This window comes from Papaver somniferum, chromosome 4 (assembly GCF_003573695.1).
Source record: "Papaver somniferum cultivar HN1 chromosome 4, ASM357369v1, whole genome shotgun sequence".
Classification (NCBI taxonomy): domain Eukaryota; kingdom Viridiplantae; phylum Streptophyta; class Magnoliopsida; order Ranunculales; family Papaveraceae; genus Papaver; species Papaver somniferum.
Window position 1 is genome coordinate 20,969,975 of NC_039361.1, and position 72,089 is coordinate 21,042,063.

Genomic DNA, 72,089 nt, shown 5'->3' on the forward strand with positions numbered 1-72,089 from the left:
TATTAATTTCTCATGATGAATGATTAATTAATTTTTCATGATAAATGTTCATTTAATGTATCTAACAAATACGTATTTTTATTAATAAATAAGTTTATTAAAGACTATATGTATATTGATCGGTAAATAATTTGGTGTTGGCGAGTTTCGAACTCAGGTAACTGGTATCATCACCCAATGACTTTACCACTGTACTACAGTGATCCTGGTTAAAAATTATATAAATAATTTTTAATGGTGGTAGTGAAGGAAGCAGTGGGTGGTGGAAACAGTGACGGGTATTTGTGAGTGGTGGAGGTGGTAATATAACTGGTGGTGGAAAAAATAGTGGATATGGTTGGTTTTTACGTACGGTGGTGGATGTTGGTGAATAATAGTGGACAATAATAGTTTTGTTACAAAGTGGGCAACATTTTTATTGTGATAGATGTAGTTCGTTGTTTTTAACACAACTGGGAAGGACAAAACACAAATATTTTGAGGAGGATACTAAATCATATAAGACAAATATGATCATGACCGTTGGATCACCCAAATGGAATCCCAGCTATTTATAGTACCCGATCGAACAAATCACGGTTTTTAGTATTTAAATAAAATTGATTACATTTACAGAATACAAAACAAAGTCTGGACAAGTTAGGCTAGATAAAGAGCGATCAAATTTATACTTGCAGAACATAAATCTACCGCTATAAATAATCACGTTTAATTAAAATTTAATGATAAATGTTCAATTGATATTTCATAATAAATGTTTCTTTAATTAATCAAATGAATATATTTTTGTTGATACATTATAAATTTATTTGAAATTAACCATATCAGTAAGCATTAATGGTGGTTGTGATGGTGGACAGTGGTAGGGATAATGGTGGTGGGTATTGGTGAGACTGGTAGAGTGGTGACGATAATGTGGTGGTGGAAGAAGTAGGTAGGGTGAGAAAAGGGGTCCTAAGATAGGTAAATTAAGCAATAATGGTGGTTTTGATGGTGGATGGTGGTGGTGGATCGACTGTGGGGACAATGGTGGTGGGTATTGGTGAAACTGGTAGAGTGGTGACGATAATGTGGTTGTGGAAGAAGTAGTGGTCGGAGGGTGAGAAAAGGTGTCCTAAAATAGATAAATTATTTAGTCACTATTGGAATTTTTCTTTGTTTTGATTTAAGTTTTCAAATTACTTTTTTTATTATTTTTTAAAATTAAAACGATTTTTAAAGGCCATATTTTTTCGAAAAAAAAAGATGTTGTGATTTTAAGATTTGCCGGGTAGGGGGAAGGAAAAAAAATGAAACCTATAAAAAAAATTGACCAAACACAAGGCTACACGCGAAGTAATTGTAATCGGTTCAGTTTCTCACATCTCTCTTTATTACTCTTTTTTGTTATGGTTTCTGTTTCTGCCATTATTTCTCCCCTACTTCATGGGATTATGCAAGGCCACGCGTGAATTAATTGTAATCGATTCAGTTTCTCACATATCTCTTTATTCCCCTTTTTTTGTCATGATTTATGTTTTTGTCATTTCTCCCCAACTTCGTGTAATGATGCATGCTTGACAAATAGTTCATGATAATATGTAAAGAGATAAGAAAAGAAATGGATCAAGAATTAAATATTATTATAAATTTTAGGAAAATGAATAAACACAAAGCTGTGTAAATTGGGAACCCAACAATTTATATCAAAGAAAAAAAATTAAATTCTAATGCTAACATCAAAATTAATATAATTGATTTTAAAGTAATTTTAGGTGTTTTTGGTTTTGTTACAAGTTTGGTGAATGACCTTTGATGATATTTTTTTGAAGTAGTGAACGAAGTAATGTTCAACTGCCCATAGGATTTGCTCTAACGATTAACTATGTTTGTCCCAAAGGGTTGTATGACTTACATACACGATATTAAAAGATTCGAGGATAAGGACATGTTTATTAACCAACTCCTCAAAACATTTAGACTTGGATCAATCAATTCGATTCTTCTCAAACAAATATGACATGTATATTTGATGGATACATTTGAAACACATATCCTTGCCCGTGCCATTACGGCACGGGTAGAGACCTAGTCTATAATACAAAACATCATAGGTTTTTGAGTTTTGGACGGACGAATAACATTTTGAGAGAAAAACAAGTGATTCGACCATCCCAGTCTCATCCCAGAAAAAGACATCTAACGGCTGTGGTGTTTGTAACCTTCTTCCATTATGGGAATATCAATAACCCTCTTAATGAAAATAAATGCACCATTAAGAAAATAAACTGAAAAAATAAATGTTACAACCATGTTTCAACCATTGAAATTTTTTTCAAAAAAACCGTTAACCCATATCTTTACAGAAAAACAAATTAGCCATATTTTAACAAACTGCAAAATACAACAATTATTATTTTTAAAAATAATAAAATTAATTTTCATTGCACTCATTATATAAAGGGAAGAATAAAAAAAAATACAACTAATGACTTTCATTATACTCATTGTACAAATGGAACAATCAGTAACGAATATATATATCAGAAAAATGACCCACAAAAGATTTAACCTTATGTCGTGGGCCTAATTTTAATTTTAGCAATCGAATAAGCTTATTTTCATCATCCTGCAAAAAAAAAAAGATTTACCATGTAAAACCCAAACCACAAAGAACTTTAGAATCATTTTCTAGCATCCGTAATAAATTTATTTTTGAATGCAACATTTAACCAATCGATAGATGAAGCCTATATTCTTGATCATGATCACAGCTATCTTTGCATCAGATTTTAATGCCATGAATAATTTGATCAAAATCTGCAACACAAACAAAAAGAAGCTAAACTCAAAAAAGAAAAAAAGAAAAATATCAATTAATCATGATTAGCCTCTTCCAAGAAATTGAAAAATAGAGATAACACTATGGAAACTAAATGGTGAAATGAACTATCACCATATCAATTGATTCCAAGAAAAAGAAAAACGAAACTTATGAGCTTTCATTGCCATTTACACACTTACTAGAGTAAAACTTACAGATGAATGAATCTCCAAACTCATGAACGTGAATTTTGATGGCATGCGTTTTTCTGGAATCAAAGTTTTTTTTTTTTGAAACGTTTAATGTCTTCTGATGGAATCAATAATTTTGTTCTTTTTTGGTAATCCACAACACAAACAAAGATGAAAGAATCTCAAAAAGGAAATGTTTTTTATTAGACCAGAAACAAATCTCCTCCTCTTTTAATTCCAATTTTTTCAATTGCTTTGGATCTCTATTTACTCCCCCATTATCCTCCCACGGTTAGGAGAGTTGCTTATCAATAAACAAGTTAAAATCGTCCATGCTCTAAGGTCTGCATGCAACAAAACGACTGCTCCTTTATGACTAGCACGTAATAACCCATTCCAAAGAAAAACGTCCAAGAAATTGAATGTGTCCCTAATTATAATTATCAATGAGCAGTGTATAAATAAAGGAGTGTATTTCTTCAACCACACACATTCACTCATTTCCAACTCATTCCAACTTAATTTTTTGTAAATTTTTTAGCTTAAGAGTATCAACATGTCAAATATGATTAGCCGCAGCCCATAAAAATCGTTGCCAAAAACGTGTTTACTTTCTTTTCGAGAATGCATGATTGCGATGAAAACAAACATGCAGTACTCAGGTTTCGTGTTGCAAGAAAATGAGAAGAGATCGATTTCATGACGACCAACGAAGTCACTACTTCGGATTTACTAATGATCGGTGAAAACTTGAGAATAAAATATTAGTGACGCCTTTTAATCATTTTTTACGTAATTGTGATGAAAATAAACCTACAGTACTCAAGTTTCGTGTTGCCAGAAAATTGGAAGATGTCTATTTCATGACGACCAATTAAGTCATTGCTTTGGATTTACTAATGATCGATCAAAACGGGAGTATTTTTTTTATTTTGGTCCAAATCAAACTAATGTTCTTTTTTTTTTAATAAAAATATTTGTCATGCATTCTAATCAATCTTGACATCCAACACAGGAAGAAACCATGCACGCCGTCGTCCCTCAGAATTTGATATTGGAAGTTCGGAACTTGTTCCATTAGGGAGGACTCTTTTCACTCTCTAAGTTCAATACCACAACGGAGAATCCCGATTTCGTCCTTCAAAGAATGATCAACGAGGAATTTTTATCAAAAAATATTATTTGAAGTCTAAAGAATATCGTGAGGAATTATTAAACTATTATTTAAGTGTAACGGAAGTTATAATTATTTGGATTAAGATTTCATGGCTATAAGTTCTCATGGGTTGAATTAAGCCTCATAGTGTGTGGTAATTATTAAAATCATTCTAACCACAAAATTGTCTCATGCCATGCCATTACGACACGGGTTATTTCTAGTAACATTAATAAGTAAAGACATTGCCCTGACTAGACAGTACGAAAAATTCTGCTGTTTTAGCACTAACAACCCGTTCGTTTCAAGAGTCCAATTCCTTGAAACGAACGGGACAAATGAACTCTATGGAATTGAGAATTTTAATTCTTAGGAATCCAATTCCCTCCAAAATGATAGATTTCCATTCTATTGGTCCAATGATGCAATGGAATTGGATTCAGGAGTAAAAATAAAGATAATTGAATTACCTCAACAGAACATAATTTTTTTGGATTTGAATCAAATTTCTTGGAATCCAATTCTAAGAATTAAATTACCCCATAATTGAATTCCTAGAATTCTAATTCTCCCAACCAATGGGCTGTAATTAAAATGAATTTTGGAGAGTGGTGCATTCGGCCAGCGCATAGGTCTGTATATAGTGTTCCTGAGAAAAGAAACGATCAATGTGCCGTTTCGCCCAACTCCATGACTGCTAGCAACAGTTTCACAGTGCATCTCAATAGACTCCGATACAACAAACAACTAATGTGTGCACAATTAAATGATATTGACAAGAAATTTGTTCGGATTTATCTGAATTGGGAAGAACAATGAGACTCAAAGCTAAGTCACACTAAGAAAAGTAATTAGGTAATAAGTAACTGAATTTCAAAAAGCTAATTAAATATCATGTCTTTGTTCTTAGAATTATACTCCACCGTTTCTTTTCGTCTTTCTTCGTATAGGAGTGCCCAAGCTAAGTGAACCTAGGCTCCCTACGTAATTCTCTGCTTCACTTGTAAGAGCCCAATCTACATCCAACTCTTTTGACGCTCCGGTTTTTGTGTCACGTAAAACAAAATCCCTTGTATTCTCCGTCAAAATCTCACCGTTTTTAAATTTCCATATGGGGCGATCGCTCAAGCTGAAGCGCTTGCACATGGTAAATTGTTTAGTCCAGGATTCTCCCTTTCCGTAGTTCTGCATCACCCATAAATCAGTGTTGCTCGGAAAACTACAACTCTCATCAACAACTAAACATAGACATTCTCCCAATACTCCAACAACTCCATTTGGGTGTGACATAGCTTCTTCTGGGAACGGTAAATCTGCAAATGTCTCGCCAGCAACATCAAAACACACAATGACTTCAGCAGAAGGTTTTCGGTGGGAGGTACCCAACCAATGAAGAACTCCATTCAAATGCACACCACGGCATCTATTTTTACGAGGAAACGAGTAAAAATCGGTCGAGTATCTTTCCAAGATTTTGATCTTAATGTATAAACTTGAACCCTCCAACATCCTTCATAATCCCCAATAATCACCAACTTGTAATCATCATTAACACGATCATAACCAAATCCATATCTAACATCAAACCACATGGGAGAATTGACACAAAATTTACAATGTTGTAGTGATATTTTCTAATTAACGGGTTCCAAATGCAAAATTTTTTTATGAAGAAGTGTATGACTAAGATAAACACATAAACAAATCAAACCATTACTAGAACCCCAAATCTGAACAGAATCAAATTTATATCTAAACGGGTAAGCCATTTCAACAACTTCATAGTTACTTGATTTTGATAACAATATTGAAGCATGATCTATAAAGCACATTGTCTTCGTTGCGTCAACAAAGATTAGCTTACCTACAGCATTATTAAGATGATATTTGATGAAGATAGGGCTGGATATTATATAACGCCAGAACTTGCAGACACACTTACTACTTAAGATGGATTCCACTGGTTACTTCAGAAAGATATCACTTAGAACCTCTTCTGGTAAGTTTGACATAGCTACGTGCTGCTTCTCCTCTTCTGCTAGGGTTGACATAACTCCGCGTTGCTCCTCTTTTTTGCGTATGGAATTAGGTTTTCCAAGCAGACCGTCCTCGCATATATATATGTGTGTAGTGGTTGGCAAAAATTACTCTTTTTCATGAAGAACCCGCCGCTATACCAAGTTGGATGGTGTGGCTAGCGCTCAACCCTGATGCGTTTAATAGGTTGCATGTACGAGACAATCCAGCAAGAATATCGACATATTTTGTCCAAGTGGCGATGAAACCAAATTGGGGCGGTGGCGCAGTTGGCTAGCGCGTAGGTCTCATAGCTATATATAGAGTGATCCTGAGGTCGAGAGTTCGAGCCTCTCTCGCCCCAATACCTTTTTTTTTTTTTTTTTTTGAGCCTCTCTCGCTAGAACTTGATTTTAAACGTCAATGAATTGGGCCCTGGACTGGAGGTCCTTGTATCAAGTATTCTGCTTTTCTGTGTCCACTCATTCCTGTGGATCTCACTCATTCCTTGCTCACCTAAAACACCCCCCTTTTTAATTACAAAGTCAAAATGAACATTAAACAGCAGCAGCGGCAAAGAATTACATACAGTGAGTGAAACAATATGATCATTTACACCCACATTTCCATTCCTAAAACCCTTGTTTCTTCTTCTCAGTTTATTACTTCCAGAAGCTCCAATCTTTCTCAGTCACAAAAATACACTTCAGACAGATACTTTAATGGTAATTTTTTGTTCTTTTTTAACAGACCCATTATTTTCAGTTAGTGAATTTTATTTGTGTTTTGTTTGATTTGGAAATGGGTTTTTTTCAGTGTCTAATAGAAATGGAGGGCAGAAGAAATTGATTTTCAAAGATTCTAAGAAATGGGGTTCTTCTAATGAGCTTTGTTTTAGAGTGGGTTTCTCAGCTTCTGATGGATTGAGTTTAGATTCTTCAGATGATTCTGATTTTATTAAGAAAAGGTATCTAATTTTCTGCCCTTTTCTGAATTGAATTCGATTCAATTGTTATTGGGGTATTCTGTTAGTTTAGTATGGATACGTGGATTAGAGTGGAATTACATTTTGTTATGGTAATTGTACAGGAAAGTTGTGGATCACATTACATTGCTGAAAGCAAAAGAGGGTTTATCGGACGAAGATGAGAAAGATATGTTAGATCATCTTTACACATCTCAGTATCAGATGGGTGGAATTATTGCAATATCATTAGGTGAGGTCTTAAGTTACCTTTATAATGAGATTCTGCCTTTTGCTTCATGAAAGATTGTTTTATGTGTGTATATTTGGCTAGTTTTCGGAGTGTTTTAAGATTTGAACTTCTGTGAATGACACATAAAGTAATTGTGCATATGTATGTTTTGGAGGAAATTTATTTATTAGATGTCTTATTCAATTCTTTAGGCCGTGTGCGGAATCAGAACCTTGATGGTTATACTCACGCGGTGTACATGCGTTTCCAAGGAAAGGAAGATCTTGCGATGTTTTATGAGAATGCGTTCTACTTGGGGGTTCTTAAGGACCATGTCATGCCTTACTCCCATGTACGCCCTTCCATGTAAACACTCACTTATTCTCTTGTTTATATCTTATTTCAGAATTGAATTGAGGCACCAGTATAAGTTAGCGGTCGTAGTCTTATTTGGAGCCGTTGTTTGCACTTACCATCGATAGCTCTCTTTTAGGAACTGCGTTATGTGGATTACGAAGCTGAAGTAGAAGATGACATTCTGCCCATATTTCGGAAAGGACAGGTTGATTTTCTGATGCATGCTTATCATGAATTTTATTTTATTGTAGTCAATAAGAAGTAACAATTATCACTATAAGTCTTATAACAATAATGCATTGAATTAGGACAGGAGTTCAATTACGGTCTGGAGTTCATGCTTCTAATTTCAGTTGTGGAGAACGAACGTGGTGAGCCCATAGAAGATGCTTTGCTTGCGCATGCAAATTTGGCCAGGGATTTTCCGTCCTTGATTGTACAGTTTACTCAAGGTGTGTTCAGATTAGAAAACTGAAATTTTCCACAGTATATCGCTTTCTGCCTACAGTTGTCTCCTAGGATACAATTGTTACTTCTGATGCACATCCTTATGTAGAGAGTATAAAACTAAAAGGCAGTGATGTATTTCTTGATTCGTCCGTGTGATGCCATACTTGCATCCTTACATTTTTTATTTTCAGGTTCCAATTTCAACCTCAGCAGTAAAGAATACTCACATGCTGTAGTTATACGCTTTCGATCATGTAAGGTTTCTTCACGACTTAACTCCTGACCTCTACATATGTGGTGTTCTGTTCACGCTAACATTTCTAATGCTCTTGCAGCTGAGGCCTTTGAGATGTTTGTGGGCAACTCGGAATACAGAGAGGTAGAAACTTTCTCCCTTGAAAACTTCAAAATTTTAAATTAATGTTTTTTCTGTCTCAGACTCTCAAGTATTGGTGGTTCTGGTTAATTGCACTGCAGTATCGTGTGTACTGTGTGAACTGATGTTTGTAGGAATATTTCTGCATTCCTGATTGTGCATTCACATATATCCGCTTCGCGCATGGGTGTCGAATGATAATTTATTGTTTGCCATATTATTTTTGGATTAGATGGGAATGGGCTCATCTGTTGATAACATATGAGCTGTGGTAGTGTACCACTTTGGGTTGTTATCCGATTTATGTTTCTGATTTCAACATCTGTTCTAAACCTACCATGAGTTTGTCGGTACCATGAATTCTGCTCCATTATTTGACCTTTTCTGGACTCCCCCCTTTCATGACACTGTTGTTCAATTATGAGATAAAACACTTGCGTTATGTTATGAATGCAATAAATTATTGGTATTACAGAGTCTGCAAAGTTGAAAACGAAACAATTGAATTTTCCTAATCTCTTTCAATTTCTGATGCAGATGTGGACCTCAAAATTTGCACCAATTGTACAGAAAACACTGGCAATAGATTTTACTATCGATCCCGTCGGAACTGAACTTATGTAGCTGGATCTGCGTAGCTGGACGGTTAGTGGGTCTCTTTCCTTGCTGACCTACTCGTGGAATATTCCAAAAAAAAAAAAAAAAAATTAGATAGCAAAGGAATATGTACGTGCAGTTTCTTGCAAGGAGATCCACCAAGAGGTTGGTGATTTCTATCTCACAAATTTATAGAATTCGATCTTTATATGCACTGAGAATGTCAATAACAGTGTGTTCTTGCTGGCAAATGTATTACCTGGATTATCATTTGTTTTAAATACAGCAAAATTCATGTCAAATCGTGGTCCATTTATAGTTTCTCTTGTATAGTGCCTTACTTATAAATGTTTGTAAATCAAGCTGTATACATTTCTAAAATAAATAATACATAATTCTGTACATGAGATTTGTCGGTTCCACATAAGATGCATCTATCCTTGATTATTCTATTAGACAATCTTTTCTGCAGGTGTTTCCAATATCTAAAAATCAACCATATTTAGAGGCTTCAACCCTATTCAATCAGATTGCTAGGTTCAACAACATGAAATTTTGATTTATACGTTTTCATAATAACTTAGATTTTTTGGCTTTAGGATAGATTCTATTACAGGGAGATCATTTATGACATCAATACTTCCTAAGTTGCAGTCCTGATGCAGGAGCGTCAACTCCTAGGCTTGCCCCTTCCTAAATGCTGTCAAGCTTGATTGGTTATATTCTTAGGCTCATGATATAGAGTGATTGATTCGGCATCCCCCATCAGACTCCTTTGAGTCCTCTCATTTGGGTCATGCCAGCTAGCATCGATTGGTACTGTCTGTTTCGTACAGGAAGCTCTAGTTCTTACAAAAGAGGAAAACAGACGAAGCTGTAGTTCGGGTGAGAGAGTAAACAAATATGAACAACCCAATTACACAAACTCTTGAAATATAATATTAGAACAGCAGCAAATTCAATTGAAAAACATATTCAACCTACTCAACCATTTCTCTATGTTTATTCTAATCATTGACTTCTAACTATCTACTTGAACTTGCTGGCTTTTTGCTGGAAAAACTTCTCTGCCCCAAGTTTTCGTTTGTCGTATCTTATTCTGCCTTTCTTGATGCATATCTTCTTGTAAGTTGTAAATCTTGCAGAAATGATTGTTTCATAAGAATTGTATGTATTCATTAAGACTGTTTCTGATTAGTACACAAAATTTCATTATAACCCAGACCAAACAAGAACAACTACAGCTATAACTTCTGTATATTAAAAAGACTAATAAATAAATCACATATCAGTATCTCTATATACACACTGAACACACATCTACGGCGAAGAAGTAAACTATAAAACTCTATTACAGAACTTTACAGTATGAAAGCTTGCATTGAAGAAGAGCCATGCCATGGCTTGAATTTTGGAGAGAAGGAAAAGCTCATCAATTATGAAGTGGATTTGGTCCTCCGGGTACCATTCGTCTTGAAACTACATATAGTGGATGGTTGTTGTCGTTCCTTGTATACCTTTTTGCAGGAGAACTTTCCGATAAGCGCCATGAATATCTGTTCAAGTCTTCTATTTGTATGGTTGGTTCTTTTCTGCTCAGTGGTCTATAGCTATAACTGAATGATGGTAGCTGTATTACGACGAGAACGAATAAGAAAGCGAATAACAAGATTGGAGAATTTCGAGTTCTCATGATTATAAAACCATGAAAGAGAGAGGAGAATTGTAGCAGAAGGAAAACTTTGGAATTGTTTCTTGATTCTAAACAAGTGAAGAGTCTATTAATATATGGGTCCAGCAAATACTATTGCAATGTAGACAAGGCCGAGACCACTGGTTTCATTATATGTCCAAAATGTCCAAAATACCCACTCACAAAGGACAGATATTAAGGGTAAATTTGGCAATTTGAAAATTCAAAGGCCATAAGTTTGATTATAGTTGACTTCTCATTAATTGGTTAAATCCTTATACAACTGGATTTAGCACCACACGTAAACTCATTTTGATTAAAATTGATATGAATTCAGTTTGAAACCAGATGTTAGGTTAGGATCTTAAGTAACCGACGAAATATTGGTTCAAGTCATTTAATTTTGCTGTGCCATGAAAGAGTACTCTTTCACGTTGCCGGCATTTATCTTAGCAATCTTAGGTATGGAACTTTGAAATTATTTCTCCTGTCAAATGAGTCTTCGGTTCAACAGTCTGCGTGCTTTCTTAAAACCTTTTCTAGGTAAGTATAATTGTACTGGTGACAACAAGCAAGTCTTTGAAGTACTGGTTAAGGTACCGTGATCCTTGTCATCTGCAACAATTGTTAAATGAGGCATACCGCACTTAGCTTTGTCATCCACAACATGCATTACCCACGTTACCAACCACCATGCAATACCAACCGGGATTAGATGGAGTTTTTATGAACCGTTCGTGTATGCGTATACGTATCTGTAACCTACCGATGTATAAATTTATTCGTATATTCTATCTTCTTAATGGAATTTTCTTGTGTTGATCGAGCAGAAAAGCTGTAGCAACATACCATGACTCCAAAATAAAATCAAACTTAAATTATTGGTGTGTTGTGTTACGTGTACATGTATTTTAATACTCACCTACAACATTTACGAACCCAACAAGAAAAATATTCAGAAAATTTTAGAATAGTTTTCAGAATGTCTGACTTTATGGTTTCAGCAGACATATATATATAAACAATTCTCATAACAATATATACCGCCATTGACAAACATCACGTACATCTTAATTAGGAACCATCACTGATTTAGACTTTTCATTGGTTAATGGTCAAGCTTGTACAAGTCATTAAGAAACCTACGAAAACGAGTCGAAGCGTCCAAGAGCTGACTAATCTTCGAGAAGACCTAAACCGAACTTGTTGCTTATATGGCCTAAATATAACTTTTCTTTAGAATCAAGAAGATTTGGGGAGTTATGAACCTCCACTCTGCTTGTCATCGAATGAAAGTGCGTTTATGGACAGAAACTATGGGTAAGTTTGGCGATACAAAGTTCAAATTAGGCTATGATTATAAGTATAAGTTAGATTATGGAGTAGTAGTTGACTTCTCATTAGTTGGCCTTTTACAACCGGATTTCATACTGTGATCGAGCGTGTATTTATGGTGGAACCACACACGTAACTCATTTCTTGAATTTTTGCATTTATTTTTCTTCTTAAATAGTATGAATTTTCAGTTTGACATAAAAATGGAATCAAAGTGGATGTTAGGTTGAGTTCTTAAGTAGGGTCAAACAGTCAGGAGTTAGGACTTAAAAACTATTTACTGAAACATTAATCAACCGACGAAATATTAGTTTAAGTCATTTTCATGTGCCATGCATGAAACGCTCTTTCGCGTTGCCGGCATACATCTTACGTCTGAAACTTTGAAATTATTTCTCCTGTTTTTATTTCACAAAATTGGTTAAAAAGATCAAAATCAATAATTTCTGGATGAAATGGACAGTTAGATTTTGATACTGTTTAAATGGACAAAAATGTAAAAATATGCAGGATGTAACCAGTTTCATCGTGCCAATTTTCAAATATTTTTTCTTATTTTTAATTTACACAGGATGTATCCAGTTTCATCCTTGCTATTTTTTAAATTTAAGCTAAGATGAATCCAGTTTCATCCTTGCTATTTTTTTTTGACCATTTCACTCAAAGTATTTTTTACTCGTCCATTTGAACCGTGGTTTAAAAATATTTGGACAAATGATCCATTTTTCGTTTTTATTTCTCCTCTTTTTATATCAACAATAAGTCTTCGCCTTCCATTCACCAGTCTGCGTACTTTCTTGAAACTTGTTGGAGACTTTTGTTTAGAGGTAATCAATACAATTACACCGGTGATGACAAGCATGTTTTTGTTGGTGACTTTTTCAGTCTTTTGAGTTCATAAGCAACCTCATGCAGAATAAGAAGATCATCCTTTTCATTTCATTTGCAGCAATATTGCTAATTGAGGCAATCCCTTGTGGCCTTACTAACCCTTGTTGTCATCCACCATAGTATGCACATTACGGCATTACCAACCACAGTGCAATACCAACAAGATTAGATAAAGTTTTTAGGACCCGACTGTGTATGCGTATACGTAGCTATAAAACACAACACTAATAATAGAATAGTGCTTACACGTCAAAATACTACCTAACTGTGTTTAAATTTATACGTGTATTTTAACTCTTAATAGAATTTTCCTCTGTTGGATAATCGAGCAGTGAAGTTATTGAAATATATAGCATAGCTTGCGTGCAGAGGACACAAGTTTTACGCACATAATCATGCACTGAACCACTATTGATTTGACAAAACCACGCAAGAAAATTATATAAAACGTAAATTATTGGTGTACTACCATGTACAAGTATTTTAATACTCATCAACATATAATCAATTCAGAAAAATTTAAAATAGTTTTCAGAGGGTCAGAAAAATTTAAAATAGTTTTCAGAGGGTCTGACTTTATGGTTTAGCAGACATATAATCAGTTCTCATAAGAATACCGCCCATTGACAAACATCACTTAATCCAAATTACGAATCATCACTGATTTAGACTTTTCTTTGGTTAATGGTCAAGCATGTAGAAGTCAATAAGAATCCTATGAAAACGAGTCGATCGAGGGGCTGCCTGAAAACCGAAACTGAACTTGTTTCTCATTGGGCCTAGATCTAACTCACGGACGGACCCAAGAATTCTTCTTGGCTAGGGCGGAGCCTGGTTAGCAATTGGGGTACGGGAAACGTTCGGAACGGAATACGTACGAGTATTATACGGATTTATAAAATTCAAATTCGGTCAAAAATCCGGTCAATGGTTCGTGATTCGGCAGTAATACGAAACGGCATACGTACGTGTATAATTCGTTTTAGACATATGAATTCGGCGTACAAAATTCGGCATATATTAACCTGTTAAAAAGTCATTTTTAATATAATTCCTTCTTAGATACAATAATTTAATAATGACATGAACTATATATATGACAGATGAATTACAATCAACAAATAATATGTATGTTGGTGGTATTGGAATCAGATTCGTGTATGTAAAATTTTAAAAGTTAAAAATATAATAAAGAATGATAATTTAGTGATGATGTGAGCAAAGTATTATACGGGCCGTATGATTCGGTAATTTGTAAATACGCGTATAATTCGTTTTGAGCTGGAAATTCGCGAATCTAAGTAGGGATCCAGTTATACGGCTGATACGTACGGATTCGGTTGATACAGACTGACTTACTAACTAGGGGGCGGAGTATCAAGCGGCCGAAGGTCGTGGAATTTTTTTCTGAACAGTTCACATAACTAGTAGGGAACCACCTAAAAAAAATACTCCCTCCGTCCCAAATTAGTTGAGCCAATTGGTTTTAAATTTTGTCCCACAAATAGATGAGCTATTTCACTAATCAAAGGGATATTTCTAAAACTATCCTTTTAATTGATTATTGTTACTATAAGAAACATATATAATTTGATAGCCATGTTTATATTCGTTATGTAGGTGTTTTAAAATGCTTTTCAACGGTATAAAGTTTACGAAAAACCGTGGTATAGTTTAAGAGATAAATCATTTCTAAGTTTTACAAGTTATTATTCATAAGAGCATACTTGTAAAAAATACTTAAACATACTCCCCTTTTCTCCGTGTCTTAATAATTGTGTAAACTACAAATGACTCAACTAATTTGGGACGGAGGGAGTACTACATAATTGGAGGATATTTCATTCCAACCCATAATCCTCGGTATGAAACTTTAAGTAAAATGCATAACCAAATTAAGGGCTATAATTTATTTTTAATTCTATTTTGCACTAACAAGTAAACTTGGAAGACCATTCTGTTCTAGTTCTAATTCTTCATCGCAATTGTTGGTACGGTTAAATTAAGACCCATGAGTCTATGACTATCAGTTCCTACTTGCCAGAGGGCTTGGTCACTTGGTATTTGTTAGGATTCCATAGGCCATTGCAATTGTGGACTAGAATCCATCTACCTACTGGAATAACTACAAAAATCAAGCAAATATCTATGGTAAAAAAAATTCTTGCAAAATCAAGGGACGGGTTGGAGCCCCAGTTAGCCTCTTCATAGGCCCGTCCCTGATCTAACTTCTGTTAAGAATTGAGAGTTGTGAGCTATATCATCAAGGCTGCCATGCGAGTTATCAAATTTATATAAAACAGAACAGCCCACGCTCCACCGATGACTTTTCGTAAGATTTGGTAACCTTTTTTTTAGTAATCATGTGTACTAGCAGCGTTCACATAAGAAAAAAAAAAGTGGGAATGTTATTTATCCCCTGTATGAATGGGTTTTGCACTATTACCCTTCAAGGGCATTTGTTAAATGGGCTGAATATCCATCAAGAAGTTGATTTTCGTTTTTAACCTCAATTAAATGTGATATTTCTGAATGTTATAGGGTTAGTTTTATTCTGTTTTCTCGGGAGAAATTTTGAGAGAGATAGAGAGAGAAATCCCAGAGCTGAAAACAGGACCAGAGAGTTAAGAGATCAGAATCATCGATTTCTCTCGATTAATTCTGTTTTTTTTAAACATGCAATTTTGAATCTCGTTGAAGATTGCTCGTTCTTCTTTCATTGACATCAAAATCGTTGAAGCGGTTCTAGTAAGATTTGTTTATTCTTCATCGAAATCGGAAAACAGTTGTTTCATAGTAATTGTTCTTCAACTAAGTAGTTGTTTCGAAATCGTTCAACTAAAATCAGAAGTTTTTGCATATTCAAATCATTGAATCTGATGATCTACTTCAGTATTACGAAGCTTGATTCATTATTTGATCTGATTGAATCATTTGTCAAAACTATATCTTGATTTCTAGTCTACAAGCAGTTAAGTCTCGGACTAGGATAAAAATGTAGTTGAGAAACATAAGATCACGACAGTCATCATTGCGTTCTACTGTTTGAAGGCGAAGATCAACCGAAGCTTTTGGAGAACTTCATCAACAAAAGTTAAGTGAAGACTGAACCACCTATATCTCAAGTTATACTCACTTTCTATCATTTGAGACGATGTCGCATAGCTAATTAGACTAGTATGCATAGGCAGGAATTTCGAGTCAAGTTTATCTTGATAATTTCTCGAAATATAATTGCTAAGCTTAATGAACATTTGTTCATACTTGATGAATTTCGGTGAAGGATAATTTATCCTTCGGAATTCGGAAATAGCCTGGAACAGTGATATGTGTCATTTATGTTATTCAGGAATGTTCTGAATCGATTTAGAGGAATATAAAACTACTATTGATTTGGATACAAGACAGTGATATCAGTTTTATTGGGAAAACTGTTATAAGTCTGAACCCGTATTACATGTATTCGTACAAGTAGCGGAGTAGCTTTATACATATCGACTTACAGATTAGTGGAAAAAATATTTTTATATATATCATATGAAAATATGTGTGACTCGTGAACCGGATCGGTATGTATACTCATATGCAAACCATTCTTGAACTGTGATTAACCGGGGGTGAATATCCAAACCGGTACGCAAGCTTAGACAGTTCTGTATTATTGAACTTGGTAGCGTTTCCAAACCGGTACGCAAACCGATTCGGTTCTGTGAGCTCCGCAACCGGCGACTGTCTATGAGTTTCCAAACCGTTACGCAAACCTTAAAAGTTCTGTGAACTTTGGACCTTAGGTTTGGTGGAAATTCTGCAAACTGGTAGGCAAACCTAAAATGTTCTGTGAACTCCGGAACTCGGGTTTGGTTTAAAGTTTCCAAACAAGTATGCGAAGTGTGACTGAACCGACTCGTGAAATACTATGTATTTGTACTCGTACATCTACTAATCATGTCGATTATATGTTCAAGTGTGTTTAAATTATTTCTTCGAGATAATTAACATTTTACTAATTCTCTATAAACACTAGACTTAATTGATCACATGTTTGTGTCTCAGAGTTAATGTCTTATGTGTTCGTGAAAATGCAGATTAAGCTTTTAAGTTCAAACCTTTTGGTTTCAGCTAACCATGATGAACATAGTCTTTGTACACGGTCTATTTTAGATAGAGATATAACTCTAAGATACCATTTCTTGATTGAGTTTAACTCTGGGAGTTGTATTGAGTTTGTACATATAGATTACCGAAGAAAAAAGTGGTGGTGTATTTTGGTACCCCCCGCGTTTTCGCTAACCACGATCTAAACTACCCAGTGGCCTTTCAGTCATCTTTATCACATTCAACGATTCAAAACAATCAACTTCAATCTTGAAATATTTTCTCTCAAACTGCACCAACTTTCTTACTGAAACTGGTTCCAGTCATCATCTTCCTTCTTACTGAAAATGTTCTCTACTTGTTCTTTCCGTTTTTCGGATTTATCAATCTTACAGTACTCATCTCATCATAATCCCCAAATTTGAAAGACTTATGGAAACTAAGTCAACTCAGGGAGGCGCCGATTTGTGAATCCCATCTCTCCTCAAGATTCTTCATTATTCTTCCCTTTTAATGTTCAACCATGTCCACAATGGTATTCGTAAAAAAGTTTTATATGCTAAGCTAACCATGTCCACAATGGTAAATATTAACTTTTTTGTTTAGATCGATAAAAGATTTAGTGTTGGCAGTTATATATGAAATCAATATCGACCAACATTCACGGTATCAACCCTTGGCTGAGACGAATTTCTTAACCTCAACGAGATGAGATTGCAGGTCGAGAAACTCGCTAAGACCACCGAGATTCCACTAAAACAAGTTAGAGAGTTTAGGTGCAATATGGAAATTTCATTAAAAAAATATAATCAAAAATAGCCACAAAAGATTTGATTTTCCATCTGTTGTGCGAAATTTTCAGTCATAGTAGGAAGGGAGGACTCAAGTAAGTTTGAATTGAAACCTCTAATGACTTCGTATATTGTTTAATGAGAGGTAAAAAATTGGAAATAAAGACCTTGAAATTTTACCGAGACAAATCCGTCAAGGTGTTTCGTCCGGGATCGATACCCGAAATTTTACTACACTGGTTGATAGTTTCCTACTTAGATCATTGGTAACATCATATAATTAATAACTTCACCATTATATTACAGTGACATCGGCCAAATCAATTTTTGTAATTCTTTTAAAAATACTTTATACGTATATTTAGCGTATGAGGGTTATTTGATGAGGCATTGCTTGCTAGTCGGCGGTGGCGGTTGCTTCTTAACCCCAAGACAAGGTTCTCGGATTGGATATTCTGAAATTATAGATAATGACACTCGTCCATGGTAACATGTTCCCCTTAAAGGCCTTGACAAATAAAGCTCTCGCATTAAACGGTGATGAAATCCTCGCTTCCTATTGGACTAGAAAGGCCTTTTCTAATGCAGAAGTTATGGTGAGGACACTTGGCATAACTCTATTGGTTATAAGAATTAAAATTTGGTTACAATTTGGATACATCAAATACTTAACTGTCCGTTAGTAACGGCGTTAAAAAAAGTAGGTAAACAATACTTATGTTAGAATTTAAGTTTGAAATATTTAGTTACACCGTGTTTACACCTATGCTTAACTGTACTTTAGTAAGGGTGGACAAAACTCACGTCCAAACTGTTAAATAAATAAATAAATAATAAACATAAAAAAGTGAAACTCTCAAAAAGGAATTCATGTAAAAAAGGAAATCATTGACACGCCAAAAATATGAAATCGGTTAAAATCACTTGGTGCATATATTTATTATCAATAAACAAAGACTTATTTTTGTCTGGGGCGATGACAAGAGAGGAGTGTGGAATTGCTCCGTGTCATCATGTTCTGCGATACAAACACCAAAACTATTGTGCCTCTCATTACAGAACAAGGATATTCTATGTTAATCAACTATCCTTTGATAATCTATATTTATGGAACTAAACAATCCTTTGATAATCTATATACACGGAACTAAACAACATCGAATAGAGCATGCATGATTCTGATTTTTGGACCCAGCAAAGATTTCTCCCATTCGGCCATTATTGAGCTCGGTGTGCCTAAACCATGAACCTTGCCATGGGGATACGATTCTTGACTAATTTAATGGATTATATATGTTGGACTAATTTTCTCGAAGGTATCTGCACGTAAGTAGATCAGCTAGATGCACATCTTTTTACTTAATTACTAAGAGGGAATTTCATGAAGCCCCAGTAACTTTGCAACCCCATTTTAGTCCGGAGCCTAGTTAGTAAGTTCGCGAATCATTCGCGAATTTTTCCGTATCACGAATTTTACCGTCTTATTCGTGTACGTTTGCAACTCCGAACCCAAGTCACGTATTATGTGGCATTCCCGGATTATTCGCGAACCGTTCACGAATTTTACGTATCCCGAATGATACGTCCGCTTAATTCGCCATAAATTCTTTAGCTTTTACTTTTCAAAGACTCCACTTTTTGGGCTTTACTGCCTCCCGAACATACACGACCGAATATTAAAAGTGTTGTAATTTTTATGAAACAAAAACGACTGAAGAGATTTGAAGGTGAAGGTGAGAGAGATCTCAAACTCACTAACCAAGCATCTAAACCACCATACGACGTCCTCTTGGATAACTAATGTTGTATATATTATTAATATCATCATATTAAGTTTATTTTTTCTTTAAATAACTCACACATATGCATAAAAATTGGTCTATGACCTTATAAATACAAATTATTTGTTATATATAGATACCGAATTTTCAGAGCCGAACTCACATTTATAAATCGAATTATACACGTACGTATGCCGTTCCGAATTACTGACGAATCACGTCCCGTTGACCGAATTTTGGACCGAATCTGGATTTTACAAAACCGTATAATACTCGTACGTTTGCCGTTCCGTACGTTTGCCGAATCCCGAATTGCTAACTAGGGTCCGGAGATGCGCTAAAAAAAGTAAAAGTTTCGACAAATTCTTAAAAATATAAAGATCTTCGCTGGAGATTATAACAAAAAAGGCACAGGCAACTATTAATTTTTTTCATTTTTTTTCCTTTTTTTTTTGCTAAAAAGGAATAACAAAAAAGGCACGGAAAACTATCAATTTTCAGCATCGGTTAGAAAAGAAAATAAATAACAAAAAGGCTGGGGCGACTATTAATTCTCATCACCATTTTATTAAGAAGAAAAAGAGTAACAAAAAGACGCGGAAACTATCAATTTGATTATCTAAAGACTTAAAAGGCTAGATAAACAAAGCTCTCACGTTTAACGATGAGGAAACTCTTGCTTCCTATTGACTGAAATAAGTTTTTTTTGGGTAAATGTGTATTTTTAACTTGGTATACGCGGGGTTGGGATCTTTGGTTTTGATAAGGTAAATGTGTATTAGGGAAACCATCTCATCTTAGGGACAGAGCAATTACACTTAGGGACAGAGCAATTACACTTAGAGTATTGTTTTTATTTCTTTAGGGGATTTCCGTAAAAATAAAAGGAAAAAATAAATAAAACTTGCACATATTCTCGACCTATTCAATGTATTTGTCCGGCCACACCAAATCAAAATTTCATCCCCACGGGACGGGGCAGGGGAAGCCGTGCGCACACCAAATCAAAAATACATTGTGAATCCCCGCGCACACCAAGTTAAAAGAAAAAAATAATTAAAATTTGCACATACTCTCCACCTATTTAATGTATTTTCCTCGGCACAACAAATCAAAAATACAACGCCACGGGGCGGGGAAAGGCCCACGCACATCAAAAATGCATTGCCACGAGGCGGGACGAAGCCAACGCACACCAAATCAAAAATGCATGGCACGGGGCGTGGCGAAGCCTCACGCACACCAAATCAAAAACATTGTCACTGGACGGCACGAAGTCCCACATACACCAAGTTAAAAGAAATAATAAATATAATCTGCACGTATTATCCACCTATTTAATGTTTTGCCCCGTCACATTAAATCAAAAATACATCGCCTAGGGCGGGACGAAGCCAAATCAAAAATGCATCACCATGGAGCGGGACAAAGCCCAACACACACCAAATCAAAAATACATTGTCACGGGACAGGACGAATCCCCGTGCATAACAAATTAAAAAGAAAAGAATGTCCGGTGCGTACCACGGGCACAAATCTAGTTTGCTTTTTTTTTTGTTGTTGACTTGTTGTGTTTAAGTTTCCTTTTTTACCTTTCGATTGCCTCTAATTTTTATTTATTTTCTTGCTCGATCTTCTGATTTTTAATTTATATTCACATATGTGGGGTCTTTTAGTTCTGACAACCATGTTCACGGTCTAACAATGTAACGGCTACTCTTCAAAAATAAAATAAAACATGTAACGACTTTTGAGGTCATGACTTTGAACCTTGAGCAGTACTAGATTCACGGAAGTTTGTACTTCCGTTTTTTGGCGAAGGTGTAATAGAGAAGGTGTGCCCCGACACCACTGGTGTTTAGCGGGAGGGGCACTGCTATTTGAGTCCGGGACAAATCGAACTTGAAAACTTCGGTAAACCTAGCATTTTTGTTGAACCTTACTCGTAAGAGAGACCTAGCTTTGTTCCCTTTCGGATAAACTGCCCTGTGCTGCTGTGCAACAGAAAACTTATTTATTCGACGGCAATAAATAGAACACACGTTAATATTCACGCTACACACATCTATGAAGAAGAATAAAACCATGGGAAAACTCTATTATATAAGTTGAAGGGCCAATTATGAAGTTGAAGAGCCATGCCATATAAGTTGAACTCTGGAGCTTTAATGACAGAAAAGCTCCGATCAATTTTGAAGTGGATTTGGTCGAGAGGGTTCCATTCGTCTATAAGTTCCATATAATAGACGGATGCTGTCGTTCCTTTTGTACCTTCTCGTAGGAGAAACTTCCGTTGATAAGCGCCATAAATATGTATTCGACTCTTCTATTTGTATGGTTGGTTCTTTTCTGTTTTGCGTTCTATAGCTATAACTGAAAGAAGGAAGCTCGATTAAGACAAGAACCAGCAGTAAGAGAACAAATGATAAGGTGGGAGAATTTTGAATTATCATGATCTGAAAACCATGAAAAAGAGAGGAGAATTGTAGCAGAAAGAAAACTTGGAATTATTTCATGATTCTAAACAGTGCGAAGTCTGTTAATATACGAGTCCAGCAAAAGCTAGCAAGGCTTCATTGGATGGAAATATTTAATGAAGTTGTGTAATGTTTTTTTCGGTCACATCTCCCAAATTATCCTCTTCTTCTATCCCAATTCCCATGCACATTTTCCGGGATTGGCTGGGGACCTTGGGGTCCCCGTATGGCCGTATGTGGGTTATGCCATGCGGTGGATTTTGAAATTTGTGGGACATATAAGGGCATGTTTGGTACAGTTTTGAAAAACAGTTTTCAAAAATAGTTTTCAAAAATAGTTTTCCACTGTTTTAAAAACATACCCTTTTTTCCTTGTTTTCATTTTCTAAAAATTGTTTGGTAAACTGTTTTTGAAAACAAGGAAAACCAACTAAATCGGATCAAATGTAAAGATTCGTCTAAGAGATAGTGATATTAGCCATGACTCACTTGCAGTCATTCCCCATCTCTTACTTTGTTCTGAAAAGAAGAAAAGAATAAAGAAAAGAAAAAAAGAGAAAACACAGAAAACAATAATTTGTTGTTTTCATTTTTTTGTTTTTAAAAACAGAAAACAGATAGAAAACATTTTCTAAAAATCTCCTTACCAAACGCGTTTTCTCCTGTTTTCTGTTTTTTCTGTTTTTAAAAACAGAAAACTGTTTTTGAAAACTATACCAAACAGGACCTAAGGTCGCAGTGACACATTTCGCGTTACCTTGTTTTTAGACCAAATTTACTTTACAACGGTATTTTTTGATTTAGAGTAAGAGCAGTGCTATCCCGCGTAGCTGTGCAAAGTTAAATAAGCAAGCGGCTTAGTAGCCGCACGATCATTCCACTAACCGTTGGATTAAAGTTATTAAAAATTAGATACAACTGACAAATTTACTTTATTCAAAATTGGTCCTTTTAAGAAAACTCATTTGATAATTGGGTCAGTGTCCTTTTTCTTTATCAATCTAGATTCTAGTTAGTTCCCGATCAGTGTTTTTAACTCATTCCTCTATCTACTTAGATTTTGTTGACAAAGAACTAACAGTAGATTTCAATGAGTTATGAGTGTGTACTGCAAGAACAAATCAGTTCAATTAATCGAGAGAAAAAATTGGAGAAAAATTACATGAATATTACTTAAACTATGAAAAAATTTGAGCTAATGGAGAAATATCTAAATCAGGTCAAAATTTTGATATTTGATGGTTTCTTAAGAGCTCAAACGGGTTTGTAAAACACAATTTGCTGATATTGAATATGTAGGATCAGAATTTCGCGATAACGATACGCTCGCGAAATTCTTAACAACGCATTATAAAAATGTCGCAGAGCACTTTGAGAAAACGACACAATAGGTGATATTAGCTTAAACATAAGAAAAATGTAATAACTTTGCGAAGATTAGAAGATCTGCGAAATTAACATTTGTAAGCTTGCGGTATCATCGCAAGTCAGATCCAAAATTAGGGGAAATCTTAGTTGTATATGAGCTGTCATCCACTAGGTAGCATCCTATATAAAGAGAAAAGTAGGAGAGAGAAAATGAACTTGTATTATTATTATTATCTTCTTATTCTTACCCAAAAACCAGAGAGAGGGAGAGAGCTCCAAATACTCATTAACGGAGTCTCAATGTAATTCATATGTAATTCAATGATCATAGTGAAACCTAACCCTGTGGATGTAGATCAAATTGATCGAACCACGTAAATCTTGTGTCTTATTTTCTATTTTCATTATCTTTATCTTTATTTTTCATATCAAATAAGTTTAGATCTAGAAATTATAGTCATGATAATACAAGGGGTGTGTTGTAGGATTTCCTGCAACTACATTTTTGGCGCTAGAAACAGGGAAGAGTAAAGGATTTATCCTTCCTGTAACTTGTTGGATCAAGAAATTTTCATGAAGATTAGCTATTGTTCATATTTTTCTAGATCTACAAAGTTTAGATTCAAAAATGGAGATTTTATGGAAGTAATCACACTTTCAGGGAGTAAACATCATCAACAATTCAAAGACATGAAAAAAGTGAGAGATTTTCATGTTCAGGAGAAGGAACAAGGGAAAGACGAAGATAAGATAAGAGGCAGGCGCTGTAATTTCTGTCACAAATAGAAATTTGCACAGATGGTTTAAGGTTGAGAGAACAACAAATAGGTCACGGGTTCGAATTCGCAGAGACACATATTTTTCATTTTCTTCTCATTTGCATGGGAGAATAAAAGAATAAGGAAACAAGTTACGCGGAGAGGTTCTTGCACAATTGGTCCAGAGAGCAGTATGTGTGTCCGTGGTCGCAAGTTCGAATTCACCTGCGAACATAGCTTTCTTCTTTTTTACAGAGAGCGAAGAAATGAATAATTTCGCAATATTGTTTCATTATTTCGCAAAAAAGAAGCAGCACAATTAGTCATCTGCGAAGTTAATGAGTTCATGGTTGTGTGATCAAGTCCCAACACATGCGTATTTTTTCGCACATATATTTCTTTGATTATTTCGCACATAAGATAGTTGATGATAATTTCGCAGAGATATTTCGCAAAGAAGAAGCTTGCACAGTTGGTCAGGAGGCATGAATGCAAGCAGCAGGTCCCGGGATGAATTCTTGCTTCTCGCATGTTTATTTTTGTTAAGCGAAATTTATACATAATTGTCTCTCACACAGTTGTAATTTGATTACTTCACATGAACTTTGAATATTTCGCAAGAGAGGCTTACAGTTGGTATGGTGTGAGAATATGCAAGTAGCAGGTTGCGGGTTCAATTCTTGCCTCTTGCATCTATTTTTGCTAAGAGACATTTATACTTCATGCAACGTATTTTTCGCGCGAGATTGCCAGCAACAGCGAATCACATAAAAGATAAGTACCACTTTCCTTGAACATTTTACTTTTACAGAAAATAAAAGATTTTTGATTTAATTTACAAAAAGCGATTCAATCGCACGATTACAAAGATTTCAAGATTTCAAAGATTATAAAGATTACTAAGATTTCAAGATTACAAAGACTTCAAAATTACAGAGATTTCGAGATTTCAAAATTACAGAAAATTGAGAAAATTCAATTTATATGTTTCTCTAGAATATTTCTTTTGCAGAGAATAAAAATATTTTTGATTTGATTTACAAAACGCGATAGAATCGCAGAATTACAAAGATTTCACAACTACAAAGATTTCAGAGTTACCATGTATTAGAATTTCTCTTGAATATTTACTTTGATTCAAATGATATGATATTATGAGAATGAAAGAATGAATGAAAGAGATGACAGAAATGAAATAATGAATGAAAGATATGACAGAAATGAAAAGATGAATGAGAGAATAAAGAAACGCGAACATTTCGCAGAAACAAAGAGACGTGAAAATTTCGCAAAAACAAAAAGAGAAAGAGGCGAACCTTTATGGCGTACACCCTAGTTCGCGAATACAATTTCGCAAGAGGCAAATGTAAGACCTAAAGTACGTCATATAAGGGGGTACCTGTTGCATGGCTCAGAGAAAGGCTACACCGCCACCGGAACCTGAGTCATGGAGATTTGGGGTCAATAAAGCCCATCCGGGAGAGGCACCCTGGATTATCAGCTTAAGCTTATGACTTAGGTTGGGCGACTAAGGTAATAAGGACTCTCCCAAGGAGTGCAGAATATGATCAAGGCGCCGAGGTAAACGGTTGAGTCAAGAGTGCCAGGGGCGTCTGGAGCGTACCTTGCCATTCTTGACAAGTCTTGGCTTATGTTGCACTCGTCCCGAAGAAAACCCCACTTAGGGTGCAGTCTCGTAACCATAAGTCATATAGGTAAAAGGGACAAGAGGCTGCGAAAACAACTGGTTGTTGTTAAGACCGGATGGGAGGAGCTAACCTTATATGGTAGAAGTACGCCTCCTTGAAGGGGTAACCATGGGGGAGATAAGGGCGGCACCCTCCATTAGGGAGCGGATAAGTGTCTTAAGACGCAAATGTCATGAGGATTTTTACTCGCAATGATATTAAGGCTTGTCATATTTGTGCGACAATCCTGAAGAGGCAATAATACTAGAAAAAAAAGATAAGACGAGATCAGTGGGTCAGTACATGAAAGTGTAAGGACGTCCTGCGATTTCGTCGCAAGACGGCAATGTCATGGGTCTTTATTTTCGCAAGAATATTTAGGCCTATCATATTTCCGCAACAATCCTGAAGAGGCAATAATACAAAAGAAAAAGTTAAGGCAAGATCAATGGGTTTTTGCATGAAAGTGCAAAGACGTCCTGCAATTTTGTCGCAATGACAAGAGGTGGCAAAATAAGACCTTTAACTAGGAAGGAAAAATAAGACCACAAAAGAGGGTACCCAAATAAACTTGCGAAGATGATTATATGTAAGAAAATAAGCTTGCGAATATGTATATGGAAATGAAACTGAGGCAGTGAAAATGCCACAGACTTGATACTATGATCATACTGTTATGAGATACTAATAGTGCAGGAAAAAGGAAAGATGAAACACAAGTAAGAACTTGTGAGGAACAATAACTACACGAAGAGGAATGCATACACTAAAGAAAAAGCCAGAGAAATGGAGAATGGAGGCAATTTAAAGCTACATCAATTTTAGCGTGCAAAATGAGCTAAATAACACAAACATTGGCTATACATTTCAATAGATAAGCATTCTCATCATACAAGCATCATACTCGCATCATAAAATCATTGCATAAGCATTTCATAGCATAAACATAGCATACACATTTCATAACATAATCATCACATAAGCATTATATTCGCACAAGTACTTTACAAAACTGTACGGAATAATATTGCAGAACTTCGCAATAATATCGCAGAATTTTGCAGAATTATTCAGGATTACTCAGAATTTCACAGGATTATTCAGAATTTCGCAAGATTATTCAGAACTTCGTAGAATGATTCGAAATTTCGTAGAATGTGTCAGAATTTCGCAGAATGTGATTATTTCGAATGATGTGATTATCTCGCCCAATTATTTCGCACAATTATAAGCAACTTGAAGAGATTATACTATCGCATGAGCACAAAACATGAGACAGAGGCAAGATAAGAATGAAGAAATAATTCACACATTCAACATTTTCTCTAGGATTTTACCCTCGTAGATAAAGAACAGAGGCAACTATGGATTACCAAGAAAACATTTTATGTTCTTTATCTTCTCGGCAAGAATCACCAAAAATGGAGTAATAATCTCACATGAATAGAGACAATACTTATTATTCTCATTCAAGGACGGATACTTCTTATATTTCGAGGATTGAATACTTATAATATTTCTCAAAGGATACTTCATACTTCTTATATATTTCGAGGATTAAATACTTCTTATATTTCTAAAAGGATACTTCATACTTCTTATATATTTCGAGGATTGAGTACTTCTTATACTTCTTCAAGGATACCTCATACTTCGCATACTTCAAGAGATGATACTTCTTATTTACTTCGCAACGCTCCGGAACTTCACAAAAGAATAGAGGCAAGTACGTACTTTTCAAGTCCAGTATTCTTTCGCTCGTTCCTTCATCAACAAAGATCAAAGACTACTCCCACAACACGTATCTCTCTCCAACAACTACAACAATGGATTTTTTCCTGAAGATCGCTCTTCAAGCAATATTCAAGAAAAAAGAGGCAAGATGTAAGATCAGAATTTCGCGACAATGATACGCTCGCGAAATTCTTAACAACGCATTACAAAAATGTCGCAGAGCACTTTGAGAAACGACACAATAGGTGATATTATCTTAAACATAAGAAAAATGTAATAAATTTGCGAAGATTAGAAGATCTGTGAAATTAACATTTGTAAGCTTGCGATATCATCGCAAGTCAGATCCGAAATTGGGGGAAATCTTAGTTGTATATGAGCTGTCATCCGCTAGGTAGCATCCTATATAAAGAGAAAGGTATGAGAGAGAAAAATAACTTGTATTATTATTATCTTCTTATTCTTACCCAAAAACCAGAGAGAGGGAGAGAGCTCCAAATACTCTTTAATGGAGTCTCAATGTAATCCATATGTAATTCAATGATCATAATGAAACCTAACACCGTGGATGTAGATCAAATTGATCGAACCACGTAAATCTTGCGTCTTATTTTCTATTTTCATTATCTTTATCTTTATCTTTATTTTCATATCAAATAAGTTTAGATCTAGAAATTATAGTCATGATAATACAAGGGGTGTGTTATAGGATTTCCTGCAATTACAGAATATATAACCCAAACTGATATCGGATGTCGTTTAAGATTTTGAAAGAAAAATCAAGGTTTTGTTAAAGAACAAGCCCGGGTTTTTATGAACAAGTTTTCTAGAACTTCTGGATTGAACTTTTCAAACCTGTATGACTAAATGCAAGATCGAAAACTAAAGAGAAAATCTATTATTTTTGAATCCATCGAATGGTTTTATAAGAAATAACAGTGTTGCTTCTAAAAGAAAAAAAAAGGAAAAGAAAGGAAAGAAGGGGTTGTTGTCCTATTTTTAGTAAAATCGACATTTGATGTGTGTTTTATCTCTGTATCTATCTAATTTTTATTCGCAGAAAATTTGCCTTAGATAGACAATTTAATAGAGATGAAGAGCATAATACAAATTGATTTTTTTTTAGAGGATTTACTTCTAATAAACAAAAATTTGCCGACTATTTTTAATAGAAAAAAGCTTTTCTAATGTTAATCCAATGGTTAGCGAATCTATCCGACGGCTACTAAGCCGCTTGCTTATCCGGCTTTCCCGCGCAGGTGCGCGGGACAGCAGACAATCAAAAATTCAAATGTTGGGATTATATTATAAGATGGTGGCCGGTAGCTGACTTAATTAACCGGTTCATTGGTTATATACAACTGGATTTGATAATGTGAACGTGCATTTATGGTGGAACCACACACGTAACCCATTTTAAAACAAGATTTTTTTTCCTTTTGAATTATTAATTCAGTTCAATATAAAACTGGTAAAAATAGTCAATGAGATGAGATCATCAAGTCGGATGGAAGTTTAGGTTATGAGGCGAAAGACTACACCTCAATGAGTCAATGACAGTTTGCAATGAATTCGGAGCTCTCTGAAAGTATTTACAGTAGTTCTGGACATGCAGTCTGCGGCCGGGTCCGCCGCAGATGAGTACTAACTTAGAAGACGAGTACTAGAGCTCGAATAGAAAAATACTTTGGATTTTGCTTGGTTAGGAGTAATTATTTTCTCCAAAACTTCATCAGTTTAATTTGGTCTAAATCCAAAAACAAACCGCAAAAACAATAATAGATGTTGTTCTGCAAGACTTCAAAGGGAACTTGGCAAGGGTGTTGATTCTGCTAATGCGCAATGGCTCTTGCAATAGTTAGGTTAAAGTTCATATGCGCCATGAACTCAGAACTCTTTCACGTTACTATTACCGACCTTTGTTTAGGAATACACATATTCAAACTTTGAATTCCTTCTAGTGTTTTTTTTATTTTTTAATCTGAAAAATGTCTCTTCGACAGTTCGACTCGACAGTTTCCATATTTTATTGAAGCATATAACTTTAGCGGCGGTAGCAATGGCTGAATGGGGCATGCCACCTAATGCATCACCAACCACAATGCACTACTACAAGTCTACAACCCATTTAGATAAAGAGTTTTTAACTACCAAATTCATTGTGTATGAATATGCGACTACCCTTAGCCGTATAAACACAAAACTAATACTAGTACTCTAGAAACTAACAAACATTGTTAAGTTAACAGTAACACGTATGTTGTATCTCTTCATAGGTATATTCTTGTGTTGATCGAGCAGAAAATCATGCACTAAACCACTATTGTCAAAAACCCACACCACAACTAAATTCAAACTTAAATTATTGGTGTACCGTGTACAAGGATTTTAATACTCATCGCCACCAGCATTTTTGATACCAACAAGAAAAATGGAAGATATACCGTCAATTTATAAATTTTTTTCTTTTTATTTCATCAGAAAATTTTAGCTTAGTTTTCGGAATATCTGATTTTGTGGTTTCGATTGACATATTAGAGCAATTCAAATGGGACTATGCAAATAAACTTGTTTGTGGTGTCAGATAGATGGCCAAACTGAGTTTTGTGCAGTCAAAAGATGGTTTATTGAAACAGAATAAGCCAAGTGTACCATACAGGATCGGTCGTTCCAGGTCGGACAGTAGGCCAACGGCTGCTTAAACCAACCCCAAGCGAAGCTAGAAATCTGCTTATGGGAGGGAAAAAATGGTTAACGGTAGGCAAAAGGAAAAAATAGGCTGGGGACATGAAAAAAATGGCTTATTAAGACGATCAAAGTTAGGCTTGGGAGCCAACCCGGTAGGGTAGGAAACTTTCTACTCTTGCCATGGGTTGGCTCCGTCACTGGCTATATTTCGTTCTATACCAATGTAAACACACTCAATCCACCAATTTTAAACACACTCAAAGACATTCCATTTTCTGTTGTACAGAAGAAAAAAAATCCAATTTATTAAATATCTTTTGTTTTCATTCGTTATGGATTCTGGTATGGGAAATGAGGAAGCTCAATTATTAGTGAAAACATTTTTCCGTCAATAAGAAGCGTTTATGCAGCAGCTGGAATAAATGGATGCAGATTCAAAAGATGGAGTTCCAGAACCAATGCAATGCTACAGTTATACACCGGGAAAATTCCGCGAGATCCAGAACCATGAGCTATATTGAGAAAAAGATACATATGGAGATTTCGAGAGGATTTTGTTAATAGAAGTGTCTACTGACTCTACTCTGATCAGGATTTTCGTCGTCTCTACTGAATGCCACAACACTTGGTCAGGCGGGTTATTGGAGAGCTTCGTCAGGTAAACCGTAAATTTAACTATCACTTTGATGCACGAAATATACGAGGGCATAATCCTGAACAAAAGGCCACCGCAGCCCTTAGGATTCTAGGTTATGGTGTGCCCGCGGATGCTTATGATGAGTACATTCGTATGGCTAAAACAACTACATTTGATAATCTCAAAATGTTTTGCGAAACTATAGTCAACCATTTTGGTTCACGTTTTTTACGGCAACCCACGCAAGATGATGTCAATCGACTACTAGCTGAGAATAAGGAGAGAGGCTTTCCTGGAATGTTAGGTAGCCTTGATTGCATGCGTTGGGTGTGCCATGGATGTTCGTATGCTTGGAAAGGTCAGGATAACGGCCACTATACAAAACCAACCGTGGTTTTGGAAGCGCCAGCTTCTTATGATTGTGGGATATGACATGCTTGTTTCGGCCTTTCGGGTTGCAACAACGACATCAATATCTTGCAAAAATCACGTTTGTTCGAAGAATATAAGTATGGAAATGCTCCAAATGCCATCTGCAATCAGTAGAAGTACCCCTTATTCTGATACACTGATGTGACACTTTTACCATTCTTGAGGTGACTAGAAGGGTGCAAGAACCAATCTCGATAATTCTATCACGAGCTGAGGTGCTCTTTTTCCGCAACTTGTTTATGGACTCTTATATAATTCTAGTATTACAAGACTTCTCATTGGATATCAAAGGAGAACAAAATATTTCTAGGTTCATGTAGATCTACGTGGGGTTAGTTTATGCCGAGACTCTTATGCCTATGTTGCAGTTCTTGATTTATCGCGTTATATTCTTTTTCCTTTGTCGAGGTTTTATCTTTCCAGATTTTTCTTGTTAAGATTTTAATGAGGCAACACATGCGTGTCCAACATCACATCATATCTCATTCATAAGGTGTATCGCGTAGTTTACCTGTTTATTGTTTCTCGTTTGTATTTTCAAATTTAATTCGCGGTTAGTGTAACGCTTTCTATTGAAAGTGTGAAGCGAAGCGTGAATCGTTTTTCGTTTTTAGGAAACGATGCGTATGTTGAAGTGTGAAGCGTCAATTCATGGTTGATGTTTAAAACGAATGTTTTCTTATAAATAAATTATGGGTTATTTTGTTTTTGGTACTCAAGTTTTGACCAACTTTGTTGTTTGGTCTAACATTTGTCCTGCTTGGTGTTTGGTACTTGGAAATGACGTTGACCCGCGTGGACTCGGTTTGACCTAACACCAAGCTGGATAAATGTTAGACCAAACAGCAAAGTCAAACCGAGTCCACGCGGGTCAACGTCATTTTCAAGTACCAAACACCAAGCTGGACAAATGTTAGACCAAACAGCAAAGTTGGTCAAAACTTAAGTACCAAAAACAAAATAACCCATAAATTATTCGTAACTAGTGATTATAAAATTAGGAAAATAATATCTATATAAATTATATAGTATAAATCTAATTATTACAAAAAGAAAAAAAAAAAACAAAGTGTGTGACACACTGGTTCAGCCTACTACAGGCGAGTTGGAGTTGGGTTTTTCGATTCTCGCTCAAAACAGAATCTAGAGCGTACGGTTTTAAAAACCATGGTCAAAATGCGGAAAAAAAAAACAAAAAAAAAACAAACAGTAATAGCCCTTATCAGCTAGGTGTTGCCAAAAGAAAAATGCTAATACAAAGATGATAGACCATACTTAAAGTCTATTAGACACCCTGATTTCGTATACGGTATGTCATCAGAAATGAATAGACTGGTTGTTGTTACCTAAGTTTAGAATTTGCTTACAGTAAAACGTAAATTACAACCACAAATCTGAAATTAGGGTTTTGTCATCCACTAAATCATTCCTCATAATGATTTAAACAAACCCTTTAAAGGAATCAAAGATCTCTGAGGTAAATATCTCATCATTCCTTATTCATATTTCATAAAATTTCATTTCTCGTGATGGTTTAATCTATGAAAAATGTCTTCTTTTAAGAAATCACATGTTCTGTCGGGAATTAAAATTGTTGGTTTTGATTATCTTCTGCTAGTTAATGCTTATGTGTATAGAGAAATTCATATGGATGTAATGGGTTCTGTTTGTTTCTAAGGTTTAACAATGAGCTAACAAGAAATACACACACGCATGAGGTTTAGAGACTAATGTATATAACGTGGGTGGCAACACAATCAGAAGCATGTTTTGGTTTTAGCCCCAGTTTGATCCATTGAAATTTACTTGTGGAAAATAGGTTACATGGGGTACTGACATTTGATTTAACGCCTAAGAGTGTTCGTTTAGTTGGTTGATTTTGGAATCGATTAGATCGATGTATTCGGTAGTCTAATTTAATTTAAATGATGTACATAGTAGTAAAGTAGCTTATGGAAACCGCTCCATCATTGACCGCTCCATCATTGTGATGAACTAGGTTTATAAGCATTGGTAAGATGATCAAAACCCCTTTTCTTAATCGTGGACGGCTTCATGTTAAACTAATTCTCTGCAGACTTGAATCACTTTAGAGGCGTTGCACTTATAGTGATGAATCTAATTTGCTTTGTTGGGCAGAAGGCTAAATTGTTTTGTTAAAGACTGAAGTGATGTTGTCGGGTCATGCAATTGATATACGTGGCTATGCTCGACCAAATGAACTTTTACTAGAAGGTCCTGCATCAGAGTTAGAAGATGATGAAGCAGAAATTTCAGGGCAGGTTCTTTATGAAGCCTCCTTTGAAGACCTTGCAAGAAATTATATACAGTATGACTCAGTTATATGGGTACTAATATCATTGCTGTTGGTTTTAGCGTGGGGAGTTGGTCTTATCATGCTTCTCTATATACCTATCAGAAGATATGTGCTGCATAAGGATTTCTCCTCACGACGGTTATATATTACACCTAATGAAATAGTTTACAAGGTACTAGTTTTTCTGGCTTCTTCATTCTATTGCTGTTAGAGAATTCCTAGTGTCATCTCCATGCTAAGGAATTATATTTTGCAAAGGTTACGAGACCATTCTTTCTTCCATTTTTGGGAGTTGCAAAAGTCGAGAAGCGCATTCCTCTTACTCTAGTGATTGGCATTATTATTGAACAAGGTATTTTTCAAAAGTTTTCTACTTGGTTTGTGGTGCTTTGAACTCAGTATGACTAGATACTTGTATACCAAATAACAAAGCAAGAAAAGATATGCTCTACATCGATTTATTGAGATCTCATATAAATGATTCCTTCTAGCTAGGTTGCTTGCAATCAGCATATGGACTCCATACATTTAGAATTGAAAGCATTTCCCATGGAAGAGCAACACCTGTAGATGAATTACAGGTTCAAGGCATCTCTAATCCAGGGTATTTGAGGAAGGTAACTCGAAACTACTTTTCTTACAGATTTCAATATGTTTAAAGGCGCCAAGAAAATGTATCCTCGTCCAATATGATAACTTGCGATTTGTTAAGATTGAAAAATTTGTTTTAAGTTGTTTATGTCGCATGCAGGTTATCGTGGCAGAAGCTTCAAAGCTCATACTAGTTGGTAGAGGTCGGAAATTTTCAACTGACCCGTGGGAGAGAGAAAGTACCTCAACGCGTGGTGGTCTTGTTACATCGCCGTTTTCAAGTCTGAAGGTGTTATTAGTTCTTCACACATAGTATAATGTTGTATTCTTGTTAAGCATCTATGTGGACAGTACGATATATAATTGGATTACAGTTACAAGTCCTTTACCCTTTTTTCCACGTAGTTAACCTTCACATGTATCTGTGTATTTAGTTTATCTTTTTCTCTAACCATATATGACTATGTAACTCGTTCTTATGGTATTTGTTGAAGGATTTCGGAGGCACATTATCTGATTTGGTACTATTTAAGCTCGACGATGTTATACAGTCCATTAAGGTAATCTTTTCTTCTGTCTTTACCAAATACCGACTGTTCGGATTAATGTATAGTCCATAATTATTACCCGAAACTTTTGTCTTATTATCTTAATCATCTCAAATGGCTGCTATCATTTGGGTTTCGCATTACTTCTCATCTCATGTATTCATTTATTTATTTTTCCACCAATGCCTCGGTGGTTTATGGTGTTTTTGTGTTTTCTTCATCAGAGGATTGAAACCCTTATGGAGAAGAAACAAATTTTGCCAGAACAGAGCTGAAATATGAACACGGTGTCCCCGTCTCTCTTTTGCATTTACCCTTTCTCTTTGAGCTAACAGTATCTTCTTTTTTCTTCTATATGCGGCTAATAATACTGCATGAAATGCAATGTATGTAGTAAAGTCTTTGTAATATTAAGTTGATCATCTTGCTACTTTCCGTCTCCCAAACTTGAAGTCGAGTGTTACTGTAACCATCATACCATCATATCTACTCATCCTATCCACATATTTACAACCCTGCTGAATACAGAAAGAGAGAATTGTCAGTGTTAGGTGCCCCTATCGGTTGGGTGTTGCCATTAGACAAATGTAAATGCGACTGGATAGACCTAACTATTATAGAGTCCGAGTGTTTTTGTAAGCTAAATTTGGAATTTGCTTACACTAAAACGAAGATCACAACCTCAAAAATACGATCAAAAAATCTGAAATGAGGGTTCTGTAATCAACTGAATCATTATTGATGATGATTTAAACAAACCCTTTAAAGGAATGAAAGACTACGTATGTCCAACTCTGTCTTTCATGCCCCCCAATATGTATTTATCCCACTACTGGTCCAATAAAACAGCAGTACACTACTGGGATATTGAATGAATGAGGGTCGAGTGCATTTATATGATGAAAATTCCTATTGAAGAAGGCCAATCCACTCTGTGCACGTAGCACCTGTTTGTTACAATCAACTGACAAAAAACCAACTCAAAATTACTACTAGTGGCAAAGAAGAAGAAGATACGTACACTGAAACTGTCTTCTTTCTTTCTTTGCAAACAACCAAAACCCACATTCCCTCGAAACATTCCTTTGATTGAAAGAAAAAAAGGAAAGTAGGACATTGGTTGCACAGCTGAACACACCCTTTTATTACAGTGGAATAGTTACTGAAGCCGACATGTAAGAATTATCAGCCTTGGCGCTAGATGTGCTATTTAATGTACATTATGCCAAATATCCATTCACTGCTTACCACTGTGACTGTTAGTAGTTGGCTGGTGCTGAAACCTTGTGTTTAATTTCCCTGACAGCATCCATTTTGTTATATTTAAAAACTCCATGTTACAATTCAGTCCTACCATTAATGACGAGGTCATGGGGGCCATTACCATTCAGTCCTACCACTAATGAGTTCATCATGGTCCGGATTAGAACATGGAAAAATTAAGCTAATTCAAGCGGCAAAAATGGACTAAGTTAAAGAAAAGTAATGAAGACGTACAGAGATTTCATCTAGTTTACTAGTTAATACATGGATTTCCAGACAGCCATTAAAGAAAAACGTTAATAAAGAAATTTAAGAAAAATTCGTACAGAAATTTAATGGCTGCAAGGACTAGATGTTATACTGAACTGCCAAGGTGGTACTATAAAATCCCCTTGATAGTCATTACGGAGACATACATATCCTCAGCCTTCATACTACATACATTACGGGCATTTTCTTCCTTCTAGCATCTATTTAGTGCGCATTCTCATTTCTTAAAAAGTCGAAACAACATGACAGCAAATGATAATGGCAATGTTACCGCTAGCGGAAATCAGAGGTCGCCATCATCATATTCCATGAAAAGTATGAATTTCAAATATGTTTACCATTACTTGATTAGTCATCTGCTAATTATTCTGTTTCTTATTCCTGTTATTGCTGTATTTCTCGTTGAAGTCAGTTCAGAGAACCGTGGATATGTGTATAAGCTTTGGTATTATCACATAGCCAAGTTCAATCTTGTCAGTGTTACCATTTGTGTGGGTATTGTTTCCGGTTTATCAGTTTACATGATGAAACGGCCTCGAACTGTCTACCTAGTTGATTTTTCCTGTTATCTCCCACCTAGTCATCTTCAAGTTTCATTTGAAACACTCATTGACCGTGTTCAGCGTTATAGCAACCAGAGTGCCTCATCTATTGTATTCCAACGAAAGATTCTCGAGCGATCTGGACTAGGTGAAGAGACGTGTCTTCCTGAAGGCTTGCATTGCCATCCACCAGATCGATCTTTTGGGACGGGAAGGAAAGAAACAGAGCAAGTTATGTTCGGAGCTCTTGATAATCTTTTCTCAATTACTAATGTTAAACCTGGGGACATTGGTATTCTTGTGGTGAATTGCAGTTTGTTTAATCATGTCCCATCGCTTTCCTCCATGATTATTAACAAATATAAACTGAGAAGTAATATTAAGAGCTTTAGTTTGGGAGGGATGGGCTGCAGTGCTGGAGTTATAGCAATTGATCTTGCCAAGGATTTACTACAGGCTCATCGAGACACGTATGCAATTGTCTTGAGCACAGAGAACATTACTCTACCGGCATACGATGGAAACAACAAATCCATGATGGTAACTAATTGTCTATTTCGTGTAGGCGGAGCTGCGATTCTTCTCTCCAACAAATTTCAAGACATGCGACAAGCCAAGTACAAATTAGTTCATATTGTGAGAACCCATTTTGGTTCAAATGACGAAGCATTTAAATGTGTGAGGCAGGATGATGACGAAGTTGGTAAAGTTGGTGTCTCCCTGTGCAAAACTCTCATGGAAGTTGCAGGACTGGCACTAAAGACCAACATCACCACTCTAGGTCCTCTCGTCCTTCCAATCAGCGAACAACTTCGTTTTATCACTGCTCTGGTGATTAAGAAGTTGTGCAAGAACCGGAAAATGAAGACTTACATCCCTGATTTCAAACTTGCATTTGAGCATTTCTGTATACATGCTGGTGGAAGAGCAATAATTGATGAAATGGAAAAGAACCTAAATCTTTCGCCTTCTCATGTTGAACCTTCACGAATGACTCTTCATCGATTTGGAAACACGTCATCGAGCTCAATTTGGTATGAGTTGGCCTACATGGAAGCTAAAGGAAGGATGTGCAAGAACGACCGTGTCTGGCAGATTGCATTAGGAAGTGGGTTTAAGTGTAATAGTGCAGTCTGGGTTGCACTTAAAAATGTGAAATCATGTCCCAAGGGTAATCCTTGGGAGGATTGCATTCATAAGTATCCTGTGTAAAATGGGGCTCAACTAGTAGCTCGGGAATTAGCTTTCACAATCACGGGAAGGATCTCGTGTAACGATCCTATATCTCCTCCTAATTAGAGTAGTATGGTTTAAGGTTGCAATGTTTAACGTCATCTCGTTTTTTATGTCCCTTGGTTTGTCTTTGTTTACAATTTGACAAAGTGTTATGACAATATTTTGCTCAAAAGTATAGGAAACGAAAAATAGTTTGGAAAATGTACGACATATACATGCAGCCTATTGCTTGGATATTATGAAGACTTATTTGCATCAGTAAAGCAGAGCTACAAAAGCAATACCTTTTGATGGCTTAGTGCAAAGTTCATGATAAAAAAAAATCTTTAATTTTCCAACAAAATTACTTTTCAAAGAGTTGAAAGATCGTTTCTATGATGGCATGTTTTTAGACTCACATCGAGCGGATGAATATCTCAGAATTTTCAACACTATTCTTTTCTGAAATAGTTTTAACGCATATGCGGCATTCATTGTTTCAGGGAGTTTGTGATTAAATTTCTCAAACTAATCTTCATCAGATATACGAAGGTTTTCCTAGTCAGAAGTTAGGTTTTGAAGTTGTGGTTCTTTCTATGAGGTATTCACTTCAAATACGGTTTCTAAGATGTCTCGGGCTTCCTTTGACGTTTCACATGTAGATACATGATGTCGAAGTTTAGGATTATGACATGGATAATAGCATTTAATCCGTCAAAACTTTGCTTTGCAGCAAGGATTTCATTAGGTTCATAATCACCAATATCCTTTGCACCGGTTACGCTGTTTACAGAAACTGCGGGACTGTCGTGTCCTCTGAAAACTTCTCTTCATAGCAAAATCACAGGCTTGTAATAAGAAATGCATAGTTAGTTTCCACCATAAGTACTTTGTGCCATCAAAGGCTGGTGGTACATTAATTTGTGTCTGCTTTAATACCAATTGAAAAAGAGGGGATACCAAGTTTAGCACCAAATTTTAATTCGAAAACTTGTATGGACAAACTTGTTATAATCAGAAGCACATATCAACACTAAGTATCGGATAACGGAAATGAAGAGAAGTTTTACTTGGATGATCTCACAAATCAATAACCAAGCAATAACCTAGTATGTACCTAAACTGTTACAGAACCAAATTCCGACAAGAAAAGGTTCTGTAATTTTTCTTTCAAAATACAAATTCCAAAGAATAAATCTTGCAGGTTCTATACAGTCTTAGAGGCTTAAAATTATCTAGGCTATTACAACGTACTTCTTCTGATATTTCTATTATACAGATAAACAATATAATGCAGGTAAGAAATAACACAAGTCAGCGGAATTTTGTTAACGAGGAAAACTGCAAAGCAGAAAAATCAGAGGACCCAAACCAAAACTTGAGCACCACACTGTATTAATCCACCACAAACACTAGCCTACTATCAGACTTCGGACTGGAATGCAGTTGAGACCGAATCGACCCTACCAGCAATTCAGCTTCAGTCGCGCTCCTTTGCGTCTCTTGGATCACGCAAGACCTTATGCAACAGAATTCCCCTAGATGACGTCTTTTACACAAGTAGGAGTTGATTCAACCTAAGTGAAGACTTTTATGACTAATCCGCCTCTAACAGAAATCCTTTGTGATTTCCTTCATAAAAATATTTAACCAAGGTATAGAGAATTATATGCTATGAGAGATCTTCAAGAAAAGAAGATATCAAACAAACTCAAGATTAGTTTGAACTTATTCTCTTCAAAAGTTTTAAAGATGCATAATAATCAATTTTACCTCATTAATACAATCTAAACCAATTAAACCAGAAGCGACTTAGATATCTATCTTGCAGAATAGCAAAGTCTGAGACGAAAAGAACTTTGTGATTTTTATCTATCAAGTTCCTAGTATAAAGTTTCGAGAACATAGAAAACCAATAAGAACAAGATCCGAATAACAAGAATTATCAGGTAAAAGATAGTCTGACCTGGCTTCATAAATCCCTTAGTGAAGTCTTTCAAATTCGTAACCTAGAATACAGTTTTCAGAGGAAACCTAGGTTTTTAGAGGACGACTCTAGTCTGTAACTAGGACACAGAAGTGCTAGGATTAAGTTTTTAGGGTGCAAAGAGTCCTCTATTTATATTGATGAACAAACTTGGTAGCTTACAAATAAATCAAAGTTCGTGAATTATTGCCTTGTATGAAACTGCCAAGTAAGCGAAATTATTTACATAGATTATGCATGAAGCATGTTAGAAGTTTTCTTTGAATTACAAAGAAGATGTCTGCAACTATAGTGCACCATATGGTTTGCCAGATAGCTATAGTTAAATAATTCTGAAATCGAAAAACAGTTCGCGAACTAAAAATTGTCTCGTAACTTTTATAACTTTATGATTGACAACTTCAAAAACTGCGAAAAACCGTTTATTACTTGAAAATAATAGGTGTACGGAAGATATAAAAAAAAAACTAGTTCGCGAACTGAGCAAATCAGTTCGTGTATGTTGAATTAAATAGTATCCATTACTATCTCAAAATCGACTAGTCCGCGAACCGAGCAAATCAGTTCATGTACACGAGTTAATTGAGATATTAAAATTAATGTCTTTATATTTATAAGTTCAAGTTCGTGAAATGGTAAAACAGTTTGTGAACTTTAAGAACTAACTTGACTACTCCTTATAGCTTGCAATCTTCTTTGCAAAGTTCATCATTATACAAAAGTCTTATGACATGTCTCAGTAGATAGAATGGTAGATGATGTAAGTAAATACGATAGTCAGTCTTCATATACCTTTGTTGATTAAGTTTTCATTGACGTCGTCTCCAGTATTCAATCTTCAAAGTCGATTGGTGAATTCTAATACTCAACTGCCATGCTATAATCCTAGTCCGAGACTGACCTCAATATGCTATAAATCAAAACATAATTTTGATCCACTAACGTTGACAACAAGCTTGACATACGAAAACTTGTGAGTTTGGCCGAGCGATGCTCTAACAACGGGAACTAATGTTAAGTTGTTTTTCAGAACTGAAATTTCATATTTCTACTGTATAAGGCCAAGCATTATGGTATACTAGTTCGCTTGGATGTAGCTTAATTAGCAAAATCCATGTGCTATGGGGCTTAGCTTGGCTTTAATGTGGTGAAATCCCTTCGCTTAGCTAAAAAGTGATCACATCTGATCCTCTAAAGCTAAACGATTAGACATGTAGAAACTAAGTTTCCATTTAAAAAACTGCTTTGCGGAAACTAAGTTTCCGTTTTGGGTCAATATGGAAACTAAGTATCCATGACATTTTTACGAATACCGATTCAGTATCCGTTTTCAGTTTTCACTCTTTTGCTCCTACTATTTCTCTTTTACCTCTTTAATTCACTAAAATTCCTTTTTTTTTTTTACTGTTATATATCTCTATTTTTTTCTCTTAAACATTTTTTAATCTATACCAAATATCTATCTAATCCAACGAATAAAATTTTGGGAGAAAAAAATATAGGCTAAGTGATGCTCTTCTCCTATAGTGAGATGCGCTTTTACTCTTCTTTCGCTTGGGTACATTTAAGCTATAACCAATCGAAAAGCCCAACTATAATGCTTCGCCTAAATTTTAGGGGTTATATTAAAAACTCAACAAGTTTCCACCAAGCATTACCTAACCTAAAAGAAAGAACCCTGATTTTGGGCATACCTGAATCTTTCTAGGCATACAAAGCAATAGTCCTAACTTGGGTGACCTTATAAGGGGTATCCTATGGGTAGTTCAATTACCTATATGCCCTTAAATATTTTCATATTACTAATCTATCCCTAACCCTAATACAAAAACCTATAATCAGTAAACCTAAAATCAGTTTCATTCAACCCCTTCTTTTTCTTCCTCCTCCACAGCCGAACCCACTATTCTCTTTTTTTTTCATCGTATCCTCGCTGAAATTTAATCATCGATTCGTGAAAATTTAGTTGACGATTAAACTCATCTATATAGTGGGTCGTCGTAAGCCAGTATCTCGTTCTAATCGATCGATTGAACAACCTATTGAAGAATAAGAATATTTAGATAGTGAAGAACAAACTCAAAATCAACCACAAAATCAACCGGAAGAAGAGATTGAAGAAGAACCAACTCCAAAAATGAGAATAAGAAGGTTAGTTCTACAAACCCATCTCGTATTTGATGTTTTTGATTGGTATAATAGATTTAATTCGTCAAAAACATGTTTGTGCGGCGGTTACAGGGTATGGTTCGGCGTAAAAAAAACCTTATATGTGCGTTGAGCTGTTCTTGAAATTGAACCCTGAAAGTGCATATGAACGGCTCGGCTTAAAATGCAAATCCGTTTTGATCCGAACTTAATGACACGGAGCCTTAAATTTAGGATCGGCTTATTCGATGGTGTTAGTTTTGTGCCGAATAAATGTTTTGTGAATTTCAGAAATTTTGCATGTGCTTAGGATCGACTTATATGGTAGTATTAGTTTTGTGCCGAATAAATGTTTTGTGAATTTCAGAAATTTTGCATGTGCTTAGGATCGACTTGTATGGTTGTATTTGTTTTGCGCCGATTATTGTTGTTTGAATTTCATGAATTCTGCATTTGTAGGATCGGCTTATTTGTATGACACCATTTTGCGCCGAATAAATGTTTCAATTCATAAGTCTAGATTCGGCTTATTCGATAGTACTAGGGTTGCGCCGAATATGATTGTTAAAATTCCATAAATTTAAAAAGTGTATAGGATCGTATTATTTATATGATATCATGTTGCGCCGAATACATGTTTGAGTTCATAATCATAGGTTCGACTTATTCGACAGTATCGGTTGTGAACCGAATATAAAAGATCGGCTTACAATTATTTTGTAGTATGAGCCGATCCACTCTCTGTGTAAGCTAATGAAAATTTCAAGACATGGTTCGGCTCATATGTGTTATTTCGGGTAAGCCGAGCCTTTTTATTTGTTGACCATTTCAAATCCATATTTCGTATAGTTTGTATCCCTTTGTTGTTCGAAGCATACATATAACTTTCATACTTGTGTCAGGACCAATGCAGCTAAAAAGAGGAAGAAGATGGAGGTATCACCATCTACTTCTAAGCTCCCGATCCTCGAGGAGGAGGTATCAAAAAATTGGGAGCGGGAGGTAAAGGAGACATTTTAGAAGAAGAAGTTGAACAAGTAAGAGTTGAAAGACAAGAAGAAGGAATAGTTGAGGATGAAGAAGTTGATGATAATCAAGAAGAACATCAAGAAGTTCATCAAGAAACACAACCCCAAGGAAAACCCAAGAAAGACAAGAAAGGTAAGAAGGTGGCAGAGAAGGACGATGATGATCGACGGATCACTGGTTTACACATTCCTGATGAAGATGACGTAATTACACCTCGATCAAATGGTTTTCCTCATGGTCTTTCGGAAGATGGAGGAAATGTGTTGATTGGTTATGCCGAATCTTGGGCGAAGAGAATTTATGAGACTCCTGATCACAACCATGCAGTCCGAGTATTGAGACACCAGAGGGCAGCGGAATGAAGTCTTGATGATGAGGTTCCTGAGGTGACTGCTTACGTACAAGCCAGTGCTTTATGGCCTGCCATCAATTATGGACATAAGGAATATGATAGTGTGTCGGCCTCTGCCTTTACCGAGAGATTCTGTCCAGAAACTTACACATTTCAATTACCTTTTGGAGAGATGGAAATCACTCCTGATGAGGCTAGTAATATTACAGGCCTTAAAGCAAGGGGTAGAAGTGTGGATGCTGATTTTTATGACATGAGTTGGGATGAGCTCTACAATTTGTACCGGGAAAGTCTTGGTTGGGGTAATTACAAAACTGAGTTGGAGTTTTGTCGATCCGTTAAAGATGTCGATTCCGCATGCACTCCCAATGGCAGAAATAAAAAGAATAAGAAGATCAAGCTGACTAACTTGAAAAAGGAATTTGAGAACACAAATGAGAGAGTAAAGAAAGGTTTGCTGGTAACGGATCCCGTCAAAGTGAAGAAAACCGGAAATTCCTACTTGCTTTATACTCTTGGTAGAGACATCTTTCCCGACCTTACCGGAAACAAGGTAAATGCTAATTATCTCCAATTGGTAAAAAATCTTGAAACTTGTAACAAGTATGCTTAGGGAACGGCTACGCTCGCTTACCTGCTGGACCAACTTGCCATCGAGTCTAGGTTGACAAGTACAAACATCGGAGGAAACTTCACTTTTCTCCAGGTAACTTTTAGGAGTTCAGAGTATGGTTCGGCTTATAACCATAAAATCGTATAATCCGAATTTGTTATTTATTTGGTTCAGCTTATAATACTTGAATTGATCCATATAAGCCGAACAGTTCTCTGAGTTTGCAAACTTTGTTCTTACTTTGATTTTTCCAAGTAAAAATTGTTTCTATCACTTCAATTCCTTTGATTTTTGAATGTGGTTCTTTGGATGTAGGTGTGAATATATGACCATTTCCCAATTTTGAACTTGGCCAAAGTATTTGAGAAGGATGTCGATTATGTTGATACAAATCCAACTGTAGTACGGTACGCGTACGAGGACTCAAAGAAAAGGAACAAAAAAAATTTGGTGGCAAGTTTGAGAGAGACGTTAGACCTAATGGGTGTTGATGATGTCGTTTTTCAACCATATGAGGAGGAAGATGAAGAATATGAAGTTGTTGAAGATGATGTCGTTTTTCAACCGTATGTATCATGGGCCATTTTTTTATCCTGGTGGTAATGTTATATACGATCCTCGGCGAGTACTCCATCAATTAGGATGCATCCAAAAGGTTCCTTTGTTTGATGAGATATTCAGGTCGTTACCAAAGAGTGGTACTGGAACTAAAAGCACCACTTCATCTTGGGAACCAAAGTATGATCCTGATCCCACCCTTGAGTTTTGGAATAACTTAGACGATCACACATTAGATGCTTCCAAGTTAACACCTTTACTTGATAATCCATGTGAAGAGGATCCGGGCTATATGGATTGGTATAATCAAATTTCTCATCCCTTCATTATCAATAAGAAAAGTCAAAAGGTAGCTGATAAGGGGAAGGCAAAGGCAATCAAGATCACCAACAAGTCTACCTCCGAAGATGTAGTCAACGCTTTCAAGATAATGGTAAGAATGACTTCACTTTATATTATTTTCATATATTAGTTATGGAAAAAATGTCTTCAACCTCACGGTTATAAGTTGTTCACAAATGAAAAATTAGGTTGCCGCGGGTAGGGAGATGTTGAAAAAAATTAAGGCCAAACTTGGTTGCAAAACAACAATGACCGTGGAAGAACAAAAATACCTCTACAACAAGTGGGATGCAATCATCAACAAAGGACAAAGACCCGAGGAATCTGCACAAAGGCCTAGCACTAAGAGGTCTCGACAAGTTGGTGAAGGTACAAGTGGAGGTGGTGCTACCGGCCAACCCGGTAATGATGCGTCGGAAGATGAAGACCAAGGTGGAAGAAGAGGTGGTCATGGAACTAAGAAGAGGGGTCGTGGTTAAGTTCCCCTTTATGTTTCCAAGTTCCTTTTAATGTTTTCTTAAGTTTAAGTACACTTTTATGGTGTTGCAAACACCATGGATTTTAGGTGTTGAACTTTGTTTTTAATGGTGATGGATTGTGTTATGGACACCTTGAATTTCATGTTTTAATCAATAGCGTACCAGTTAATTAGTTACTTATTACCTGGAATTTATGAAGTTCGGCTTATCATGTAATTTGAGTTATGCGCCGAATCTGAAAAACTCTGGTTCGGCTTATCCTGTAATGTTAGTTACACGCCGAATCATTTGTCCTTTGGGTTCGGTTTATTTTATAGTTTAAGATTGAACTATTATGTAAATCAGTGTATGGTTCGGCTTAGATCTGCAAACTCGTATAAGCCGAACCTGTAAGAAGTTTCAAAATTTGAAATTCTAGCCGTTGCTTAAACAGATTCGGCTTATTTTATAACCTTCTTATGAGCCGAACATTCTCTTTTTGCACTAAAATCTATGAACGACTCTTTTTTGAAATATATAGACGTTGTAACCTGTATTATATATAAACATACATGGTTTTTCATAATCTTCAGAGCATATACTAAAAATAAATGTCACCCACAACTCATGAGTTTACTTTAGAAGAAGATTTGTCTCTTTGCATTAATTACGTAGCATACTATCCAAAGAAGGGTAAATAACGACGAGTGGAGGGTTTGATGAATATGTATTACTTGGTTAGAATTCATGAAGCCTTCAGCACCGAAACGGGGAATCCTCACAACGGGGATAGTGCGGCCTTGTTTTGCCGAATTTAAACTATTAAGAAAACGGTCAAAGACTTTATAGCTTTAGTTCGGATTGTGAGTCTATATCGTCTCAAGGGTGAAACAAACTATGAGATTGTAGATCGAGCTCTAGAGCAATGGCGAAGATGGAAAGGAAAGAATTCCGAATACAAAGATCACTACTACATTCTTAGAAGGTTTCTCATTACCCGTTTTGGATATTAGAAGAATTCGACTAGAAATTTATTGTAAGGATATTATGTAACGGGTGTGTAATCCACATTTTCTATGAATTTGAAAAGTCTATTTGGAATGATATAATAATTTTTGTGTTCATGAATCATGCAAGGTTCGGCTTATCCTGTAATTTCAGTTATGTGCCGAACCTAGTAGAGTAACTCTGGTTTTTTTTTTGGTCAGGTTCGGCTTGCAGTGAAAAAATGTTAGAAGCCGAACCTGGCAAAAAAAACTCTGTTTTTTTCTGTTAGGTTCGGCTTTCATCAAAATAATACTACAAGCCGAACCTGACAGAAAAACTCTGGATTTTCATCACTCTGTCGGGTTCGGCTTTCCTTGAACTAATGGTACAAGCCGAACCATCTCTTGTGTTCATGGTTCCAATTTCCAGAAAACGACACGTTCCATAACCAAAAAGTAAATCATTCAAGTATTTCGTTTTGATGGATACATGTAACTGCAATTCTAGTCAAAATATCATCATCATCATACACGAAAATCAAAAGACACAAAATACGCGGATAAATCCATGAAACATTTTTATGGAGATCGTAAACGAATCTCATCCTCTTCACTGACCTCTTTCTCATCCTCTTCACTGAACTCTTTATCATCCTCATCACTTGTAAATTCGATTACTTCTCCACTTGGTATCGACACATGTAAATCTTGCCAAAGATTCATTTCCGTTTCATAATTTTCACACCAATCCATTGCGTAATTATTTTCAAATTTAAGCCAACAGGCTGCCCCCATCAAGGGTGGCAATGGGAAACCGGGTCTAAGTTTGAGACCGATGAAATGACAATTTTGAACAAATCCAATAACAAGTCTTCTATCTTTTACACCATCATGGCAAGGTCTTGTTGGGGGCGCGTACATAAAACTACTACCCGTCCACCCGAAACAATGTACGACGCAATCGAATGTCTCCGCTTTTAAAAACCTACAAATGGGCATTGACATCCAATGGTCTTGGGTGATCTTAAAATCCCCGTGTAAACGACGTTCGAATGCAATGTAATCCGCTGCCACCCCGGTATCTCCTTTTGGACCTCCTCTCATCATTGTCTTGTAGAATAATTTATTCCGGCGTAGGGTTTGTAACAATCGTTGCCTAATATAGTTGACTTCATCTTCATGGGGCACCGGATTTTTCCCATCCTTAAAATGACCAAGTTATTCCGCCGTGACGTAATATCCACAATTTCCATCACCTTCTACGTTGTCCATTGCTACAATATGCTCATGAATTATTGGCGATAGATCTTCCAAGTAGTTATTGTATATAAAATTGATAGGCCTCAAATAGTTACCGGACTTATCTCTTTTGGGTTCTCTCATCCTACTAATTTTATGTACGGTCCTTTTATACTTTATCTTAGTTTGTGAAGGATACATCTTCCCCTTCCCCTTGACATCCTCTTTACTATCCTTTGCTTGAGACGGACAATCATTCTCATTAACCTCTTTGTTACTTGTTTCGGCTTTTTGAATACTCGGACGACCTCGTTTTCTTGAAACTTTGACTTCTTCCTCCTTCATCAACTTCTCAATTTCCTTGTTTGCATTTTCATACCTTGCATCATAGTAGTCAACGCCGGATGGATCCCTTTTAGTAGCCAAAAGTTCCTTGTTGGCTTGTCTAGTTTGAAAATTATTCATTTTCTTACTCTTCCTACCTTTAGGCTCACTCTTCTCCGGTTCCAAAATATTTTATTGAGTGAAAGGATACATGACCGGCATCATGTTGTCCCATAGGATTTTCTTTTGAGCTCGTAACATATTCATATACATCTCCGCCAACTTTTTCTCATTTGTCGTGTCCCATATCTCTAGATCATCCTCGTCGTCTTCGGTTGGGAGAGGATCGAAGCTGAATTGTCTCCAAAAATGATCAATATCCTCAAACGGTATGATACCATCCTTGTACCGAAGTAGGTCGTGGCGACATGGAAGTCCCATATATGTCTTCATTTTACAAACACACTCTTCCTACAAGTTGGCGCCTAATGTCTTAATCAAATCTACTTCTTGCATCAACAAGTCGATGCATAGATGGGAGACTCTATTAGTTAATTCACGTAGCCATTTACTACCATAATGCTTGTGTATAAACATAAGGTTATGCTCGAACGCGGCTTTAATTCTCACAACATCACTTTTGAAATATTCATCAATTGCATCAAAAACCGCGACAAAAGTGTCAACACATCCAAAAAGGTTCTTCTTCAACTGATAATGAGCCGACTCTACCATACTTGTGGCTTGGTTGTCGAAGTGTTTGTTCCGATTTGTGAAACAACACACAAACCTTTATTTATTAGGTTCCAACACATCTTTGACCAAGTAAGTGATGACATCGGGGTAGTCGGTCTTCCAATGCTCAATAAGCATTTTAAAATTTTCTTCATAGACATCCTCGGTGATTGACCATACCAAAGCTTCACATTCACCTTGGAAAGAAGCCCACAACATCTCATTATGTTCATATGATTTCAAGAATTCCTTCTTTTTCTTTACTCGTGTCTGCAACGGTAGTTTAGCAATATTCTCATTCTTTTAACTTAAGTGGTTGAATTTTCGATTGGCAATTTTTCCTCACATTGCACCGTATGTGAAACGTACAATGAAAATTGAATGCATCTGGAAATACCTTCTTAATAGCATACATCAACGATGAATCTTGATCGGAAACGAACACTTTAGGAAAAGAGCACCCTCCTGGAAGATTAACTTCAATTGTTCTAACCCCCAAACATAACTCTCTTTCTTCTCGTTTTTCAAGAAACAAAAAGCCATGGTGAACGGTGCCTTTGTCGAAGTATTACCCACAATGTTCATCAACGGCATCTCATATTTATTAGTCTTGTACATGCAATCCAATATAATAACTTGTGGGAAACATAGAGCCAATTGGACGCATTCCGGGTGGGCAAGGAAAAGGTGTGTGACTTGACCGAATTCATCCAACTTCTTTTGGCAAGCGTAGTTATTCTTCACCCCCTAACCACATTACTTGTTGCATCACCATCCTACCTTGCAAATTGAGTCTTCTAATCTTTTGTCTTGCATTTTAGATAGTTTGCATAGTCGACTTGTTATTCTTGTTGTCCGCCTTCAATTTTCTAAGAATCCTAGACGGTGGCAAACGTGCTCGTGACAATTTATCCACTTCTAGCATCTCTTCGGGTTTGAGTCGCGCTAGTTTCGCATGTCCATGAAGGTCTTTGGGACGTGGGTGGTTATGACGACAATCCATATCTTTATTCATTATCCAATATTGATCTTCTTTGTTCAAGGACTTATTCTTGAGGTTGAAAACGATCTTGAAAGGGAAATTTTTTTTCTTCGCCTTCGTCCTATTCTTTCTCCCGGTCTTCCAAACATATACGGTACCCTTTTTAACCTTGCTAGCGCCGGTTCCACTATGCTCACAAATCATTTCAAACCGATCCCCACGGCTTTGTTGTCCTTTAACTGGTATACAATTTACCTTCATCGCGTGTTCCTCAACCCAATCAAGAACTTCGGGTTTAGTTTTCCATCTCTACGTTCATTCCAAAACAAATAATTTGTAAGAAAAACTTTGGAATATTCCAACAACATTAAGGTAAACAAAAAGTTCTTACATACCAAATCATTTTGGAAGTGATCCTTGGTATCCTCGTGAATTATGTCTACTGGATCAGGTTGATTTTCCATGGGTACAGGTCCGCCAAGCACGATCTACAAAGAATATCACAAGGTTAAATACTAGAAAAGGAATATAATAGAAATGTTCGTCTCATACGATAATCATATTATGTGTCGAACGTTAAACATTGAGAAGTTTCGGATTATACGATATTCTCAATATATGCCGAACCAATAACAATATTTTAACCCAAAAATTAACAAATTTATGTTAGGCTCATACGATTTTGAATATATAAGCCGAAACAGTAATTATTTTTATTCCGGGCTATACAGGATGTTGTTCGGCTTACTATGAAACTTTCATATAAGCTGAACTAGTGTCTAGCAAAAGGGTTGGAATTGAAAATTATAGGTTCGGCGCATGATGTAAACAGATTCAGTGAGACGAACCTTTCATCATTTGGTTGATTCGGCTCATAGATGTGAGCCGAACCTCAACCTGGTTCGGCGAACCATGAAGCAAAAATCCAAACTTTTGATAATTTCGAGCTATATAAGTGATATTGAGAATAAGATAGAAGTGTACCTGTGTATTAGAAGTATTGGGTTCCTCATGTATGTACTCATCATCTGGATTTGGCTCATAAAAATTATCATCTTGAGTTTGTGTTTGAGTTTGAACTTGAGTTTGAGTTCGTGTAAAATCATTCTCACAATCTAAGAAATCAGCCATTTGGGAATCATTGTTGTAGTTGATATGTATTTTCCTAGGTTTTTTATATGAATTATGACCCTCTTCATCCTCCATTGAATCAAGACTTAAAATTTTCTCACTTTCTCCTTCTCTTTCTCTCCTTCTTAACCAAAACTTTGATTTTTTTTTCCCAAAATTTTTCATCTAAACAACCTTTATAATTCTGAAAATTATCTTAATCACTAAACAAAATATTTAATCACTAATTCAGATTACTAATACTAATACGTAAAGGGTAGATTTTCCATTAAAAAAAATTGGGTTAAGGGGATATCTGATTTTGTTATTTCACAACTTTTTTGTCTTATTCAGTATGCCTAGAAAGATTTCAGTATGCCCAAAATCAGGGATCAAAAGAAAAGTTCTGTAGCTGGGATTTTTATTTCAGATTTCTTTTGTAGCTAATGGAGGAGTCTGTGGCATCTACCTCTCGCGATTTTTCTGAAAATCCAACCCCATCACGAAAGTTTGAACCAATCGATTTTTCAAGTTTAGGATGGGGGTCAATAGGGTTCACCGCCATGAGAAAGGGTACCAACTCTGAGTAAGAAATCTTTCAACTTTAATTTTGTTTTTTTGTATTGTGAATTTGATTAGTTAAAACCCTAAATTTATCAAAAGAGGATTTGATTTCATCATTACTGCAGTGATTGTGTTGATGGTACCGCCGACGTTATGAACATGTGATTAAATTTGAGGGTAGGGAGGGTAGCATTTTCACTGTCAATGACGGCCCTGAACGGGATGCTAATGATCCTAAAAACGCTGAATTTCTGGAGGTAATGGCGACTGTTATTTTCCATAGCCACTAGTTTCTTGATTCTGCCACTGGGTTTGGTTGAATCTTATCTGGCCGACTTTATATGCCATCATCGGTATTATTTGTATTTCCCGTGTTGTTAGTTAGGCTTTGAGACTTGTAAAGTATGCATGTATTACGATGCACTTTTAATTTTTTTGTAAATGCAAATTTGTAACTGATTAAAACATCATGAACTGCAGAGCATCAAGAATTACAGAATTCCGGGAGAATTTGCCGAAGAAGGAGCGCATACTGTTCGGGTGTTAAGAACCCGTAAAGTGAGTCTGTTTTACCCTGAATCTGAAATATTCATCATTGATTCTTTCTTTTGATACTTTTCACATTCTTGTAGGCTGCTGGTTATTTTGTCCCGGACGAAAATTTTGAGGAGTCTCGTATTGTATATATAATTTGAGTCCAAATTAGAGAGTTGTGGTTAAAAGCTGAACAAAGCTCGAATTCTAGAGCTTTTGGCTCCACTTGAGAGAATATAGACCAATGATAATCTTGGGTTTTGAGATCTTTTCGGTGTTTTTTTCCGCACACGAAATGGGGTAGGTGAACGATACCTAAATTTAGATAAGTGTTTCTCCGGTTTCCAGATATATTAATTTTATTCTCTTCTATTCTTTTCGCGATTCTCTTCGCCCTAATTATATTCTCCTTTTCAATCCCATAAACGAGAGCGGAGTCATGGTAGGCGAATATAGATGTGTAAATAAGATGAATAAATGGATGCCTACAGTGATACCGCAAGTGCACAGTGTTGTTGCAGTGAGTGCACAAGTACGGGTCGAATCCACAAGGACTTGGGGTGTTATGAAGTTTTCCTAGCTAAGCTAATTCTATATGCAAGGAAGTGACAATGAGGGATAGGCCAAGGCAGGGAAACAAGGCTACAATGCATATGTACAACGACAGTGGCAATGGTATATACAAAGGTAGCAAAGGTATGTACAAGGCAACAAGAAATCCAGGATGCATATCTACAATGACAGTGAAGGTGATATATTTACAGTGAGGTAGTGATATAGTAACAATGTAACAAAACAAAGACAATGGCCAAGGGCCAAAGGCAGTGACAGGGAAACAAAGTGGAAAAGTAGTGAAGAAAATGAAAACAGTGGGAATGGAAGTGTATGGAGATGGATGAGAATTCTCTTTCACCTAGCTAGTTATCCTGAGATAAATCCTTGTCCCTAATGGACAAGAGGGTCTAGTTCAAGCTAGTCTCTTGGCCAGGGCAATTCATGTGGCAAGTTATCTAACCTAAAATCCTTAGATTAACCCCTAGCATTGCCTATCTGATTAAAGCATAAACAATCACAGGTCATTTAGGTTTCTAGGTCTCTAACTAATATGGCTGGTTAATCCCTTAGAACTACCACTAACCCCTAGCATTAGTGGTCTTTTTACAGCACCACTAATCACAAGTCAGTGAGGCTTTTAGGAATTTAGCTAGCCTAGACTATTTTGAGTTCTACAAGAATCAACCTAAAGGCTAACCAACAAGGCTTAAGGGTCTTCTCACCCTAGTGGTGGATTTAGAACATGCTGAAGTTAGGAGTTTTCATGTTTGTCAAGCATTAAGACTCAAAACAAGAACATATAAGTAAACAAGGGAATTACAGGACTAACAGTAGAAGATTCACAAGACAACAAACAATTGAACATTCACACAACACACATTAACAGTGGACAAGAAGAAGATATGCAATGAAATTAACCCAATTAGGGGGTATCTCGGATGACCCAAGAACCGTTTTAACATTCTACATCGTTTCCTATTTATAGCTTACAACAAAATCCCTAATTTCACAAAACCCTAAAATTTGCAAACCCTAACTTTTGGGGAAAATCAAATTCGACATACCCATGTGTAAACTGGCTTCGACCCATGCTTCTTGATGTCCCTCTGATGCTCTTCCTGTTCTCAATTTTGTCTTCTCCTCGCTGTTGGTGAAACCCTAGCTCGAGCTTTCTTGTCAAACCCACACCTAGGGTTCAGAGATGTGAATTTGGAAAGAAGTCTAGGCTAGGGAGAGATGTCCTGGTGTTGTCGGTGGTTGTGTGGTTCGAGAAGAAGGTGTAGCTGGTGGAGGTGATGGAGTTGCAGAACTGTGGAGCAGCTCTCTGCAGTTTGGGGAAGATGAGAAGAAGAACTCGATGGAGAAGAAGGGTCCGTTTGGTTAGGGGTGTAGGGTTCTGATGCTAGGGTGTGAGGAGGGTGTATCAAAGATTGATGCTCATCAAAGTGAAAGTGTAGGATGAAAAGGTGATGGAACGACGCGATAGAAGCGACCGTTGGATGATGAGATACAACAAAACTGACGGCTTCAGATGGAGTTAGGTACTATAGTGTTTGACGGGAGCTTCGGAGTTTGATGCACAATGATGAGGCGACCGTTGGATGATGAGATGGATCCAATCTGACGGCTCTCATGCAAATGGGTATGGATAATGGAAATGGATTTGGGTAAGGGTTTTGGGCCTTGGGTATGCCAAGCCCATATCTTCTTTAAGAACAATTCTTCCTCTTCAAGCCCACTTCTAGTTGATCCGGCTCTTGCAAACATCATTCTTCGCTTCCTCCTAGCGGGAGTCTTTGCCGTTCCTTTGCTCTTTTCGCTCCGTGAGATAACCAGGCTTTATTTAGTACCTAAAAATGCAAAATTAATTAAGAAAAGTATTTATTCTTGAAAACAACGAAAACACAGAATATGGGATAAAATATAGAATTAATGCACAAAAGATGAGTTAAATGTCAAGAAAAATATATACAAATATGCACTTTTTAGCACTCATCAAGGCATATATCATAAAAGTAAAACCCTAATCCCCTTCGTTTTAACAGCACAAAGAAACGTCTGCTGCTTATTTTCTTCTCCCTTCTCCCTATTCTTCTTCTTTCGCTTTTGCAACAACATCCAAAGATTATTAACCTGTTTTTGTATTTACCTTAGCTTCTTCTTTGTTTTATTTTCAGGAACATGCTATGAAAAAAATGAGCAGATCAATGGGCGTGAAGTCGGTGAGGATGAAAAAGTGGTAAGCCAATTAATTCATTGTTCTAGGTTTTTTCTGAAACACATCTCATAAAATTCGTGGAATAGAATCAACACTGATAAGTATTCTTAGGGTTGTATGATTTCATGTTAATAACTTAATATCTCTTTTTTGCTTCCCGTTTATATGATTTCATGGTTAAATATCCTAACCTATCATATCGTGACTGATGAGCAGGTACAAAGTACCATTTTACCAAAAATTGGTACTCTCAGATTTAAAGACTTAAATTTTTCCTGAAAGTTGAATAACCTTTTTTGCATCAAATATAAACAGTTAAACACCCTAATCCTAAATGTGAACCTGTTCGGAAACCTGGATTCCTTCTGATAAGTCATAGGATTAGATACTTAAAACTCAGCTTCTACTCTACTTCATCTTCTTTTCTCTCTTTCCAGAACTAAATGTCTATCTTCATGCCTAATACCATGGAGAAAGATGCTATCGTGGATGTCATGAAGGGGTTGATTGGTATATTCGTTAGATCTTAGTACTCTCATTTATTCATTTTTGTCTCTCTCTTTGCAGAATTGTGTATGTTGATGCCTAATATCGTGGAGAAAGATACTTTTGATGTCCGAGCGAGATGTTGATTGTTAATTTTTATATACTTTTAGGACTGCAGGAAGGTGATGGTAGTCTGCCTTATTTGACTGGTGTATTGATGGTGCTTCCTTTACATATTACTTGATATGCAATCATCAATTGTCTTGGATGCAATTAAATTGTTCTTTAGTTGGTAGGGTTTAGATCATGTGGATGTGGCTCTTAAGAAACTTATGCACGGGGTAACTGGTGTTGTCCATCATAATACAATCATGGTAATGTTTTTCTCTCTCTTTTTTTTTTCTTTTAATGTTACAGTATATGTGTATATTGCATGGTTTGGATTTATGGCAGGGGAATTGAAAATTTGTGGGCTAACAGAAGAACAGTTCTGCGAGCAAGCATTTGTTGGTTGTGCTAGGAAATTATACGAAACAAGGTTTGTTGTACTTTGATGGTAACAAATTTTGATTTGATTTTGTAAAACATAGTTTCTGCAACGATGATTAAATGCGACTTTCACAATTATGAATCACCATCTAAAGTATATTTTATGGTGTCACAGGTGTGAGTGTGACGAGACTGAGCACGGCCTTCAACATAATAAAATACAATAGGTGTGATTAAAATGCAAGGCCAAGCATTTAATTTTCAAGATTTTAGTACTAACAAGCAGGATGCACAATTTGATAAAAGGCCCATTTAAAGAGTTGCTGGAGATCAAGGATATATGAGTGACGATAACATATTGGTCGTAGCTATTCTTGCCATCTTAGAATAAAATAGCACGAGATGGGAGTATAGACCACGTAGCAATTAATTAAGTAGATATATGCACATAATGAAATGTGGTCCTTATATTGTAAACATAACCCACCTGTTTTGACAATATGAACTTAGTTCGACTTCATTGTCATTAATTAACAACTTAGATTCGATACTATTGCGAGGTCTTTAACCATTTAATAATATTTTATCATGAAAATGGAAATATACAAGTACCTTGAATTGTGTGGAACATTACCATCATGAAAATGAAAATATACAGTAAACTTGAATTGTGTGGAACGTTACCATCATGAAAATGGAAATATACAAGAAACTTGAATTGTGTGTAACATCGCCTCTGCAGGGTTCTCCTCTAATCTGAGTATATACATGGTCTGCTTTCTATGTTCATTGTATTTTTCCTTAAATGAAAACATTGACGCATTTGTCTGCGTACTTATATGTTCTGATTTTTGGATTTTTGGTAATGCAGTTCTAGATTTTTAATTTATCTCACCGTGGTGGAACTTTGTAGGCGAGGATTAATTTCTCTGAACCAAATGGTTAACGTGGTGAACAATAGTGAGAGACATAGTAAGTGCCAACCCGCCAACCCTTGAAAATGCTAATCTTTCATTTTCAGATTACAGATTACTACTTGCAGTTGTAACATTTTTTTTTCCCGTTTTGATTGAAAATAGTGATGGTGAAAGCGAATGTGACAAGCGTGATGACGATGAATAAGGATCAAGAGGCGGAGATTGGACACAATCCTCAAGAGAATAAAGAAACAAACGTCTTCTGATAATTACATGAGCATGGTTAATGTTTCAAATGGTGCCTTCTTTTCTGTTGAAAAATGTGGCACAATCTGTCCCCTGGATTAAAAGGTTGAAACTAAAGTGGTTAAATTGATGGTGATTTGTAGTTCATTTTTTCAAATCTCAGTGATCTGGATATCAGCATTTTGAATAATTCAGGTGGCATAGATTATTATCAATTATTAAATTATTTTCTTTAGTCTCTTCTCTTGAACTTATTACCATGTTCCTCATGCTAAATTTACCATGTTCTTTTTTAAATAGGTTGCATATTTAATGATGATAGAATAAAAACGGCAACCCTTTCTGTGATATGCTTAAGCCCGTGCAAAGCACGGGCGAGACACTAGTGTATTTGTAGTTTTGAGGAGGATCTTAAGCTTACGTCATTTGAGCTAAAAATATGATACAAACTACCTGTGAATCTTACATATTATCAGGGCTGATATCTAGCTTTACTGGTGCATCTAGCTTGGCAATGGGGTGTATCAGCGGCGGAAGCAGGATTCTAAGCTTGGGTGGGCTAAAATAACACTATGAGCTAAACATTAAATTCCTAAGGGTTTCCCCAAAAAATTACACATGAAAAATGGTTTTTGGATGAGTTTTTGAGATTTGGGGGTGGCTGGAACACCCCTAAGCCACCCCCAGTACCGTCCCTGGTACTGTGTATTTTCTATGTACTGGGAGTTGGTTGTAACTTTTACAGTTTTCTGGAAACCATTAAGGACTTATGTATCGATGTAAAGTAATTTAATCGTGTTTTTTCTGGTGGAAAAGTTTTACCACTTAGAACAGTTCCTATGGAATGAACAAATCTTTAACCACTTTGGTTTGTTCATTTTGATCCCACTATGGACTCAACAAACTTGAAAAACAGATGGACAAATTAAAAAATTTGAGTTTTTGTTCACTGCGGCAGTAGACTAAATGCGCGCTTGATGAACAACCGCGCGGCGTCACCAAACACGCTGGTGTGTGATCCAAAACCGCCAGTTTTTGCTACGCACGCCAGCGTTTGAAGCGAGTCCGCCGGCATGTGATCCAAAACCGTCAACGACAATTTTCCAATCTCGCCATCCAACGACTGTTATCCAAAACCGCCAACGGCTACTTCCAATCTCGTCATCCAACGGCTGTTACTCCTTTCCTTTTCCTATAAATTCATCTCATCTTCAAACTTAAAACTCACACCTTCTTCATCTCTACCTAAAAATTTCACAATTTCATACCATCTAAATACTCACTTTTCCTTCATTTCAAACACAACTACTCATATCAACTCACTCTACCAGAAAAAATCTCTACTATATTCCATTTCTAACAAATATGGCATCCTCACAACAACAAACACAACAATCACAACGAAGAAACACTAGAATTACAGGAATTATGCATTATTTAAATTGAATCAAATCAACGGTTGTTGTCAAGAAAATAATACTTTTTACGGAAAGAATTTATAAAAAAATTGTGAAGAAACCGGTAACATCAATGGTTATGATGCCGAAGGGTTGTCTCATCGCTTTCTCACAATTTCAGCAGCCGTTACTGAATTCGTATCTTTGATCATGCAAATGTGGCATGACAAAAAAAACTGGTGAAGGTGAACTTGTGTGGAACGAAGATGTCGGAAAGAGTGGCAAAGATCCTACAAAACTAGTTTCCAACATGAAACTTGTTTCACCATTCTAAGGGTGCTTAACAAGTCCAATCCATACTTGCTGGAAGGTAATCAAGTGCCTGTAAGATCACCACATGGTCCAATCTCGTAGGATTTTCAGAATGGTGGGCCTGCTTCCTCACCTGAAGGAACTGGATTTGCATATATCGGATCTCCAAGTAGTCAGGAACAATACAACTCCTATCTAGACGTTAACACCAATGTCAAAAAAAGAAGAGGAGCGGGTCAAAAAGATGGAAAAGCAGCGAGAGACGCATCCCAACGAGCATTATTAGAAGGGGGTTCAAATGGGTTCAACTATGTTGAGAACAAGGAATTCGAGATGAATATAGAAGCAGATAGAACCAGGGATTTGGCATTGCTATAAAGCAACTTCGAAAATGCCGTCTTTCTCGAGAACAACACTACATGGATTTTAAGATAAACAAGCTACCGCCCTTCGAAACTTCAACAATGAATGCACGACAACTTGTTGTACGGACTATGTTATGCATAATGACCATGTTATGCGTAATGATGCAAGTCAGCATAATCTTGTGTATTTCTTGAAAATAAAAAAAGCGGGTCGGTTCAGCTATGATGGCGAACTTTCTTTTCAGTATGTCAAAAACGCGTTCAACGTCCTTTTTGGATTTTATTTGTTGGGTGTTAAGGTACTTCTTATCTTCGAAGTCGTCGGTCCAAAACCTGTCTGACTATAATCTTGAACCATAGTTGACCAATCTGGATAGATTCCGTCTGCTAGATAATAACACTTAGTGTAGTCATGATTTATAATAACCCTTGATGGTGAAATTATAGTGTGGCGCAATCTCATGCTGAAGATCTTAAAAAAATGATGACTTATACAAAACGTTGAAATCGTTATTTGAAACCGGGAGTCCAAAAAAAATCATACCAAAACCAACAATCATAAGTAGCCGAAGCTTCCAAAATTACAGTTGGTTTCGGATAATGACTTATATTGGCCATCTCATTCAACCGGACACACATGCCACGTCCAGTGCATGCAGACAAGACTACATAGCATTCCTGGAAAACCCCTCGCGGTGTTTTCTGCAGTAATATTTTGAACATCTTCCTGAAAGGGCTTTCTTAAAAAGGTTGGACCAAAATGCTCGACTATTGTTTCACAAAACAATTTGAGATATCTAAAGGAGGTTGTTTTCCCAATATGAATGTAATCATCCATGGAATCCGCTGGTACCCCGTAACACAGTATACGAAGGGCCGCAATGACATTTGTGCGGGACTAAAGCCTCTTACATGTCATGCATCATACTGATAATTAAATAAAGGTTGTATCTGACAAAGCTCGGCAATAATCCTTTGCGTCAAGTTGCAGCTCATGCAGAATCGTCGCAGAAAATCCTTATCAGAATAGACACAATCATGATTAAAATAATCATGCATCATCTTGTCGTGGTAAAAATGTCGACCTCGTCACGTCCATCTTCTAGTCATAACTTTATGTGGCTCTAAAAGCTTTGGTATGATCCCGGTTTGTAATTGCAACATAGAATTTCGCCTCCTTCTATCTTGAATTGCATCTTCATCCATTTGACACAAAATCTCCATATACATTTCTTCATATTCTTCATACAAGATTTCATCCATCTCCGTATCTTCCTCAGAAGAACCAAAATCAGGATTGATGGTTGAAAATCGAAAGTGATTGAAATTGAGAAAAGATTGATCAGATGAAATATTGTTGTGAATTTGTGAGATGAAACTCGAGAAGTACTTATAGGGGTAGAAACTAGTCGTTACAGTGACCGTTTAAAAGTAGTTGTTCGCGGTCTTAGTTAACACGCCAGCGGTTTCAACAAACTCGTCGGCGTTTCTTCTAAGACCGCTGGCGTTTTCTTTCGTCTGCGCATTTGATGATCAACCGCCCATTGCTTTCCCATAATGCAAAAGCGTGTTTGTTCATCCACGTGGCTCAACAAAAGAATTTTTTTGTTGATTTCTATAGGAATTTCCCTTTACATTTCTATCTTTACTTTGAAAACGAGTGCTACACAGATTGACGTAGGTTCAGAATAATGCACCCATTTTGGTTAGCTTCTACGGAAATCAAGAAAATGACTTTTTATGTAACATATACTGATAGGTGTTTGACTAGATGGTATAAATCACATGTATTTTTGACAAAGAGAATTCAAATAAAATACTCCCTCCATTTCAGAAAAAGTGATACTTTCACTTGCGAGGATGTAAAGGGTTCAGAAAAGTGAGTCGTTTATACTCTGAGTTTGAACGATAACAATTATTTGCAACAACTTGGTGGGGTTTTTATTTTGTTGTAGGTTGCCGCTGATTCACATTTCTGTCTAAGTTTTTTGAAAAAATGGAGATTCTTTAACTCCAAAAACCTTAGATATTTTTGCAGGGTTTAATTATCGGATCTTCGTTTTTCATATAATCATCAATCTCTCTAGTGCAAATTCATCTACAATCTCACACCCTAAACCATCATCGTTATCACTTTTCATTGAACCCAAATTTCACTAATAAAACTGAAGAGTTTTTCAATACAAGTTAATTATAAAAAAAAAGCTCAGTTGGTCATCCCCGTTTTCAGAGGTTAGATGCGCTCCAAGAGGTGTCAAGTTCGAGTCCACGCAATATTACAGAATTTGACATGGAAGGTAGAGTTAGCTTGCCCCCCTTGCGACATACATATCTAATTCGGCTCCCTTGGCTGGTTCCTCACGAGGCTCACTGGTAGGCTAGCACGACAGCCTGTTCAACTAGTGTAGTACGCTGTTGGAGTCAGTTTATTGATATGCTTTCTACTAGTTTCTTGTAAAATAATATTTATCCAATAATAAAAAAAATAGAAGTTAAATACAAGATTTAATTTTTCTACCAGTGTATTTCCTAAGGTTAGGACATTCATTGGCCAAGTGGCCAAAACCTCTACACTTGTAGCACTGAGGCATATCTTCATCATCACTTCTATTTCTAGGAGCAACACATTTGTGGGGACGATTTTATAAAGATAGAATGTCTTTAGAGAATCGTTTATTTCTCTTCCTTAGAAGATCTTGAAACTGTATAATGATTGACGACACAAATGTGTAAAGAACCTTCATTATCACTTTTATGATAGTTCTCCGGCATGCGAATACTTTTACCTTTTTTTAGGGATTATCATTGTTTTTGGTGAAATTAAAGGCAATGCCTTTTGTTGGCTTAGTACGAAGTTCATGATCAAAGATCTTTAATTTTCCAAAATGATCACTTATTCAAAAATTTGAAAGATCGTTTCCTTTTATGATGACATGTTTTTAGACTCATATCGAGCTGGTAAAGATTTCGTAGTTTTTAACACAACATCCTTTTGTGAAATAGATTTTCCTAACGAATGTGAGGTATTTAATATTTCGTAGAGTTTGTGATCAACCTCCTCAAACAAATCTTCATCATTCATGCAAAGGTTTTTCCCAGTCAGATGTTAGGTTTTGAATTTGTGCTTCTTTATATGAGGTATTCCCTTCGAATATGGTTTCTACGATGTCTCGGGCTTGCTTTGACGTTTCACATATAGACACGTGATGTCGATATCTGTGATTATGGCATGGATAATAACATTCAATCCGTCAAAAAAAATCTTTGCAACAAGGATTTGATTAGGTTCATAATCACCAATATCAAATTTGACCTGTTATGCTGTTTACAAAAACTGTTGGACGGTCGTGTCCTTTGAAAACCTTCACCCACGTAGCAAAATCACATGCTTGTAATATGGAACAGATAGTTATTTCCCGCCATAAGTAATTTATGCAGTCAAAGGTTGGCGGTACGTTAATGGGGATCGAACTCATTTCCATATATTTCAAATCACTCCAAACACGGACTGTTACGCCTTTCCGATGTTTGCTTGCTCTGTTACCAATTGAAAAACAGGGGGTACCAATTACACCACCAAATTTTTAATTCAGAAACCTGTATTGAAAAACTTTTTATAATCAGTAGTGCAGATCAACACTAAGGATCCGATACCTGATATCAAGATAAACATAATTTGGACGATCTCAAATCAATATCCAAGCAATAACCTAGTATGTATCCGAACTGTTGAACCTAATTCCAACAAGAACATGTTTTGTAATCTTTCTTTCAAGATATGAATTCTCAAGAACAAATCTTGCAGATTTATACAGTCTTAGAGGCTTAAAACTGTCTAGGTTAGATGACGTACTTCTTATGATATTTATACTATACGGATAACTAAAATAATGAGGAAAAGAAAAAACATAAGACAACAAGAATTTTGTTAATGAGGAAAACTTTTATAACTCCCCGTGGTTTTAGCATGGATCATGCTAAAAGATGTGCCATGCCCTGAGATGAAGCTTCATCCAAAGATTTTGTTGAAAGTAAGAGGTACGTTGTCCTAGTGCCAATATAGCGCCAAGTATGGTGCATTGCGAAGGCATATTGGCCAAGGGCCAATCTCGCATCAAATGGTGCATTAGGCCAGTTGGGTAGATGGCCTTGAGCAAAGCTAGTGCTAACATAGCACATTACCATGTCATTGGCCTAGGGCCAATATCGTTACACAGTGTTGCATTAGGACAGAACAAGCTGGCTTAGGAAATGTTCATCCATCATGGTCGGACACTGGAATTGGCATATGGGCCAGAACTTAATGTGCAACCATCATGGACGGTTATTCAGAAATACATGGCAACGACCATGAATAATGAAGCAAGCACCTCAAAAATGGTACCTGGTGAATGTCATTTTCCTTCCCTAATCTAAGTTGTAAAAATTTCCTTAAGACATATATAGGGAGGGGTAGTTGGTTGAAGGTGCATATGTAGACTATGCGCTAAATAAGATTTATAGCTTAACCGAAAGAGTATAAATGATGCTTAGGCCTCATTTATAGCTGCACAGCCTTTCCAGTGGGGCATATGATGCGAAGGTATCACTATGCCATGCCGCATACTCGGTAATGCGCAACCTTTATGCATTTTGACGAAATGGCCGGTACGAACTAGACCATTATTATTATTACTTTGTTGAGGCCTTGCTAACGAGTTGACTTAAGTTTCCGTCCCTTTGAGGGTGAACTACGTTCTGTGCTTGATCCCTTTAGGCTAACCCCTATGGGCTAGATTGAACTGCTAGATTGGCCAAAAAGTGTTGCAAATCAAGAAAAAAGTGTGGGAAAAAAGTTAACACTACTTCTTGATGCTTTTCTCTCCTAGCAACTGCTCGCACTCCAACTATCAGCGAGATTGAAACGCGGAATCATTCAGCGTTTAAAAAGTGACACAAACACTGAACCATTCAGCGCTCCATATTTTTTTATTAAATTTTTAGATAGAATGTGATGGAGAGAGAGGGAAAAGAGGTAGAGAGAGAGGGGAAATAGAGGGAGAACGTGATGGAGAGAGGAAAAAAAAGGGAGAACGAGAGGAAAAAGAGGGAGAGAGAGAGGGAAAAGAAGGAGAGAGAAATGGTAATAATTAGTTGTTTGGAAAATAAATTCATGTGATGCTGAACCATTCAGCAACGCTGTTCTATTCAGCGTTTCGCTGCTAGATTAGCAATACCATAGGACTTAGGAGGTTTCCCTAGCTGACGTGGATGGCCAATCTAGCTGCTAGATATCTAGTCCATAGGGGTTAGCCTTAGAGTAGGGAAGGTACGTAGGTAGCCGCAATGAGTTGCAGCATTGCCGGTCCAGCACACTGCTGCTCATATCATCTAATTGAGAGATGATTGCGACATATTAATCTCTCATATCAGCTGGTTGGTATTGTGATGCAAGAGATGATTGTGGCATACTTGATAAGGTGAGTTGCATTCTATTCCTTGGATGCTCATGCTTCCTATCAATGCTTTAGACATAGGCATGCACTAATGACGCATTAGACATGGCCAGGAAAGTAAGCTAAAGCAAGATGCAAGTTAGCGGAGCTTGCGTAAGCCTAAGGAAAGTACGGCATGAGCCTGATTGATGCACCCTTAGCACGACAAGACAAGTTCATGCTTTCAGCAATGCCTAAGCTAAGTAAAGAGTTGGAAATAGGCCTGCAATGGATTATGTGCAAGTTCATGGCATGTTCTAACCCTATAAAGAATTCAAACGCCAGTGATTCATGAACGATGCATCATTCATAGACTTAATAGCTTTTAACCATTCACATAACAAGGGTAAGTTTGTAACGATGTGGAAGCTAAGTTAGCCGCATCATGTTCCACGAGCATGCTTGTAAGGGTAAATGAACGTGCATTTTCCTAGCCTTAAGGCCTGGTTAGTAGCATCAAAGTGGCACATCGGGGCAGTTATGGCATGCGCACCCAGGCGCGCTAGGCGTAATATTCCGGTATGTCACGGTTGGTATCAGAGCATGTTCTGAGATAACTCTAGGGACTGTGCGAAGTTGACTCATTAACGAGTATCTTCCTTAAATGGAAAACTTAAAGTTAGAGAGTACGCTAACTTTTGCGCGAAAAGAGTTTGTAATTTCTATCCCAGTTACTTTGCGAATCGAGTTGAGCTTGTTTTAAGTACTGTGAGTTTTCGTGGCCTAAGTGGCACCTCACTTACGAGTGGATATCGGGAAGATTGTTCAGAAAGGTAGGCAGACAAGGGGGCTGATCATCCCCACACGTTAGAAACTGGCCAACGGTGCGCGTTGTCAGGCCGGGTGGCATCCCACTTACGAGTGGCAACCTGGATAATCGTCAGAGACGGTGAAAAAATGTATTCTGTTCCACACAGTACTGCGCTAATATCTTGTCATTTCGATGACATTTTCAACCTTGTGAATCTTACAGATTCTTGGGCGGTGGTATGAGACGCCATCTAGAATACTTGGTCGAGATATGTTTTTAGCAACTGGCCAATTGAGATTCTTGGTAACATTGTGGACTCTTTTTAGATTCCTGAGTATGAGGTATGAGACATTTGCGCAGGAGGTCCTAATTGATGTTACATGACAAATCGAAGAAACCTTGCATGATTTCTGAGCATATGGTATGAAACTTTTGCTCAGGAATCCAAACCGAAGAGTTGTCCAAATAGTTTTTGTTTTGGAAGAAATTCTTTAAAGGGGTGAATGATGTAACACCCAGTGTTTTTAGCATGACGCATGCTAAATGATGCGTCATGGCCTGAGATGAAGATTCATCCAAATCTTGTGTTACGTAAGAGGTACATTGGCCTAGGGATAATATAGCGCCAAGTATGGCGCATTGCGAAGGCATATTGGCCAAGGGAAATTCTCGCATCAAATAGTGTATTAGGCCAGTTGGGTAGACGGCCTTAATAAAAGCTAGTGATAACATAACACATTACCTTTATCATTGGCCTAGGGCCAATATCGCTTTACTGTGTTGTGTTAGGCCATAAAAGGATAACTTAGAAAATGTTCAGCCATCATGGCCGGATACTGGAATCCATCATGGACAATTATTCAAAAATACATGGCAACGACCATGAATAGTGAAGCAAGCACCTCAAAAGTGGTACTTGGTGAATGTCAATTTCCTCCTCTAATCTAAGTTCTTAAGACATATATAGGGAGAGGGAGTTGGTTGAAGGTGCATATGCGGACTATGAGCCAAATAAGCTTCATAGCTTAGCCGAAAGAGTATAAATGATGCTTAGGCCTCATTTATAGATGCGTAGCCTTGCCAATGGGGCATATGATGCGAAGGCATGACTATGCCCTGACGCGGACTCAGTAATGCGCAACCTTTGTGCATTTTGACAAAATGGCTTATATGGACTAGGCCATAACTATTATTGCTTTGCCAAGACTTTACAAACGAGCTGACCTAAGTTCCCGCCACTTCGAGGATGAACTAAAGTCTGTGTTTGATCCCTTTGGAGTAGGGAAGGGCACGTAGGCAGCTGCAATGAGTTGCAGCATTGTCGGTCCAACACATTGTCGCTCATATCATCTAATTGAGAGATGATTGTAACATATTGGCCTCTCATATCATCAGGCTCGGTATTGCGATGCAAGAGATGATTTTCTACATACTTGATGAGTTGAGTTGCATTTCATTCCTTGGATGCTCATTATTCCTATCAATGCTTTCAAAGTAGGCATACACCAACGAAGCATTGTGCATGGCTAGGAAATTAAGCTACAACAAGATGCAAGTTAGCGGATGCTTGCATAATCCTAAGAAAAGTATTGCATGAGCCTGATTGATGCACCCTTGGAACGACCAAGATAAATGCATGCTTCAACAATGCCTAATCTAACTAAAGAGTTGGAAATAGGCCTCGAATAGCTTATGCAAAAGTTCATGGCATGTTATTTGCCTAGAAAGAACTCAAAAGCCAGTGATGTATGAACGATGCATCAGCCATAGTCTCAATGGATTTAAACCCTTTGCAGTATAAGGGTAAGTTTGAAACGGTGTGGAATCTAACTTAGCCGCATCATGCTCGATGAGCATGCTTGCAAAGGAAAATGAACATGCATTTCCCTAGTCTTAAGACCCGGTTATTAGCATTAGAGTGGCACATCGGGGGAGTTATGGTCTGCGCGCCCTGGCGCGCTAGGCGTAATTTTCCGGTCCGTCACAACTTCAAAGCAGAAAAATCCCGGATCTTGTCCAGAATTTGAAGACCACACTTCATTAAGTCGCTAAAAACACTATCCTACTATCAGACTTCTGAATGGAATGTAGTTGAGACCGAATCAACCCTACGAGCAATTCTTTATTCGCGCTCCTTTACGTCTCTTGGAACTTGAAAGATCCTAAGCGACACGATTCCCCTAGCTGAAGTCCTTTACGGGCTAGGAGTTGCTTCAATCTAAGTGCAGACTTTTATGACTATTCCGCCTCTAAGAAAGACTATTTGATTTCCTTTAGAAAGATATTTAACCAAGATATGCAAATCTATATGCTATGAGAGATCTTCATGAAAAGAAGATATCAAGCAAACTCAAGATTAGGTTGAACTTATTTTCTTCAAAATTTATAGAGATATCCAATCAATTCTGCCTCACAAAAACAATCTTAACCAATCAAACCATAAGTGGTTTAGATATCTATCTTGCGGTGTTACAAAGTCTGATATGACGAGAACTTTGTGACTTCTATTTATCAACTTCCTGATACAAATTTCGAGAACTTAGAATACCAATAAGAACAAGATTCGTATAACCTGAACTATTAGGTAAAAGATAGTCTGACCGAGCTTTACGAACCCTTAGTGAAGTCTTTTAAAGTCGTAACCTACAATACAATTTTCATAGGAAACCTAGGTTTTTAGAGGACGAAAATAATCCACAAATATGACAAAAAAGTGCTAGGATTAAGTTTTTAGTATGCATGGAATCCTTTATTTATGTTGATGAACAACCTTGGTAGCTTACAAACAATGCTAAGTTCGTGAATTGTTCCCTTGCATAGGATTTCCAAGTAAGCAAAACTTTTATATATTGATTATGGATGAAGCATGTGAGAAGTTTGATTTGAATCAGAAAGAAGATCTACACAAACAGAGTGCCACATATGGTTTCCAGAGAGCAATAGTTAAATAAATCTAAAACCAAAAAGCTTAATTTGTTACACGACCAAATCAGTTTGTGAATTGTCAAAATAGTTTGTGAACTAAAAAGTCATCTCATAAATTTTAGATTTTTATTATTGACAAGTTCGCAAACTGTGCAGAATAATTTGACTATTTGAAAATAAAAAGTGTACATGAGATACAAAAAAAATAACTAGTTGGCGAACTGAGCAAATCAGTTCGTGTACGCTGAATTAAATAGTATCCAGTACTATCTCAAAATCGACTAGTTCGAGAACCGAGCAAATCAGTTCGTGTATGCCAGTTAATTGAGATATTAAAAACCAAGTTTTATAGTTATAAGTTCAAGTTCGTGAACCGGTAAAACAGTTTGTGAACTTTAAGAACTAACAGCTCCTTACTTCCAATCTTCTTTGCAAAGTTCATCATTATACTAAAGTCATACGACAAATTTCAGTAGATAGAATGGTAGATAATATGAGTAAATAGGATACTCAGTCTTCACACACATTTGTTGATGAAGTTTCCATTGATGCCGTCTCCAGTTTTCTATCTTCATCCGATATTCAACTGTCATGCTATAATCCTAGTCCAAAACTGACTTTAGTAGACTATAAATCAAGACGTAGTTTTGATCAACTAACATTAACAACAAGCTTGACATACCAAAACTCGGGAGTTTGACCAAGCGATAGCTCTAGCAACGGAAACTAACGTTAAGTTGATTTTTAGATCACCAATTTCGTGTTTTTAATGTATAAGTCCAAGCACTATGGTATATTATTTCGCTTATTTATAGCTTATTTATAGAGATATCCAAGTACTATGGGGCTTCGCTTGGCTTTAATATGGCAAATTCCCTTCGCTTAGCTAAAGACTACATCACATCTGATCACCCCTTAAGCTAAGCAATGAAACTTAGAAACTGAGTTTTTGTTTGAAAAACTCCTTAGCGGAAACTAAGTTTTACAATGGATACTGAGTATTCATTTCCAGTTTTCACTCTTTCACTCTTTTACTCTTAATATTTCTTTTTTACCCTTTTGTTTACTAAAGTTCATTTTTTTACCTATTATGTCTCCATTTTTTTTCTTAAATATTTTTTTAATCTAAATCAAATATTAAATCCAACGAATAAAATATAAAAATATACGTATAAGGTAAGCAATCCCCCTCTTCTACAGTGAAGTGCACTTTCACTCTCATTTTAATTGGCTTCGTTTAAGCTATAACCAAGCGACACGCCAACCATACTGCTTGGCCTAAATAGGGAAACACCCAGAATTTAGCCAGCATATTAAAAACTCAATAAGTTTTCACAAGAATTTCTTAACTTAAGAGGAAAAACAGATACGGTCCCTCTTAAGCCAAATTAAGAGATTTCGCCACATTATAGCTAAGCGATGACCCATAATGGTTGGCGTTAGCTATAATATGGCAAAAGCTAAACAAAATGCACTACAATAGTGCTTGTCTAAAGGTCTCTCCATTTTATTTTATTCGTAAGAGTAGAACAATGGTTCCTAAACTATATCCAAATTTTCTTCAAGTTGGAGTTTATTCGGAATTAAGGATATTTAACCATGCGAACCTCCCATTTGTTTTTGAATCATATTATTGGGGTTGTAGGGGGTTGGGATTTTGGGGGATTAAATTACTAATTGGAACCAAAACGTTACAGGGGAGATTAGATTTATGTAAAAGTTTAAAAATACCCTCAATCATTTTAACTTATTACCCTTCTACCCTTCTATTAACTAACTAATCTAATAAAAAAAAAGGAAAAATCATTAAAAGAAAAAAAACCGTCACCCCTTCTTCTTCTCATATTTTCATTCTTTCTGTTTTCCTTCTTCTTCTTTTTTCATTCTTCGTTTGAAACGATTAACCGTCGACTCAAAAAAAAAAATTGGTCGTCGATTAAATTCCTTGTATAAAACCATGAAACCTAAGGAATATCTAGGTCAATTGTCATCGAATGCACCTCCTTCTGAAGCAGATAAACCAACTTCATCAAATGAAGATGAAACTGAAGATCAGGAAGAAGTGAATGAAGGAGATGCACCAGCCGTCGAGACTCCTGATATGATAGCAATAAGGTATAAATTGAAAAACCCACTCTTTATTTAAGCGTTTTATTGATTATTTAGTTGGTTTAGAAAAATTTAGGCCTGAAAAACACAGTTTCTGAAAATGCTTACGGTTGGGATTTCTTGTATTCCCATCCGTAAATAGGTGTCACGGTTGGGATCTATTTTTTCCCCAGCCGTGTATATGTCTTACGGTTAAGATATCTAAGAACTCCCAGCCGTATGTAAGTGTTACGGTTGGGATATATAAGAACTCCCAGCCGTAAAATAGTCGATGGTACGATATTGAGAAATCCTATCCGCAACAAGTTCTTTACGGATAGGTTATTCCTAGCCGTATGTTATCATGTGTTCGAAAAAATTTTCAGCGGTAGTGTTTACGTCTAGGTATTTTCTATCGGTAATTTGGTTTCCCAACCGTAAAGGTTAGTTTCTTAGCTGATTTTATATAGCGGCTAGGTTTTTCTTAGCCGTATGTGTTACTATGCTGAATATTAAACTAGCTGTATCTTTCATGTGTAGGTTTTCCTATCTGTAATATGAGTAACCAAGCCGCAAATTAGGTTTTCATATCTGTAATATGAGTAACCAAGCCGCAAAGGTTAGTTTCTACTTGTTGTTACTGGAGGAACTGAAGTTGGAGTTGCTGGAGGAAGTGAAGGTGTATTGTTACTAGAGGAACTGAAGTTGGCACTTCTAGTGGTGCTGCTATTGATAAAGGTAAATCCGTAGTTGAGGAGGACAAGAAGGAGGAAAAAAATGAAGTATCCACCAAAAGAAAATGCAAGACAAATCATTGATGCTACGGTGTTTTTACCTCCCAAGAAGAATGGGAGACATTGGGGTGAGACAAAAGATAGATCCTTCTTGTTTGGTTACCAGTCATCATGGGACTCTAGGGTCCGTGCTGCAAAGGTAATAAATCAAACTTAATATATGTTATTTTCATTTTATTATGGATATTTAATTGTAACAACCAAAATTTTATATTATTTGTAGTTTCCCGATAAAGCGGTCCCTAAACTAAAGCACCAACAAGGAAAGATTTGGCCGTTGGACAAAGAGCATCCAGATGTGGTAGCTTTGGTAAAAGCTTGGGGGTTATGGTCTGGAATCGAGGCTTTGCACAAGACCTATGATGTTGTGACATTTTGTGGTTTGGGAGAAAGATTCTGGCCCGAAATCATGACTTTTCTACTCCCATTCGGCGAGATGACTATGACTCCGGATAATGCAAAGAAAATCATCGGTCTTGCTTTGGAAGGAAAGGCTGTGTTTGAGGGTTTCAACAATTCTATTCCTTTCTATCAGCTTTGTGTCTTGGTGAAAGACTGTCTTGGGTGGGGCAAAGATGAAGCGGAAGAAGAGTTTGAGATAGGGTATGGAGCCGCTCCTAAAGCTAAAAGGGAATTTAGTCTACCGGGTGAACGTCGTGAAACAATTAATATGTCAAGGAAGATTAACATGGTTTGTATGAAGGTGAAGTTTGAGGATTCTGACGGCAAGACTGCTAGTAGAGAGGTGGTGATGGACGCAGAAAGAGATAGACATACAACTATAGCTTACTTGTTGCACGCTCTTGGGACCGTCTTTTTTCCCAATTTCTCAGGAAATAAGGTAAATACTTGTTA

The 72,089-nt window shown here is 36.5% G+C and overlaps 3 protein-coding genes and 1 non-coding gene across 5 annotated transcripts; all 4 read left to right on the plus strand.

Annotated features, from left to right (window-relative positions):
* Positions 1-6,441: 6,441 nt before the first annotated feature.
* On the plus strand, positions 6,442-6,530 carry TRNAM-CAU. The gene is given in 2 exon segments: positions 6,442-6,479; positions 6,495-6,530. It is a non-coding gene; the product is annotated as a tRNA-Met (tRNA).
* Positions 6,531-6,692: 162 nt separating this feature from the next.
* LOC113274894 lies at positions 6,693-9,544 on the plus strand. Its single transcript, XM_026524312.1, has 9 exons — positions 6,693-6,891; positions 6,983-7,133; positions 7,256-7,383; positions 7,575-7,714; positions 7,856-7,924; positions 8,033-8,171; positions 8,361-8,423; positions 8,505-8,548; positions 9,083-9,544. Exons 1-9 carry the CDS (start codon positions 6,771-6,773, stop codon positions 9,167-9,169), a joined length of 942 nt encoding a protein of 313 aa, XP_026380097.1. The 5' UTR covers positions 6,693-6,770; the 3' UTR covers positions 9,170-9,544.
* A 23,288-nt stretch (positions 9,545-32,832) lies between these two features.
* On the plus strand, positions 32,833-35,479 carry LOC113273596. Of its 2 annotated transcripts, none has more exons than XM_026523261.1 (7): positions 32,833-32,987; positions 33,650-33,999; positions 34,086-34,179; positions 34,323-34,444; positions 34,579-34,707; positions 34,913-34,978; positions 35,191-35,479. In XM_026523261.1, exons 2-7 carry the CDS (start codon positions 33,682-33,684, stop codon positions 35,239-35,241), a joined length of 780 nt encoding a protein of 259 aa, XP_026379046.1. In that variant the 5' UTR covers positions 32,833-32,987; positions 33,650-33,681; the 3' UTR covers positions 35,242-35,479. The 2 variants fall into 2 exon arrangements, with proteins under 2 accessions (XP_026379046.1, XP_026379047.1); XM_026523262.1 differs by having other exon boundaries at positions 33,653-33,999.
* Positions 35,480-36,807: 1,328 nt separating this feature from the next.
* On the plus strand, positions 36,808-39,203 carry LOC113273597 (3-ketoacyl-CoA synthase 4-like). Its single transcript, XM_026523263.1, has one exon. It carries the CDS (start codon positions 36,808-36,810, stop codon positions 38,251-38,253), a length of 1,446 nt encoding a protein of 481 aa, XP_026379048.1. The 3' UTR covers positions 38,254-39,203.
* The last annotated feature ends 32,886 nt before the right edge of the window (positions 39,204-72,089 follow it).

Excerpts from the sequence above, each read along its gene's own strand:
- LOC113274894 (XM_026524312.1), top strand. The coding sequence starts at position 6,771 with ATGATCATTTACACCCACATTTCCATTCCTAAAACCCTTGTTTCTTCT. Across the intron at positions 7,134-7,255 it reads TCTGATTTTATTAAGAAAAG|GAAAGTTGTGGATCACATTA; the intron begins GTATCTAATTTT and ends GTAATTGTACAG. Across the intron at positions 7,384-7,574 it reads AATTATTGCAATATCATTAG|GCCGTGTGCGGAATCAGAAC; the intron begins GTGAGGTCTTAA and ends TCAATTCTTTAG.
- LOC113273596 (XM_026523261.1), top strand. The coding sequence starts at position 33,682 with ATGTTGTCGGGTCATGCAATTGATATACGTGGCTATGCTCGACCAAAT. Across the intron at positions 34,445-34,578 it reads ATCCAGGGTATTTGAGGAAG|GTTATCGTGGCAGAAGCTTC; the intron begins GTAACTCGAAAC and ends TGTCGCATGCAG. Across the intron at positions 34,708-34,912 it reads CGCCGTTTTCAAGTCTGAAG|GATTTCGGAGGCACATTATC; the intron begins GTGTTATTAGTT and ends TATTTGTTGAAG.
- LOC113273597 (XM_026523263.1), top strand. The coding sequence starts at position 36,808 with ATGAAAAGTATGAATTTCAAATATGTTTACCATTACTTGATTAGTCAT.